The 72,089-nt window shown below is 38.0% G+C and overlaps 5 protein-coding genes across 14 annotated transcripts in view; 4 read left to right on the top strand and 1 right to left on the bottom strand.

Annotated features, from left to right (window-relative positions):
• LOC127417955 (BTB/POZ domain-containing protein KCTD12-like) overlaps positions 1-2,537 on the bottom strand; it is a 17,223-nt gene extending 14,686 nt beyond the window's left edge. For 2 of the 5 annotated variants that reach the window (XM_051658247.1, XM_051658248.1), the window contains exons 1-2: positions 2,157-2,537; positions 1,100-1,983 (exon numbers count right to left, since the gene is read on the bottom strand). In XM_051658247.1, coding sequence (XP_051514207.1) covers positions 1,100-1,943 — 844 coding nt within the window. In that variant the 5' untranslated portion in view covers positions 1,944-1,983; positions 2,157-2,537. Of the gene's footprint in view, positions 1,984-2,156 lie in introns of all 5 variants that reach the window. The other 3 variants (XR_007893346.1, XR_007893345.1, XM_051658249.1) reach the window with 3 other exon arrangements.
• Positions 2,538-5,057: 2,520 nt separating this feature from the next.
• On the top strand, positions 5,058-16,372 carry LOC127417958 (ribose-phosphate pyrophosphokinase 1-like). 2 transcript variants are annotated; one of them, XM_051658252.1, is made up of 7 exons: positions 5,058-5,116; positions 7,921-8,104; positions 8,596-8,694; positions 11,022-11,146; positions 11,235-11,408; positions 13,290-13,449; positions 15,115-16,372. In XM_051658252.1, exons 2-7 carry the CDS (start codon positions 8,000-8,002, stop codon positions 15,205-15,207), a joined length of 756 nt encoding a protein of 251 aa, XP_051514212.1. In that variant the 5' UTR covers positions 5,058-5,116; positions 7,921-7,999; the 3' UTR covers positions 15,208-16,372. The 2 variants fall into 2 exon arrangements, with proteins under 2 accessions (XP_051514212.1, XP_051514211.1); XM_051658251.1 differs by having other exon boundaries at positions 5,058-5,386.
• Positions 16,373-20,443: 4,071 nt separating this feature from the next.
• Positions 20,444-23,929, top strand: LOC127417960 (solute carrier family 25 member 53-like). The gene is made up of 2 exons (XM_051658256.1): positions 20,444-20,964; positions 22,777-23,929. The coding sequence occupies exon 2, from the start codon at positions 22,788-22,790 to the stop codon at positions 23,670-23,672; it is 885 nt and encodes a 294-aa protein (XP_051514216.1). The 5' UTR covers positions 20,444-20,964; positions 22,777-22,787; the 3' UTR covers positions 23,673-23,929.
• An 11,616-nt stretch (positions 23,930-35,545) lies between these two features.
• Positions 35,546-43,341, top strand: tmsb1 (thymosin beta 1). Its single transcript, XM_051658261.1, has 3 exons — positions 35,546-35,642; positions 37,218-37,327; positions 42,940-43,341. The coding sequence occupies exons 2-3, from the start codon at positions 37,228-37,230 to the stop codon at positions 42,978-42,980; spliced, it is 141 nt and encodes a 46-aa protein (XP_051514221.1). The 5' UTR covers positions 35,546-35,642; positions 37,218-37,227; the 3' UTR covers positions 42,981-43,341.
• A 4,475-nt stretch (positions 43,342-47,816) lies between these two features.
• On the top strand, positions 47,817-71,572 carry zgc:66447 (SLAIN motif-containing protein-like). 5 transcript variants are annotated; one of them, XM_051658243.1, is made up of 10 exons: positions 47,823-47,964; positions 49,430-49,468; positions 50,267-50,841; positions 56,540-56,679; positions 57,415-57,537; positions 60,425-60,562; positions 65,111-65,407; positions 67,894-68,034; positions 69,507-69,801; positions 70,748-71,572. In XM_051658243.1, the coding sequence occupies exons 2-10, from the start codon at positions 49,463-49,465 to the stop codon at positions 70,815-70,817; spliced, it is 1,785 nt and encodes a 594-aa protein (XP_051514203.1). In that variant the 5' UTR covers positions 47,823-47,964; positions 49,430-49,462; the 3' UTR covers positions 70,818-71,572. The 5 variants fall into 5 exon arrangements, with proteins under 5 accessions (XP_051514201.1, XP_051514203.1, XP_051514199.1 ...); XM_051658239.1 differs by lacking the exon at positions 70,748-71,572 and adding an exon at positions 70,551-70,741; XM_051658241.1 differs by lacking the exons at positions 49,430-49,468; positions 70,748-71,572 and adding an exon at positions 70,551-70,741 and having other exon boundaries at positions 47,817-47,964.
• The last annotated feature ends 517 nt before the right edge of the window (positions 71,573-72,089 follow it).

The following is a 72,089-nucleotide window of genomic DNA, read 5'->3' as shown; positions in this document are numbered from 1 at the left end:
CGTTAAAAGGATTTAAGTGTTATAAAATCGCTCACTAACTTATCTGGGTATATTACAAATTCATTGTCATGACAACGAAACCCTGTAATCCCAGTACTAGATATATAGTATTAGTATTAGAATGAACTGATCACACTAAAATCATGGTAAGACGTATAATGTTTAAATCTTGTAGCTATAAATTTGAAACAATGTGTATTTGAAATGTTGAGGACTGGCCCCATTCACTTTCATTTTAAGCACCTTACCGCTTAAAAAACTGCTTTTTTTAATAAACGATGCACAAGTGAAATTATTTTTGTGGTAATAACTTTATGCCACAAATGTTGTTGATTGAACTTAAATTGTGTTGAACTAAGAACATTATTTTAATAGATTGTTCCAATTCAAAAACCCTGCAATCCCGTGTACACCATTGGCTAAAGACGTATGATGCTAATAATTGAAACTGTTTGATATACTCAATGCAAAACAACTTTTCTAACTTTTTTTAGTCCCATGGTATTGCTGGATATCCACAAGCCCAGTGGCACTCCTAATTCACTATCTGTTTTTAAAGATGAATCGTTTTATAGCCATTAAAATGTAATAGTTTCCTGCTTCTTTGACCCCAAGATAATAATGACCCAAAATTCGAATCTATTACATATGTATTGTTGGCAAGGATGGCCAACTGTTTAAAAACTTTAAAATCGATTTGAGAGGTTGACAGAGGAGAATTGTGAAGTTATAAAGTCTAACCTTCCAAAGCCCTTTCAAATGGCTCATTTGCCAGTTCGACCAGTCAGTGTCCAACTTTTAGCTGGACAACATACTTTATATCAAGCTCAACAGTACAACGTTGTGCTTCACAAAAGCTGAAAAAGCAATAAGAATGCATGTAGAAAGGGGCAGGCGGTCTTTTGATGAGGGGATGATTTCAATGGGGATTTCATCGAAGGGATGAAAGGTTACTTAGGTAGGAGGCATGAAGGATTTTGTTGCGGAAAGGTCTAGATGGAGGTGTTGGGTATTGATCTAGAAGCTTCTACATCTACTGCAGGTGATCTCGGGTTGAGACAGGGAGGAGACACTGGAACACAGGTTGGAAGTCACTCACGGTAGAATACATATTCGGTGTAGCTGGTCCAGATTTTGTCGTCAGTCTGTTCGTGGGCGAAGGCGCAAGTCCCTGTCGAGTTGCAAGCCACCATGTGGAAGCCGGCATCAGCTAACCGGTCAAAAGCCTGCTCCAAGAAGGTAAACTTGAGGTAATAGCGGGACGTGTAGCGCTCCGGTGGGCGATCAGGGTCACGACTGTCGTTCAACGTTTCCCCGAATACCTCCTTGGCAAGAGAGGTCTTCCCGCACACCATAATCCGAGCCACTCGCCGGAACTTGGCGTCTGTTTGACTGTCACGGCCTAGAGTGTAGGAGCCCCGATAGCCAATCGTGATGAATCCAGAACGTTTGCCGTCACCTCCACCCAACGCCAGACTGGAACAGGCGGCCGCCCCCAGGGAAGCCAGATTGCGGGTGATGTCAGTGCTAGGCGACGACTCTTCAGGGTCGCTTTGACAGCCCTCGTCGCCCAGAGAGTTCTGCTTACTGATCTTCGGTGCCAACAGTTTGACAAGTTCAGGGAGATTGAAAAATTCTGCTTCTCGCTGCAAGCGTCCTCGCTCTGGGAAATGGTCAGGAAGAACGAGTCGCTGGTCTCGCATGTAGTCTAGAATGTAACGGAAAAGGAAGCCATCTCTGTCGACGAAAAAACGACCCTTGGTGTCGCGAGCCAAGCCCTTGGTGGTCTTCTGACTGAACATCTCCCACAACATGGAGTCTGGCACACTTGTTAAAGTTGAGTAGCGGGTAATATAAACCTGGCCCCCAACATTTAGCTCGATAATCTCTGGAAAAGGCAGTTCTCCAACAGGAACGCCACTGCCGTTGTCAGGTAAAGCCATTTCTGAGACGGCCAATTAATCTTTATGAGTCTATGTCCACCTGGAACAGATATGCACACTGTTTGGATCAATATATTCTATGTAGAGTTAATATATCAATATTGTACTGTCCAAAATATCCCATTGAATGTACATTGCATCTTCAGTTCACAATGACAGTCTCAGAACACTATTAAAGGTGTTTAAAATGAAATTTTATGTAAATTAACATACGTGATTAGGAAAAGGGTCTTGCTCATGCAATTGAGAAACAAAATGCATCCTGTATAGACTTTTCAGATGGTCACTTTCAGCTGTCGGTGTCCATACTCGATCTTCCCGAACAAATAAACGTCCAATTCTCCGACACCCACCATCAGTGTAAATACAGTTATTGAAACAGCACTCTTAAAAAAGATCATATGAACAGCTTGATAGTGCGTGAATGTAAAGTATCATCATGAAAATGTGTCTAGGAGTGCCATGTGAATGAATAACTTCGATAAAAAATTTAAAAAAAATCCCACGGGGTCCATAGAAACCAGAAGTCGAATCTGACGTTCCTCTCGCTGTGCGCGCAACAACCGGACTGTTTTATAATATTCCTGAACGCTAACCCCGCCCCACACACGTGACGTCATTAGCACTGCATAGTTAATCGTTCAACCCCACCAGAGACATCTATAGCAGAGATGGGTCACTTCTATTCAAATGAATGGGAGAAATTAGAACGCCCAACTGCAGCCAACGAATGTAGAAAGGAAGCCCCGCCTTACAGGTAAAAGAGCCAATCACCTTTTAGATACAGACAACGCTTGTCAATCAACCTGAGAACGCGCATGCGCATTAGCTATACAGCCCGGGAAAATTGCGTTTTCTAGCGAAAGTGTTCCAAACATAGCTGACGGTGGACTGACTTGTTAGAACGACTTTGACCCCACTGTATAATATTTAGGAAATATATATATATATATCCCCAAAAGCCATGGTCAGCATGAAAAAAGTTATTTGATTTGGTTGTAAAATACAATTTGCAATAGAAGTAAGCCTGTTGGAAATTAACCATTTACTTACACTTACACTTTATTATAATATTACTTGTTTATAGCTATTTTGTTTTATTATTCTATTAAACTTTGTTGTTGCATTGAGTATTGTACTATGCATGACATTTTGGATGTAAGATTTTGTATTGCAAGTGATTTTAAATTAAGAAAACAATCAGTTAGCGTCATTAAAAGTGTAATGGTCTGTATATTTTTTGAATGCAGGTTTCAAGCATACATAAAATAAATGTTGGTAATTTGCTTTATTATGTTTAAAAATTGGATAGATTAGGTTTGAAACATACAAACATAGAGCAATGAAAATGGATTGTTTATTGCTTATGGAGAGGTTTTTCTCTCTCTCCCCCTCTCTTTCTCTCTCTCTCTCTCTCTCTCTCTCTCTCTCTCTCTCTCTCTCTCTCTCTCTCTCTCTCTCTCTCTCTCTCTCTCTCTCTCTCTCCCTCTCTCTCTCTCTCTCTCTCTCTCTCTTTCTCTCTCTCTTCAGCAATAAAAAAATAGACTTCTAGTGAAACACAGACATCTAGTGGATTACAGGCTATTGCAAGCAGTTGCGATTCATTTTAAGGTTTGAGCCCCAGTGTAAGCCCATTCAATCTTTAATTCACACAGTATTTCAATGATAGTGTTACGTCATGAAATATGGGAACTCTTCTGACGTCTAGAATAAATGCAGACTGCAAAGGGGCACAAATGTAGTCTGAACTTTGTCTTGCCTATTTTGTATTTCAGTTTTTGTATTAAGCAGATAAGATTGTTCTTACTTAGCACATATAAGTTTGCAAAATATCTTATCAAAATGAATTTCATTGGCAGAGGATAATGAAGTTTCACCTTGCACACATGCATAAGTAGGGCCATGTCAATTTATTCTGATTAAAATGAAAATAAAAGACAAATGTCCTTGCAACTTGCTGTCATTCATGGAACAAAAAAGTCCTTTCAAGGTTTGTTTCAGACTTCAATTGCTTTCACCAAGAATCTTTTGCAGTATGGAGATTGCAAAAATGCTGACACTTAATGCAGAGTGTAATGGTTTAAAGGGATAGTTCAACCAAAAATGAAAATTCTCTCATCATTTACACACCCTCATGCCATCTCAGATATGTATGACTTTCTTTCTTCTGCAGAACACAAATGAAGATTTTTAAAAGAATATTTCAGCTCTGTAGGTTCATACAATGCAAGTGAATGGGGACCAGAACTTTAAAGTTAAAAAAACATATAAAGGCAGCATAAAAGTAATCCATACGAATCCAGTGGTTTAATCCATGTCTTTAGAAGCGATATGAAGTCATTTTTTCACTTTAAATCTCGACTTTCACATTTTTCTTCTTTTGTTTTTGACAATTCACGTTCTTCATGCATACCACCACCTACTGGGCAGGGAGGAGAATTTACAAAGAAAAAAAGGACTTAAATATAGTTCTGTTTCTCACTTACACCTATCATACTTCAATTAAAGAACAGTTTCATGTTTATCCTTGTATATATTTCATCTGGTTGAGGATGATAAGGGTTTTTAGAAAGTAATAAGTAATGCAATTACTTTCTTTTCAGACAGAGTAATTAGTACAGTAATGTAATTACACTGTAGAGGATGTAATTAGTAGTTAGTAATTGATTACTTCTTGTAGCAATTCTAGCAAAGTGGATTTGATCAACTATAAAATGTTTATGTCTTTTTGAAGATTATAGGTCTGGAAATTAGGATAGGCTATGTTATTGAGTGTAGTAGACCGTGTGTGACTTGCCTGGTTTAATATCACACACAAGAAGTTACACATTACTTGGTTATTCATTAATATATCTGTTTGTGATGTTTTAGAGGTGGATGACTGTATTATTAAAAATAAGAAAACATGGTGCAAAAGAGGACAAATGGATCAACCACGATCTTGACTGTTTCATTTGACTTCTTATGTGGGTTTCAATGCAAACCACTTGCAGGTTTTTTTTAATGTAAGTCATTTTATCGTATTTAAACACAAATAAGTAAAACAGCGATCTTGAACGAACAGCACGCTCTATGACGTCAGCACGCACAGGCGGATGTGTGAGGTCACGCGCGCGAAACGCACACACAAGCTCAACTATGGCGGAAAGGTAGTGGCGACCCACACTCTCTAGGTAATATCGACATCAGATGACAAATATCTGACCGAGACAGGAATCCTAAGTTTAATTTATAATATAGTTTGCGAGCAAACGTCCTGTTTTCTCGTGTACAGTCGCTGTTGCGTTCACACGCTTGGAAGCATCTTGAAGTGATAAAAACATGCCTAATATCAAGATTTTCAGCGGCAGCTCCCACCAGGATCTGTCTCAAAAGATAGCAGACCGTCTCGGATTGGAACTAGGCAAAGTGGTGACCAAAAAGTTTAGTAACCAAGAGACATGGTGAGTAGTTCTTGCAAATTATTTGGAAATTTTACGTTAGCATGCCGAAGTGCTGTGTAAATTGTGCCGCTGGGAGTTGTAGTTCAAGTGGTGGTTGTTAGAGGTACAAATGAGTAAGTTAAGACTACAACTCCCATAAGCCTCCGCGCCTTAACAGTACTCGACACAACTAGAACGGATCCGTTATGAGAGCGTGACTTTAATTTGACGCGTGACTCTCGTCGCTCGCTTGTAATGGGGATCATGGGTTCCCACATTCTTGGAACACCAGTGAAATATTGGGGAATTTAAATTTTTCCCAAGTGATTTACAGGCTTGGAAAAGTCATGAACATTTCTTTAACAAATGTAAAAAAATAAATAAAATAATAATAATCTTCTCGTTATCCACAGTTTTAAAATATTAAATAGAAGTTGCTCTTCGTGAGAGTAATCTCTGTAAAATTATTTGTAAAAATCCAAATGAAGTAATCGCAACTGAATGGAAATGTCATGAAAATACGTTGGTCAACAGGTGTGGGACGCTGCCACTGAATATTTTGTATTTGCCTGTTTTGAATATTTTTGTTTCACACACCATGGTTTTATGCTGTAATCTTGATCTTAAAGGGGTATTTCAGGTTCAATACAAGTTAAGCTCAATCAACAGTATTTTTTGCATAAGTTTGATTACACAAAAATGTATTTTGACTTGGTCCTCCTTTAAAAAAAAAAAAAAAAATCAAGGTTACAGTGAGGCACTTACAATGGAAGTCAATGGGGCCAATCCATAAATGTTAAAATACTCACTGTTTCAAAAGTATAGCCACAAGATGTAAACAAAATGTGTGTTATCATGATTATAGTGTGATAAAATCGCTTAATATTTGTTTTGTGTATTTGTATTCAGTTTACAATCTCGTTGCTATGACGACATAACACAGTAAACCCTGTAATCCCTCAAAAACTTTTTTTTTCTTTTTTTTTTCTTTCTTTTTTTTTACTTAATCCAATTGGAATAAAATTCCTTGAGTATTCACATATAGTGACTGAAAACACAACAGAATTGGACCATTTTATTTACATTTTAATGGATTTATTTCACTTTGTTCCACTTGTTGTATTCCCGGTCAAAAATGACCGGCCATTGGAAATGAATGGATTAGACTACAAAATATACTGTACTAATATCAAGTGTTCAGGAGCATCCCAGTCCTTTAGATGAGCACAAGTGTGTTTGCACACATGAAATCATTGGACATGTGCGCGCACACACACATCATGTGTTGAGCACCCTCTTGTGCATCGTCTTTCCATGTACACTCTGAGGAATATTTCAAGAACTACTCATAATGTAGCGATAGGTCTCGTTTGCATCAGGATATTCTGCTGTAAGTTGTGATATGTTATTGTCTATGTAATAAGTATGTTTTGGGAAGTAATAAGGAAAAACATAATAAAAGACACTTCTGTTTATTATATTTATGTGTGTCAGTGGGAATTTCCTACCCTAATATTCACTGCAATTTGGCTACTGAGTAAAACGAATTGCATTCTTCTAATTGAGGCCTTTCCAACGATATATAATGCATGGCTATCTCATCTTTTTATGGTTTTACCGACTCTGAATATAATTATTGTGATCACAAATTTGCAAATGATGAGAACGAAACTGTTCTAATTTGTCTGCAAATTAAAAAGCATTATTTAAGAATTGGTAGCACATTGTAAAGTCCAGATTCTAAGCTTTAAAATGAAACCTATTTTGTTCAGATCAAGCAAGTGGTTATTAATTTATGTAATTGTTTTATTTTTCACAGGGTGTGCCCCCATACTGGCCCAGTACAAGTTCAGATAAATGAATAATTCTATCAATAATATATATATATATATGTGTGTGTGTGTGTGTGTTCAAAAAAGTAGTACAAAACCATGATTACTAAAAAAGTTGTTAAAAATATTTAATGCAATATCTTGTGATAATATATGAAATATGACAAATTTATTAACAATATTACTGGGTCGGTCATTTTTGGCCGGGAGCACAAAACGTTATCCCAAAACAAACACAACACAAGGGTTCAAGTTTCTGCCTTTGAACCCTCCAAAAATTGCCCCCATCCACTTCTTTTGTAAGTGCCTCAATGCAACCTAGATTTTTTTTCTTTTTTGAAGAAAAGGAGGGATGAGTCGAAAGTAATTTTTGTGGTGATTGACATTATGTCCCAAATGCTGTCAATTAAGCTTAACTTGTACTAAACCCAGGATATTCCTGTGGTTTTCCTTTCGAATTACTGTGATGGTCATCATTGTTCAAATTAGTGATGTTATCAGATGGGAATACCATGATACTTTGATATACAATGGTACATTATCATATACAAGTACCCTGATATTTACTGGTTTTATAGCTTAGATATAACGTAGTTGTGGTAACATTTGTAAGAGATGTAGTTTTATTTGTTTAATCTTTCTCGGCAATAATCAACCCCCAAAGTTTGCATTCTGAAACAAAGGTGCATTCTGAAAAATGTCCTGTTTTAATGTCTTTTCCAGTGTGGAGATTGGGGAGAGTGTGCGTGGGGAGGATGTGTACATAGTCCAGAGCGGCTGTGGTGAAATAAACGATAATCTTATGGAACTCCTGATTATGATAAATGCCTGCAAGATCGCATCTGCCTGCCGGGTCACAGCCGTCATCCCCTGCTTCCCTTACGCCCGACAAGATAAGAAGGATAAGGTGGGGTGAAGCTTATATAGTCTGCATAAGTTTACTTAGTATTGATAAATAGTCAGATCATCCAGTGTGGGTGTTTGCAGTGGCAGATGGGTGGACGATATAATGGCAATATACTTAAAACAATGTAATGATGGCATAGCAAATGGTGCACAAAAATTGTTGAAATTAGCACTTGTTTAAAAAATTCACTAAAAACAGAAAATATTTAATAACCATTAACTTCTATTGGTAGGTTTTGGAAATAACACAAGAAGAACTGTTATTTGGCCAAGTGTGCATAGTTATTGGCTAATGCCAATAACCTTGAAAATGAAATGCAATAAAATTGGCAGATGGTCAGATCAGTCACTAGATGCCAATTTGACATGTTAAATATGCTCGTTGAAAGCAGGTTGCATATACTACTTCAATGGGCAAATACTCCTGTAAATGAGCAGTAAAGCTGTTTTCATATTAAATCATGTTTTTGATGTTCCTGTTGTCTTCTGCAGAGTCGAGCACCCATTTCTGCCAAGCTGGTGGCGAATATGCTGTCCGTCTCTGGTGCTGACCACATCATAACCATGGATCTACATGCATCCCAGATACAGGTGGGTTTTATAGCACTGGATAGACCAGAGGTAGTCAACTGGCGGCCCGTGGGCCAAATCCGGACCACCAATTATCTTTATCTGGCCCTCTGACTGATTTTTGAAATACCAGAATGCTCTCTGCACACAACTCTGCATTCAATGGCGTGAGCCACAGCAATCAACGGTGAGTTTAACAACGCTCATTGGCATGTGCAACAGCATTCAGCCGTCATCAGTTGTCCAGACCGGAGTGCGTGTTTAAGCTTTTCTGGTGATAGTTTAGTCACACTGCTTTGCAAAACAGCGTCTTTTTCAATCGAATGTATTTATATAAATTGCTTGGTTGTGTGAAGTGCTGTCAGATCTACAGGTGTAAAAAACAACTGCAGTTGTTACAGAAATGTTGTCAGCACACATGCACATCTTAAGCAACAAAAGAGAAATCAATGATGAAAATTGAACGTTTAACGAAAATGTGCTGAAAAGTTTGCTTTTATTTACTATTTTTGAAGTGTCAAACAGGCGTGTATCATCAGTTCAGGGTTGGTAGTGCTCGTAAAAGCAGTGATAATGTGAAACTGAACCTGCAAATATCCTAATAATATTTGGTTGTCTATACAGCTTTGAGTCAGCCATCTCAATCACGAACAGAATCGACACAGTTTGTTCATTCATACCAATGATTATCTACACAAAAATCTGGCTCCTGCACTGGCTATTGTGTGCAAATTCTTAATATCTGAAGGACTAATGTTTCCCTCACTGAGTAGGTTGATAATTTATAGAGAAAATGGAAGAATAGGAATTTTATCTCTTTTTTTTTTTTCTCTTCAAAAAAGTAAACATGACATTTTTATATAACCATTGTTTAAATATGTGGGTTGGTATTGTAATAGGGCTTTAGCAGATCTAAATGTTCCTCATCAGTTTTCATAATTTGTAAACAACAGCCCTAAAATGTTAAAATTGGTTTTTAGTTTTTTTCTTCCAAGTGAAGTCGCTCAACTTATTTGTTAGTTAAGAGTATAAGTTATGTTTGTTCTTCAGCCAGATCTTAAAGAATTTATGGCCAGACCTTAAAAAAATGATCATTCAATAAACAGTATAGTCTGTGACTATTTTAATATAAATAAACACAGTAATAAGGGTGTTTTTTCACGTTACTTGCGATGAAAGTGCTAGCTAAGATGAATACAGAAAAATGTTGGCCCCCGCCAAGTTTTCATATGGATAATCTGGCCCCATTTTATCGACGTTTTGTCTGCGTAACGATCCAAAAACACTTTAAACTGCAATACAGTTCATTGAAGAGACTGGGTGGTGGTGGTGGTGTAGTGGACTAAAGCACTGAACTGGTAAGCGGTTGGCTGTTGGTTCAATCCCCACAGCCAACTCCAGGTTGCTCCAGGGGGATTGTCCCTGTAATCAGGGCACTGTAAGTCACTTTGGATAAAAGCATCTGCCAAATGCATAAATGTAAATGTAAATGTAAATGTTGGGGCCTGGGTAGCTCAGCGAGTATTGACATTGACTACCAACCCTAGAGTCGCAAGTTCGAATCCAGGGCGTGCTGAGTGACACCAGCCAGGTCTCCTATGCAACCAAATTAGCCCAGTTGCTAGGGAGGGTAGAGTCACATGGGGTAACCTCCTCATGGTCGCTATAATGTGGTTCTCGCTCTCGGTGGGGCATGTGGTGAGTTGTCCATTGATGCCGCGGAGAATAGTGTGAAGCCTCCACATGCGCTAGGTCTCTGCGGTAACGCGCTCAACAAGCCACGTGATAAGATGCACGGATTGATGGTCTCAGACGCAGAGGCAACTGAGATTCATCCTCCACCACCCGTATTGAAGCGAGTCACTACGCCACCACGAGGACTTGGAACGCATTGGGAATTGGAGAAAAGAAAAAAAATCGAGGTTACAGTGAGGCACCTACAATTGAAGTTAATTGGGGCCAATCTATAAGTGTTCAAATAAGTTTCAAAAGTATAGCAACAAGACATAAACAAAATGTGTGTTAACATGATTTAAGTGTGATAAAATTGCCTAAAACTTCTCTGTGTAAAGTTATAGCCAAACCACTATGAAAGCATTGATTTAAACACGTTTCTACCTTTAAACCCTCCAAAATTTGGTCCCATTCACTTCCATTGTAAGTGCCTCACTGTAACTTCCATTATTGCATTTTTAAAGAAAAAGAGGGACGAGTCAAAATTAATGTTTGTGTTAATCAACATTATGCCACAAATGCTGTTGATTGAGCTTAACTTGTATTGAACCTGGAATATTCCTTTAATAATTTGCTCCCCCTTTGAAACAACTTTCCTATTCGTCTCCCTTTAGGGGTTTTTTGACATTCCTGTGGACAATCTATATGCAGAGCCTGCTGTGTTGCAGTGGATAAAGGAGAATATTCCGGAATGGAAGAACTGCACTATAGTCTCACCTGATGCTGGAGGAGCCAAAAGGTTTGAGAGTTTAATTTGCAACCTGCTTTATGCTCCAGATAACTACTCTGACGTGACTCACTGCTAAGGTTTGTTTTTCCATTACCAGGGTAACCTCCATTGCAGACAGGTTAAATGTTGACTTTGCCCTTATTCACAAAGAGAGGAAGAAAGCTAATGAGGTGGACCGCATGGTTCTGGTTGGAGATGTGAAAGACAGGGTGGCCATATTGGTCGATGACATGGCAGACACCTGCGGCACCGTCTGCCATGCAGTTGATAAGTAAGAAACATTTTCCTAATTTTGTTACAGTGTAAAATGTCAGTGAGATTCATAACATGCGTACTCATGCATAAGTTTGTTTTAAGTTTTAATTGTGATGAATCCGGAATAATTAAAATGAGGGAGCGTAATACCTACAGTCGTTAATTTGCATTAAAATACAGCCAAAAATGTATCCATATAAGGTCTTTTCGCACAACGTTTGTATAGCCATTCATCACTCTCTGCAAATGTGTTTACTTACGCTGTTAGTCGATTCAAATATTTAATAGCGATTAATCGCATAAGTTAATTGTGATTAATTGCCGATTTGAAAGTGATTTTCCTGTTGAACTGCATTTAGTTCCTTCTAAGAAAAGAAAACAATATGTAGCAATAATGTTTTATTAACATTTTCAAAACAGATTATTCTGCAATTTAAAGACAGAAATGCACCTAAAATAGCACCAATTCAAACAATATTAAACATTTTCCAAAGTCAAAGCCGGAGGTTGACTAATTAAATGAACTAGTCCCCATAGAGTACTCTTTGCAATGGGCATTAAATCTCTTAAACTCTCACCTGCACAATATTAATCATGGCTATCCATTTTGCTAAAGCAATAGTGAAACCGCATTCACACGATCTGTGCCGTTTTGAACGCCACATGAAAAGTGCTTGCAGAGAACCTCTTGTTTTGCTTTTGAGCGCCGGCACTGCGCACATAAATGATCCTTTTTCCAAACTGTCTGGTGAGACGGAAGCTCAACAGGGCGCTGGGGAGACACCGATGCTTCACTCCAGCGAGTCATGTGAATGCAGCTTTGCACAGGTCCCATCTGGGTTTGTTTTGTACAAACAAAATGCAGTTAAGAGGTCCTTTCTTCATTCAATCATTGACACGGAATCACTGTTGTGTGTGTTTGTGGTGTAATGACCCCAGGCTTCATTGATTCAGCTATAACACAACTTATATATATATATATACAACAATTAGCCACAGCATTAAAACCACCTGCCTAATATCGTGTAGGTCCCCCTCGTGCCATCAAAACAGCTCTGACCCGTCGAGGAATGGACTTCACATGACCTCTGAAGGTGTCCTGTGGTATCTGGCACCAAGACGTTAGCAGCAGATCCTTTAAGTCCTGTAAGTTGCGAGGTGGGGCCTCCATGGATCGGACTTGTTGTTCAGCATATCCCATAGATGCTCAATCAGATTGAGATCTGGGGAATTGGAGGGGGGGGGGGATCTAAAAGACAGCAGCGATCACCAGATTTTTAGTCCACAAGAGGGCGCAACGAATTAATACAACCTGAACAGGACCGAGTTATATTTTTTTATTGCAGAGAAAATACCAAAAGAATTAGCCAGTTCAGTTTCTTTCCGGTATTATTTCTGTTGCGAGACGCTGATAAGAGAGCAAGACACGATGGCCTAAAATTTTAAGACGCAGATTATGCATTCGAATGTGCATTTGTATCTTGAATTCGACAAATATTTGTATTTCTCATTTTAATTTGACAGCCTTAGAAGGCTGTTATTGTATCATTTCATTCAAGTTGTCCATGTCATTTTATGTCAGTCTATTAGGGTTATGATACTGATTATTTTTGTGTAAGTGTCCAATAACTGATATGCACATCCGATTTTTAATTCTTGTTTTATTTCTGCTTTTAGGCACATTAATTTGATTAGTTTTAGTTGCAATATACACATGTTCAAAGCCACTCACTTAATATTTAATATGTCAAGTCTTTGTGTCCAACTTGATCGGTAAACCCGATATTACAGATTAAGTGGAAGAGTGTAAATTATCGGTTTAAAATATCGGTTAAACCGATTAGCGGTCGATCTCTAGTTTTTTTTTCTCTAAAGTACTCTTTCTTTCTGTATTTAGGTTAATATCAGCTGGTGCAACTAAAGTTTATGCCATCCTCACGCATGGCATCTTCTCTGGACCTGCCATTTCACGCATCAATAACGCTTGTTTTGAGGCTGTAGTCGTGACCAATACCATTCCTCAGGAGGAGAAGATGAAACACTGTCCAAAAATACAGGTATGTCATGTCAACTTTTTATATTATTATTATACTATCACTCTGTGAGCCTAGTGAGCTACCTATGTATATAGCATTATAAGGCATCATCATTCAAAAAGGCAGATATATTATGCTGCCTTCTAAGATACAGTGCTGTGACAAAAGTATTTACCTCCATCCTGATTTCTTCTGTTTTTGTGTGTGTGTATCATACTAAATTGTTTCAAACGAAATCTAACATAACACAAAGGCAATCCGAGTAAACACAAAATACAGGTTTTAAATTATAATGTTATTTATTGAAGCAAAAAAGTTATCCAATAACAACTGGGCATGTGTGAAAAAGTATTTGCCCCTTAGTTACTAAATCCCCAAATCTATGAAACTGAATTCATAATGGGGTTCAGCTGGACTAGACACACCCAGACCTGATTACTGCCAGCCCTGTTCAATCAAATCAACACCTAAATAGAACTTTTTCAGCAGCATGAAGTTGGCTAAAAGGTCTCACCCTGTAGCACACTATGCCAAGGTCGGAAAAAAAAATTCCAGAGATAATGAGGAAAAAGGTGATTGAAATACATCAGTCTGGGAAGGGTTATAAAACTATTTCAAAGGACCACAGTGAGAACCATTATCTCCAAATGGAGAAAACTTTGCACAGTAGTTAACCTTCCCAGAAGTGGCCGACCTTCCAAAATTCCTCCAAGAGCACAGCGACGACTCATCCAGGAAGTCACAAAAAAGCCAAGGACAACATCCAAGGAACTGCAGGCCTCTCTCACATCAAAGTTCACTGTTTATGACTCAGTCCGTGAGTTGAAGCTCAAGCACAACTGGATTATGCAGGAAGACAATGATCCAAAGCATAGGAGTAAGTCCACCTCTGAATGGCTCAAAAGAAGCTAAATTAAAGTTTTGGAGTGGCCTAGTCAAAGTCCTGACTTGAACCTGATTGAGATGCTGTGGCAGGACCGTAAACGGGCAGTTCAAGCTCGAAAACCCTCCAATGCGTCTGAACTAAAGCAGTTCTGCAAAGAAGAATGGGCCAAAATTCCACCACAGCGTTGTGAAAGACTGATCTCCAGTTATCAGAAGCATTTGGTTGCAGTTGTTGCTGCTAAAGGTGGCACAATCAGCTATCAAGTTTAAGGGGGCAGTTAGTTTTTCACATGGGTGATATAGGTGTTTGATAACTTTTTTTGCTTCAATAAATATATATATATATATATATATATATATATATAGATAGATAGATAGATAGATAGATAGATATAAAACTGTATTTTGTGTTTACTCAGGTTGCCTTTGTTTTATGTTATATCTTGTTGGAAGATCTAAAACAATTTAGTATAAAAAATACACAAAAATAGAAGAAATCAGGAAGAGGGCAAATACGTTTTCACAGCACTGTACCTTCTTTTAGCCATATATACAGGCAAAATTGCATATGTCCTTTGTGGAAGAGGCAATTCCAACCACAGGTCTGTTCCTAAATCTAGTAAGCTACCTTCCTGGACAGTGGATGAGGCATTCCTTTGTGCATTTAAGATGCTGTGTTGAGTTAAAAGGAGTTTGCCAAATACATTCGAAACTTGGCAAACTTTAATTTTTTTGTTTAGCGTGCTTCCAGGTCGCCTATAACTAGATACATACTAAGTTTGTTGTTCATGTTTCCTACAGGTTATTGACATTTCAATGATTCTCGCTGAGGCCATACGGAGGACCCACAATGGCGAGTCCGTGTCTTATCTCTTCAGTCATGTTCCTTTGTAATGTCTTCAGCGACTGACCTTTCACTGCGACCAAATGTGGGAGCCCATCCTCACCTGAGTTCACCTGACCCGAAGAGACATGAGCTGACAGCAGCCCTGACGGAATGTATTTCTATAGTTGGGGATTTTAGCAAGTCTTTTCAAATTGTTGTTGCAATCTGTGACTGACAGAGTTAGAGGTTAAAGGGATAGTTCACCCAAAAATGAAAATTCTTTCATTTACTCACCCTCATGCCATCCCAGATGTGTATGAATTTCTTTCTTCTGCAGAACACAAATGAAGATTTTTAGAAGAATATTTCAGCTCTGTTGGTCCATTCAATGCAAGTGAATGTTGGCCAGAACTTTGAAGCTCCAAAAAGCACATAAATGCAGCATAAAAGTAATCCATACGAATCCAGTGGTTAAATCCATATCTTCGGAAGCGTCATGATAGGTGTGGGTGAAAAAGAGATTAGTATTGAAGTTATTTTTTTTATTATAAATATCCACTTTCAATCAATCCTCCTAAGCGCTCTTCACTCCTAAGAGTTCTTCTACTTTTGTTTTTTGGCAATTTGCATTCTTTGTGCATTTTGCTGTTTGGAAAGGAGGAAAATTTATAGTAAAAAGGACAAATATTGATCTGTTTCTCGCCCACACCTATCACATCCCTTCAGAAGACATGGGTTAAACCACTGGAGTTTTATAGATTACTATTATGCTGCCTGTATGTGCTTTTTGGAGCTTCAAAGTTCTGGCCACCATTCACTTGCATTGTATGGACCTACAAAGCTGAAATATTCTTCTAAAATTGTATTCAGCAGAAGAAAGAAAGTCATACACATCTGGGATGGCACGAGGGTGAGTAAATGATGAGAATTTTCATTTTGGGGTGAAATATTCCTTTAAATTAGCCAGGCCAAGGACATGTCACAACCTAATTTATTTTTTTTGCCTTCATTCTTAAATAAGTGGTCTATAGATGACATAAACCGATGAATGTGCAAATTAGTGGACAAGATTTATTCTTAACGTTTTGTTGGCTAGATACAAAGCCTGGGGTGTCTGAAGACTGAATTTCTCAATTTTCTCATTTTTATTTTTAAGGGTGTTTTTAAGAACTCTTTCAGTTAAAATTTCTATAAATAAAAAGTAACTTTTGTGGTTACATTGTTACATCCTGATAGTGTGTACACTGATTTCTCTTTTATTTGTGTTGATTCCTTGGAAATATTTTAAGAATGCTAAAATTGTTCTTGAATTGTGTCAAAGAGGCATCGATTTATTTCAGTTGACTTATTTTGAAAGCATATTCCTATTTAAAAAAAAAAAAGTCCTCATCAGCCTAAAAGCCACAAGAACCTACTGAATCAAGATGTTAAGTTTGACTTAAGCTTGCTTAAAACAATTGCATGATGGTGTGTGTGTGTGTATATATATATATATATATATATATATATATATATATATATATATATACACACAGTATATACAACTCTGAAAAAAAAAATAAGAGATCACTGCAAAATTATCAGTTTCTCTGGATTTACTATTTATAGGTATGTGTTTTCAATGGGGTTCAGGTCTGGAGATTGGGCTGGCCATGACAGGGTCTAGATCCGGTGGTCCTCCATCCACACCTTGATTGACCTGGCTGTGTGGCATGGAGCATTGTCCTGCTGGAAAAAACAATCCTCAGAGTTGGGGAACATTGTCAGAGCAGAAGGAAGCAAGTTTTCTTCCAGGATAATCTTGTACGTGGCTTGATTAATGCAGCCTTCACAAAGACGAATCTGCCCAATTCCAGCCTTGCTGAAGCACCTCCAGATCATCACCGATCCTCCATCAAATTTCACAGTGGGTGTGAGACACTGTGGCTTGAAGGCCTCTCCAGGTCTCCGTCTAACCATTAGACAACCAGGTGGTGGATCTGTGATGATCTGGGGGTGTTTCAGCCCAATCTCCAGACCTGAACCCCATTGAAAACCTCTTGAATGTGATCAAGAAGATGGATGGCCACAAGCCATCAAACAAAGCCGAGCTGCTTCAATTTTTGTGTCAAGAGTGGCATAAAGTCACCCAACAGCAATGTGAAATACTGGTAGAGAGCATGCTAAGACGCATTAACAGCTGTGATTGAAAATCAAGGTTACTCCACCAAATATTAATTTCTGAACTCTTAGTTAAACATTAGTATAGTGATGTTTAAAAATGAATATGAACTTATTTTCTTTGCATTATTCGAGGTCTGAAAATACTGCATCTTTTTGTTTATTTTGAGCAGTTGTCATTTTCTGCAAATAAATGCTCTAAATGACAATATTTTTATTTGGAATTTGGGAGAAATGTTGTCAGTACTTTATAGAATAAAACAAAATTGTTCATTTTACTCAAACACATACCTATAAATAGTAAATCCAGAGAAACTGATAATTTTGCAGTGGTCTCTTAATTTTTTTCAGAGCTATATATTTACACTGATCAACCGCAACATTAAAACCACCTGCCTAATATTGTGTAGGTCCCCATCGTGCCACCAAAACAGCGCCAACCCGCATCTCAGAATAGCATTCAGAGATGATATTCTTCTCACCACAATTGTACAGAGTGGTTATCTGAGTTACCATAGACTTTGTCAGTTCAAACCAGTCTGGTCATTTTCTGTTGACCTCTGAAGGCGTTTCTGTCCACAGAACTGCCACTCACTGGATGTTTTTGGCTTCATTCGGAGTAAATTCTACAGACTGTTGTGTGTGAAAAAACCAGGAGATCAGCAGTTACAGAAATACTCAAACCAGCCCGTCTGGCACCAACAATCATCCATGCTATTATCTAATCAGCCAATCGTGTGGCAGCAGTGCAGTGCATAAAATCATGCAGATACGGGTCAGGAGCTTCAGTTAATGTTCACATCAACCATCAGAATGGGGAAAAAATGTGATCTCAATGATTCGGACCGTGGCATGATTGTTGGTGCCAGATGGGCTGGTGTGAGTATTTCTGTAACTGATGATCTCCTGGGATTTTCACACACAACAGTCTCTAGAATTTACTCAAATTCTAACTTAAAACATCCAGTGAGTGGCAGTTCTGTGGACGGAAACGCCTTGAGAGGTCAACAGAGAATGGCCAGACTGGTTCGAACTGACAAAGTCTACGGTAACTCAGATAACCCCTCTGTACAATTGTGGTGAGAAGAATATAATCTCAGAATCTTCTGAGATGTGGGTTGGTGCTGTTTTGGCGGCACGAGGGGGCGCTGCACATTATTAGGTGGTTTTAATGTTGTGGCTGATCGGTGTATATATAAAGATTTAATTTGCAGGCCTAAACAAGTCATGAAAATGAATAAAATCTTAAAGCCATGGCCATTTCTATAATACGTATATTTTTTTCTATATACTAAGCAATATTTTATAAGCTAGAAAGTGCTATTTAAAAAAATTAAACTTAAAAAAAAACTTGGAAAAATCATGGATATCCACTGGTCAAAATGTGTGTGAGCCCTGATTATAAATAATATATAAATACAGATTTTAAGAATATCACCGCTGTTATTAACTATGTTTTAAAACAAATATTCTATCAATTCCAAAATTAGATAATGGCAAACGACCCATGTACCCTTCTTATGTATTTCGTAGTTTTTATTTTATTTGTGTTAGCTCCTTTTAATTGATTTTCTAAGTCTGTTGCATCCAACAAATAACACTGTGTAACAATTATTATTATTATTATTATTTATTTTTTTGGTTCCTGGGTAGTAAGTTTTATTTCCTAATTGCTTATGCCTCAAAAGTATAGAAAATGGCCACACATTTATTGTTATTCCCCACAAGCTTTGCTTTTGTGACCAGGACAGTGATATTTTGAAATGTACCTGTTTTCCAGAACATTCCAGATAAGATTCAGTGCTGAGTAAACTTGGAGTAACTTCTAGAACTTTCTAGAACCTTCCAGTAATATAAATAGTAGTATAAATACAGGGGCCTTAATCCCACCAGTTCAGTTTAGTTCCAGCTGCCTAAGTGGATACATATCTGCATTTTTCTGAGATGGCATCAAGAGGCTGCAAGCAACCGGCAGACGCATTTTGCTATGTCTGCGGCCAATTTATCAAGACGAGTGAAAAAGTACTCCTTGGAAGCATCTGCTAAGATGTGTGAGGCCTACAAGGCATATTTCGGCATGCCTGTCGGGGATCAAGACAAACCCTGGGCACCTCATTTCACCTGCGAGCACTGCAAAAAACTCTGGAAGGTAAGATGGACAATTGTTGCTCGGAAAATTTGTTAATTTTTAAAATTGTAAAAGTTTTTAATTTTAAAATGTTTATTTGGGACAGCAGGGACACCAAGGCGCACTACCACAGGCGGGACTGGCCACAGCGGTCCGAGTTCTCTGTGGGGAGGAACAACGTCAAGTGGGAGCCACTGATGGACCCCCGGAAGGTGCTGATGCCACCACCGCCCATCAAATTGGGCCTTATGAAACAATTTGTCAGAGCTCTAGATAAGGAGTCGGCAGCCTTCAAGTACCTTCAAGACTTCTTCCCTAAGCTGTCTGAGGCAAAGGTCAAAGCCGGTGTCTTCGTCGGACCACAGATGAAGAAGATCCTGGAGTGCAATGAATTCCCCAAGAAGCTCACTAGTAAGGAGAAAGCGGCTTGGAACAGCTTTGCCGCAGTGGTTCGGGGCTTCCTGGACAATCACAAAGACGAAAACTATGTGGAGCTTGTTGAGACTCTGGTGAAGAACTACAGCACAATGGGCTGTAGGATGTCCCTCAGAGTCCATATCCTTGATGCTCATCTTGATAAATTCAAGGAGAACATGGGAGCGTACTCGGAGCAAGGCAAGCGCTTCCATCAGGATATACTCGACTTTGAACGCCTCTACCAAGGACAGTATAACGTGAACACGATAGGAGAATACATTTGGGGGCTGATTCGTGAAAGTGATTTAGAGTATAGTTGTAAATCTTGAAAAAATTACTCACTTCTAAATCTTTTGTAGTCATTTTTGTATTACTTTAGTATAAATACATGTTAAGTTGGATTCATATGTTGTTGTTTTCTGACTTTATGTGAATGAAAAGACACAAATGCACCTGTTTTCTCATTGTAAATGGGTACATTTCAAAATATCACTGTCCTGGTCACAAAAGCAAAGTTTGTGGGGAATAATACCCATTTTCTATACTTTTGAGGCATAAGCAATTAGGAAATAACACTTACTACCCAGGAACAAAAAATGTGTTACCTAGTGGAATCACAGGAAGGATGACGTCACGGACACGTCAGAAGCGGCTGGGGATTCAGCAGGGGCGTCAAGTGTGCTGAGAGCAAATAAAGGACCCCCCCACCCCGCCTTTATAACACAGTTATTGCGGTTAAATAATTTCACACTGTGTATTTGATTTGGGCTCTCTTTTTTAATGACGTGTTTTCTCAATGAAACATCGCCCATGCATTTGCTCTAAATCGCTGTAACCCCTGACAGACACCGATGATGACACATTGTTTTTCTTCCTTGCAATGGAGTGATTTTTGCGTTTCATTTTCATTTCAGGTTAGACATCTTTGCAGCGCGTGCATATTAAAATACACTATTTCTTAAGGTGTGTTTGATTTTTGCAGAGACACAACCCTTGATTTCTTTGAATTATATATATATATATATATATATATATAAAAGCTATTTTGCATTTCAACCGTTATTCCACTAAAAGAAGGGAAAAGTAACAGCTCATTGAACACACATTGACTTATAGCTGGGTAAGTTGCCTGCTTTTATTGACACTGCTTTTGAGAAAATATACCTTTGTTTGTAATATCCCTTACAAAAATTAACCATGGTTTAGTAACATTGTAGTAACCATGGTTAATTTTATGGTTACTATGGTCAGTATTGGGTGTAATGCATTACTAATTAATTAATTACTATAATTAAATTACTTTTTCATTGAAAAAAGTAAGGGATTACTCTTAATTTGTCAGTAATTTAATTACAGGTACTTCTAATGTAATTGTGTTAAATACTGTACAGTGCATCCGGAAAGTATTCACAGCGCTTCACTTTTTCCACATTTTGTTACGTTACAGCCTTATTCCAAAATGGATTAAATTCATTATTTTCCTAAATAAAAAACGAAAAAAAAAAAAAAAATCACATGTAATATAATGTTAAAATATATGTTTTCTAATTTAACGCTGCCCCCTTAAATTCTTTGGCAAGTTCATGAATAATTTATTTGATTTTATATGATTAATTTGAAATAATTTTAAAGAACAGTTTGATGTCTGTCCTTGTATTTTTCATCTGGTTGAGGTTGAAAAGGGTTTTAGAAAGTAATTAATAATAAGTAGTGCAATTACTTTTCAGACAGAGTAATTAGTACAATAATGTAATGAATTAATTAGTAGTTAGTAATTAATTACTTTTTTTAGAGTAACTTACCCAACACTGACTATGGTCTTATTACAACTACCATGGTTAAATTAAGTTTAATGTAGTAAAATCATGGTAAATTTATGCAAGGGAGGAAATGCTATCTAAAGTAAAATAAAAAATAAAAATCATTAACATATCTGTACATATGTTACGGTTTCAGCATTTCAATTTCATAAGTGAATAGAGTAAAATTTAATAATAATAAAAAAAACTAATAAAATCTGATGGAATTTTGTTATTGAATTGAAATGCATAAATCTTGAAAATAGGCTTAAATATTTTTTGGGTGTATTTAAAATGTATTATCGGCTATTTAATGATGTTTCAGCTCAATTTGAATAGTAAAACCGTGATTATGAATAATGAAACTAATACATGGTAAAAATTGAAATGGTTATTAGTCTATTTGTATAAAACTAAGATTTATATACATATTAAGCGAATGTGACAACCTGCCCCAACCTAAAATTTATGAAAAACCACTGTAATTGTGTTCACTTTATTTATTTATAAATTTGCACACAAAAGTTAAATGAAAGCAGATTTAAACTTAATATTAGTGCAGTGAAAGTAAAAAAGCCCATTAGTGCTTAAAGTACTCTCCCACAAATCAAGCTTTGAATAAAATAATTACATTCTTATTTTATAAAGAAATTAAGAAACAATAAAAGACAATAAAAGGGAATCATTAAAAAAATAAAAATAAATAAATAAAAAAAAAGAAATCACAAAGAAGTCATACCACACAAACAAAGAAACTAGTTTTGGTGACGACTGTGCTTTTTTCATTTTTTTTTCAAGAGGCAAACAGTGCCAAAGAGACGGTTCCCTTGTTTACCCAACATCTTTTACAAAAAATTGATTAGGCTTTCTTGTCATTTAAGTTTAGAGAATTGAATTCACCAATAATATTCTTATTTAAATGAGACCGTTTTGAATGAGGTGTTTGATACCAACATAGATGACCACTGCTGGAGAAAACAAGCATTAATGCAATAGGACTTTTGACTTAAAATCTTATAGTTACTGAGTTATAGCCCTAGAGATAACTACTCAGTCTTCCCTGAGGGTTTGTTAGTTTTCTTTAGAGTATAATGGATATAAATCAACTTTCTTTATCATATTTGCTACCCCAGCAGCACCAAAGATGACAAGTGATTCTGAACCCAACCAAGAGTCTGATCTCAAATCGTCGGATTCTGCGGTGTGGTTCCACAGCTACTTGCATGGAGGAACCTCCAGCCTATTCTCCACCATGACCACCATCGTCACATTCCCATTTTACAAGACTGTATTCCGGCAACAGCTGCACAGCACCTTAGTACGGCAAGCAGTGGCCCAGTTACTCAAAGAAGGGCCACTGAAACTGTACCGTGGTGTGGCTCCACCACTGCTGATGAGGACCCTTAATGGAACTGTGTTGTTCGGCCTTCAGGATACCTTCTTACAAAAGCTCTCCCTCTGTCTCGTACACCCTCTTCCCGGGAGTGTCCTCCCAGCTTTGGCCGGTTTAGGTGCAGGTGTGGTGGAAGCTTTGTTTTTCACCCCTTTCGAACGTGTGCAAAATGTGCTGCAAAACAGCAAGAATGACAGCAGCCTTCCTACTTTAAAAAGTATTTTACTCAAACTAAGTTCGAGACCTTTAGCATCAGGGTACTACAATGCATTGCTGCCCATACTCGTCCGGAATGCCTTAGGAAACAGCCTCTATTTTGGCCTAAAAGACCCCATGTCTAATACTCTTGGGGCTTGTGGCTTTCCCCCCGTTGCGTCCTCCTTTATGTCAGGTGTTATAAACTCAATGGTCATTAGTCTACCTCTCTACCCTCTCTCTGTACTGGTGGCCAACATGCAGGCACAAATAGATGGTGAAGGCAGGGGAGTAAAAAGCAGTTGGCAGCAGCTCTGGGTGGCCCGTCAGCGCAGCCTGGTTCTTCTATACCGTGGAGGTTTCTTGGTGATCTTCCGCTCTTGCATCACCTGGGGCATCACCACTGCCGTATACGACCAGCTGGAGAGACACTCGAGATGATAGTCAGTGCCAGATACCTCATTTTTTCATCTTCTCAGGTTAATAGTCGATCAATATTAGAAGTATTCCTTGTTTTACACAATCAGCTTCTCAGGTCAATACTCTTTTGCACCAAACTGTATTTGATAGCTGAAGATTTTCATTTTGCAATGATGTCAAATATCACAGTATGCTTGAAGTATTAATCGATGTGATGCACATAATGAGGCACGAATTAATAAGTACTGTATGTACTGTATAAGCGATGTTAAGGAATGAAAGAGTTGTAACAAGAATGTGTATCATTGTTCTGCTGTATTTAAATGTGAAATAAACATGTTAATAGTCAAGAAAGCTTTATTGGCATAATTATCTATCTGTCTGTCTGTGTGTCTATCTGTCTATTTATCTTATTTGTCTCTGTCTGTCTCAGATCCTTTGATAAAAATCAAATCCTTTGATTGGCCATGTCCTATCAGGCTACCAGTCTGTTGTTTGAAGTCAGTAAAGCTTGATTTATTGCTCTCATTCTACTTTAATTGACTGCCACTTTATTAACCAAATTATTCTTCATTTATTTCAATATGCCTCTGTGGCCACTTCAAACACTTTTTGTCCAACTGGTGTCTCCAACAAGTGCCTATTTTGTGCTCATCGTTTTGAATAAAAATGAGTTAAATGGTTTTGAACCGATTTTATAATGATTATGAGTGTGTTATTTACTTTTCTAAATTTAGATCAAAATTAAGTTCTCACCCCATGTCAAAGAATCCTAAAGAAATATTAATCATAACTGAACTAATTCAAGGATCATCTAAAAGTCAAAAAGAAGATCCTCTTTGATAAACCAAAAGTTCTGTTTTATTTTATGTGTAACCGGTCCTACTCGATCCAGTCCAAGTGAGATTTGAACCGGTGTCTTCGGAATAGGAGGTGGAAACCGTCAGTTGCTAGTGTGCCTTGAGGCCAGGGGAGTGAGGTTTACACATACAGAACAGCTATTACATACCAGCTGGCTCCTGTTACATATTAGATTCAACTTTATTGTCATTGTGCAGAGTACAGTACAGAGCCATTTATATACAGAAGCATCTAACAGCTGTTAGATGGGGAAGTTGTGGCTCAGGTGGTAGAGTGGGTTGGCCACTAATCACAGGGTTGGCAGTTCGAGCCCATCCTACATGTCTCCACATGCTGAAGTGTCCTTGGGCAAGACACTGAACCCCAAGTTGCTCTCAGTGGCAGGCTAGTGCCTTGCATGGCTGCCATCATTGGTGTGTGTGAGTGAATGGGTGAATGAGTCACAGTGTAAAGCACTTTGAAAACAGCTAACTGCTATATAAGTGCAGATTTACCATCTAACCAGAAGTGCAAATAGCTATAAATGTATAAACAAATATATATATACTGTATATGAATGTATTATAAACTTTGTTAAAGTGCTAAATGTTTAAGATTCAGATGGTAGACCAGTCAGGGCTAATAAGAAATAGTATATGTACAGAAGCTTTGGTACTGAATGAGGTCGAAATGGCAAATGACTGTTACAATGAAAGATAATATACAATGCAAATAGCATGTTAAAGTGACAGTGCATTGAGTCAAGTATAACAGAGGTACAGTATGGAGTAAACAGTTTAAAGTAAAGTGCAACTGGTATGGTACAGTTTGTTTTTTAAAGGGTTACATATTGATTTTGAGTTCTGTGTTCAGCAGGCTGACAGCTGAAGAAAAAAAGCTGTTTCTGAATCTGCTGGTTTGACAGCGGAGACTCCTGTAGTGTTTTCCTGATACTTCTCACCCTTTGTAACCAGCGTTTATGATGAATGTCCCTGTTGGAGGGAAGTTGGGCTCCTGTGATGTGTTGGGCCATTTTCACCACTCGCTGGAGCAGTGCAGTTACCATTCCACACTGTGATGCAGTTTGTTAGGATGCTTTCAATGGTGCAGCGGTGAAATTTTACCAGGATCTGAGCAGACAGGTGCACTTTCCTTAGTCTCCTAAGTGTGTAAAGGTGCTGATGTACTTTCTTGTTGCGAGTGGATGTGTTGAAGGCCCAGGAAAGATCTTCAGAGATGTGAACACCCAGAGATCTGCTCTACTTTGGCCCCGTTGATGTAGATGGGAGTGTGTGTGCAGCCTCTCCTTGTCCTTCGGTGGTCCGCTATGAGCTCCTTGGTCTTTCAAGTGTTGAGAGTCAAGTTGTTGTCAGCACACCACTCTGCCAGGTGTTGAACCTCTTCCCTGTAGGCTGTTTCGTCATCACCACTGATCGGGCGTACCACCGTGGTGTCATCTGTAAACTTTATTATGGAGGTAGACCCATTCACTGGTTTGCAGTCATAGGTGGAGATGGAGTAGAGAAGAGGGCTCAGCACACAGCCCTGTGGTACGCCAGTGTTCAGTGTGAGGATAGAGGTGGTGTGGTTATGGAGCCTAACAGACTGTGGTCTGTTAGTTAGAAAGTCCAATTGCATAGTGAGGCACTGATGCCAAGATGAGTGAGTTTGGAAATCAGCTTGGATGGGATGACAGTGTTGAAGGCAGAACTGAAATCAATAAATTGCATCCTAACATAGGAGTTGCTATTGTCCAGGTGGGTCAGGGCAGAGTGGAGAGGTGTGGTGATGGCATCCTCTGCTGACCTGTTGTGACAGTAGGCAAACTGATGTGGGTCCAGAGTTGGGGGCAGGCAGGATATCAGATGGGAGTGGACCAGCTTCTCAAAACACTTAGTAATTATGGGAGCAAGAGCGACTGGCGGAAGTCATTGAGGGTCACTGCAGATGAAATTTTCTGCACTGGTACAGTGGTGGCTGTTTTGAATCGAGTGGGGACAACTTCTTGGGCCAGGGACAGGTTAAAAATGTATGCAGTATGTATCCAGTAGGATTTTCAATGTATTTATTTATTTTGAGTCTCAGAGGATATTACTTTCTTTCCATTTGGATTTGATCCAAAAAATTAATAGAAATTCCAGAAATTCTGTTAGCATTCCTTTAAGATTTTTGCAGCAGTACCTGCAGGTGTGGTTAATCGCCAAAAGGTGGTACTGCTGCCACATTCGTAACCGATCTTGCCTCTCTACATTAAGATTCGGAACCTCTTCCCAATCCTGTAAAATTAGCCAAGGTATACCCAAAGTAAATTTAAAGCTGTTCTTGAACACTTTGGAGTACATGCATGGTTTTGGACTCTTTTGAAAGGTGACACTCTGAAGTTTTTTCCCCAGCAGTCAGAATCACTGTAAGTGCTACTGATATTGAGTAATAAGACGTTTGAACACACTGAAATAGGTTTTTTTCCACCTGAATTTTTTTTTTTGCATAAAGATGCCTGCAGATGACTATAACTGGGGGCTATTAGCTGGAAATAGATATTTTACATGTTTTTCTAAGGGTATGTCCAGGCATTTTCCTTTTGGATACTCCAAAGGACCCTTGGTAACCATGGCCACATACCTAGGATAAAAAGGCTACTACTTTTGAACGCTTTAATGTACAGTCATAATTTTGGGCTCTAAAGAAAGGTGACACTTAGAGCTATCATATACTATAGATCCACTATTAGTATTGCTGACACAGAGTAACTGAAGCATAAACACATTAGAGTGCTTTTTTCCCTTCTTGAAACTAAACTTTGTGCATATAAAAAAGTGCTATGGTGGAAAAGCAGTTTATATAAAAAAATAAACACCAAACTATTTACATACTTTTTTACACAACATATTTACATACAAGTATACCTTTTACAGGTTTTTGGCAACATGCCAGTCATTGTAGCAGTCACGTTTGGGGACAAAGCACAAAAGCGCATCACAGGAGGAGCACTTCACTGGTGTCTTTGCATGGCACTGCCTGCACTTCAGCCGACCATCGGTGCTGAGCCCACTGATATGCACTGGCCGGTGATGTGCTCTGCGTGGAGCAGGAGGTATGGGTATGGCTGTGGAGTGAGACCCCAACTCTGCCAGCTCCTCAGCAAGGGTTTCTCTGAATGCCTTCTGGTGCATAGGTACCTCTCCTTTACGTTTTGCAATGTCTTTGTGGAGGAGACCACAAAGTCCATGAAATGATAAAAGAAAAGTCTTGCACCACATCTGGGTCTTGTGGATGACTTTATAGTGCCATATCAGGGTGTCAGAAAGGTCCACACCACCCATGCATCTGGATGGACAGAAAAATATACCAAAACATAAATATATCAACCACACATTCTATTACATTTCAAAGAGCATAAAACATAGTTGAATGTATAGTACGCACTGGTTGTACTCCTGTACCGCTGATGGAAATGGGATGTCCTTCAATGTCCAGTGCTGTTCTGCATCTTTGACCCTCCTTTGCACTGTGTCCTCCGCACGTGCCATGTGGAGTGTTGAATACAGCAAGGCGTCCCTTGTGTCTCGCCACCGGACAAAGAGGAGGGAGTCATTCCTGATCTAGCGTATGTTGCTGCGGGGAGATTTTTAGTCCAGATTGTTGACATTCGTTTTCAGGAATCCAATTATGTGTGTGCGGATGGTTCCGCATGCCCAGATCCTCTTCTGAAAGAGGTTGCGGAAAAGGGTGGGACTTGTGTAAAAATTGTCAACAAAGAGCTTGTATCCGGTGCCCAGCAACCGTGTGTCAATTAGCTCCATCACTGACTCATAACCCTTGCCTCTGTTTCTCTGGAGCTTTCCCTTGTAGACAAAAAAGTCCCATGTGTAACCGTTCTTGGAGTCCGCCAGAATTAAGAATTTATATCCCCAGCGAACAGGCTTAATTTTCATATACTGTTTGAGCCCAATGCCGTCTTTGGAGGCAACCATTCGCTCATCAATGGCAATTTCCTAGCCAGGGTGATAGTTCCTTTTGCAGGCGTCTCTAATCTCCCTGTAGAGTGGCTTTATTTTGCAAAGACAATCGAAGGCTGCTGTGCCTCTCCTTTGCTCGTTAGCAGCATCCTCCACCAAGCTACTGAGGTGAAGGGATCGGCAGATTGTGAGGAACTTCTTACCGGTCATTACCTGTTTTGGGAACGGCAAGCTGTACAGTTTACTCCCTCGCCAGTAATCAGTAAATGCAGAGCATTTTACTACACTCATGTAGATGACCATGGACATGAATGAAAACATGTCCTGCAATGTCAGATCAATCCACGGGTTGCTGGGTGTTGAGTGGCCAGTTGAGCCAAAGTCATTGGTGTTTTGAATTATTCTCTGTAAAACAGAGTTAGTAAAACAAATTTGGAAAAGCTGCAGGGTTGTGTACGTAGTTGTTTGTACGAGCTGTGGTCCTGGTAAATTGGTGGGTCTGAAGGTGGGTTGTGGTGGTGTTATGTCTGGAACGTCAACATCATTCCATCTCTCTCCAGATGTGCTCGTTGACATCCCAGCTTGACTGCTGCTGCTGCCTTTCCCTTTCCCCCATCCTCTGCTTCTTGGTCTTCTCCTGCTGGCAGAACCTTTCTGGGTTGTGGAGGATGGGGCTCCTCTCTTGATGAGGTGCTGTCCTGCGGCTCCACTCTATGTGGCCGCTTGCTGAGTTGGGTATAAGTATCCGGCTCCCAATCAATATCTGATTCTACATCAGATAATTGCCTATAATGATAAAAATAAAGAATTAACAGTCATTTACAAAGCTAGAAAAAACTTTTCCATCTTTTCTGTATTCTACCTTTTTACAGCTCGCTGCCTCACATCTCAGCAGTTTACACAATGAAAAAGACAGACGCACACACCTCCCCCAGAGGTCAGCAGTATCACCTCAAGACACACACAAACACAACATATATTCTTATATATAGTTTTTCTTTTCGTGTGTGTGAATATGTATGCATCTATGTATATTTACTGTAAATACTGTGTGCTTTGGCAATGTAAAAATCCTTATACCATGCCAGTAGGTCTATATGAATCTGAAACAGTGAAACAAAGGGGTAATAAAACGTCACACATTCACAAACAAATACAAACACCTCCCGCAAACAGTTCAGCAGACTCACTAGGGAAACACACGACAAATTTAATTAATTTATTTATATTTTTGATGCCATATCCGCAGCAATGGCTATATTCATGGCAAAGATGACAGTGTTCAAATTAAACAATGTTTACAATAGTTTGACAGATACAAAAATCCACATATATAACAATAATAACAGTAGTAGTAATAACAATTATATAGAGTTTTTCAGTTTAGTATGCGATAGGAATTCTAAACATTTTCCCAGAGAGACCTTTTTGAAAATGTCCATCAATATATTTTCTGAATAAAAGCGTTGTCTAATATTATTTAGATATGGACATTCTATCAAAATATGTTTTACACAAGAAATTCTTACATAGATCACAAACCGGTTTCTCTTCCCCTTTCAATAAGTATGAATGAGTGAGTCTTGAGTGACCAATTCGACATCTCGTATATACAACCTGGTCATATCTATTTTCAAAGAGGAAATAATAAATTCCTTGATTTAGTACTGGGTTCACTTCATGTAGTTTGCTATATATGCATTCATTCCATTCCATTTGCCATTTGTTGTGAATGTACAGATTCAGTATGGTTTTGACATCAGATGCTGGTATATTACATTCTGTCATGTCCAACTGAAATGCTTCCTTAGCCACTTTATCTGTCTGTTCATTGCCAGCCAATCCCATATGGCCTGGTATCCAACAAAAGACAATATTGAAATCTTGTTTCACTTTTGTAGTCCACTTTTCCTATTATGCTAATAATTGTAGGGTGTTCTGTTTTCAGAGTTTCGAGTGCTTGCAGGCAGGATTTAGAATCTGTACAAATTAGAAAGTGACGTTGTTGTTCCTTTTCTATTTGTTCTAAAGCTAGTAATAATGCACAAGCTTCTGCTGTGAAAATTGAACTTTGTCCAGGAATACACTTTTGGGCCAATCACTACTGCTGCAGATCTGTGTACACTGCTACATGAGATGGTAAGCTACATCTTATGTCCAGGAATTTCTCCTGGTAGATGTGTGGATGATTTATCTTTTTAGTATACTGAGCCAGGTTCATCATGATAGTTGTTTTTTTTAATTTTCCAGGGTGGTATAGGGCACAGATGTGTCGATGTTAGGATATCCAGGTTAATGTCCATGTTCTCCAAGTGTGGTTTTGTGCGAATTCCAAAAGGACTGATGTACCTGGGTCTGGCTTCATATAGGTGTGAATGTTGAGGATGAAAGACTGAAGGATATGCTGGGTTACTTTCATTAGCTTTTAGTGAAAAGCTGCATAGTTAAGGGCCAATTTCAGCCTTCTGTTATGTAGTTATGGTTCTTTTGCTTCTGTATACAAGCTTTGGATTGGAGAGGCCCTAAATGCTCCTAGTGCAAGTCTCAATCCTGTATGATGTACTGTATCCAACATTTTAATATATGACTTCCTGGCAGATCCATAAACTGCGCACCCATAGTCCATTTTTGATTGAACAAGTGTCTTATAGAGTCTCAAGAGTACTTCACAATCTGCACCCCATTTGATCCTTGCTAGCACTTTTATAATATCCATTTTATAATATCCACGGACGCGGCATATCATTGTTTTCATTGGCTATATGATGTGCCAGTCATCCACACAATCGGCTGCAATTGGCTCGATTTTTACACTAAGGAAAAGGGGCAGGCACTTCCTTTCGACGCGGACTCTCATTGGCTATTGAAAGCTATGGATAGGACATGGAAGCTCCTATTGGGTCAAATGAGGTGTCAATCGAAAGGTCAGAGTGCAGCCGCCATCTTGATCTTAAGATTTTTTTTTTTTTTTTAATGCTTTATTATCAACAAATAGCATGTATAGCAAGTAGCAAATATAATTATCTTGATATTAAGATATCAGAAATGTTTACATGTGAACTGAATTAATATATATATATATATATATATATATATATATATATATATATATTTATTTATTCTTGTATGAACATCAACAGAAAGGCAGTCATAACTGAAAGATTTACAAACAAAGACTGAGATTATAGTTCAATTTACACATCACATTCTCCACAACATACCAAACAATACATTACAGAAAATAAGTAAACTAAACAAAAATAAAAAATAAAAGTATGGGAGCAGGAGAATTTTTACATTACAAAACCAAAATCCTTCAACAAAGAATACTAATATTTTGCTTTGGGACTTTTCATCCCACTCAATGTCTCTAAATACATTGAAAATTCCTCTTTAAAAACTGTACATTTAATGTACATTTGTGTATGCAGAATTTCAACAAAAGCAATACATTATTAATAACATAAGATACATTTTTATCCTTAATTAATAAACCAAATTTAACAATTTCCCACTAAAGTATCAGTCTCACAGGTATCTTTTGTTGCATCCAGCTAAATGCATCCTTCCAGAATGAAAACACCAAATTACATTGAAAAAACAAGTGTTCAGCTGTTTCTATCTCTGACTTGCATATTTGACACAGATTTAAATCCCCAACATTAAATCTTATTCATAAAAAAATCTTTAGCTGGATAAATATGATGCATAATTTTAAAGTGCACCTCTTTACATTTAGGAGCAACGAGAAATGAAAAGAAATTGGTTCTAATTTCACTCACTTCTTTCTTCTCCAAATGACGAAAAATGTAAGATCTCCTTACAGGACCTGGAAAACTTTGTTGTAGTAAACAATCTCTCACAAATCTGTTACAGCATTTTTTTATCTGCAAAGTTTACATTTTCTATCATGAGATCATGCAATTTAGGTATATTTTAATTGTTCCTTAACTAATTTAATCATCGGCAATGGGATACTTTTAATAATTTTCTCATGCAATTTAGGGGAGCAAATTATATTGTATTTAACACAAAAATGATTGAGACTCATTTCCAGAGTTATCCATAACATGTGTCACTGACCGTATGCCTTTCTGCCACCACTCGTCAATAAAGATTTTCTGCTCACTGTTATACATCTATTATTCCAGATTGACATGTTATGTGGGCTAAAATTAAGTTTGAAAATCAATTTCCAATATAATATAATTGTTGGTGAAAAGCAGAAAGTTTTACAGGGAGTTTAGAAATGTCAAAGTCACACTGTAACAGAAAACTTATGCCACCACATTTTATAAATACATCTGTATCTCAAACCAGAATGAGGATTCATTATTAAAAAACGATTAACCATTTAAGTTTGATAACCCCATTCATAATGTCAATCATCTTAAGACCTCCATCTTCATAATCTTTAATCATATCACTTTTACGTATATAATGACTTTTCATTTTCCATATAAAATCAAAATTCAACATTTTTAGCAGAAACTGCTTGTGAGAAGCACGGATAAATGAATCTATAAAGACTCTCTTGTTTCGTCAGTAGAATTCTTCCGTCTCTCTGCAGCCAAGTAATCATAATTAATTTACATTTTTTCAAAATTACATTTTTCTAAATTATCCACCGTGTAAACATACAAAAACGATGACGTCATGCGCACGTGTTATATAAAGAATGATGGATTGATAGACATCAGTTTGAGATATATGAATACTGGTGTCTGTGCAAATAACAATAATCAACCATTTATTCATTTGGAGTGTTTTGTATGGAGTGTGAACATTGTACATTAGGCAGAACCTGCAATTTGAAAATCTTGAAATTAATTCAGATTCAGATGGTATTTTAAATGTTATTTATTTACTTAATTTTATTTGATTTACATATACCCTGCAATAAATTCACCCACCGCTTATGTATATAGCCTACAGACAGAGATGTGTTGCCATGTACAGTATTCAATGATATGCTTAGAATATAAAAACATGAGGCAGTGTACACAAGACCTCTCTCTCCATATATCAGAGTTCTGTCTGATATCCAAAACCAGTCAACATCAACAGCTTGTTATGTTAACTTACTCTCCTACCAGCCCAAGAGTCAGCAGGGGGAATACAGAAGAAAGCAGGAGAATAATCTTGAGAGTTCAGTCTATAGGGCAGTGGTGGCTCAGCGGTTAAGGCTCTGGGTTACTGATCAGAAGGTCAGGGGTTCCAGCCCCAGTACTGCCAAGATGCCACTGTTGGGCCCTTGAGCAAGGCCCTTGACCCAATCTGTTCCAGGGGCAGACCCTGCACTCTGACCCCAGCTTAACTGGGATATGTGAAAAAAAGAATTTCACTGTATATGTGCAAATGTATAATGTGTGATAAATAAATACAATTAAAAAATTAAATATAGGCATGTGCATGAGTACTTCAAAACAATGTGTGAGACATTCAAAACTACAATGGTGGACTACAGGACTGTGTTTGTGCTGCTCAAGATTTTGAGTTGATTGACGCTTCTCCAGCAAAGTGTAGATTTACTGTATCACTACTACGACCAGCGATCGCCATCTTCATTGTTAATTTTCACCACTCTGTGGAAGAATGCTTATGTGCGCAGGCGTGTAGTGTGTCTTTACAAGATGACATCGCCAACTACTGGCCTGGCATGCATAATACAGCGTTTTTAGTCGTTTTCGCGGATCCGCGTGAACGGGGATCGTTTTGACAACGTTGTCGTCTGTACGCAAAACTTTTCAAAAATGCAAAGGAAATTCTTTTTCGTTTTTAGTACATCGTTGTTGTGTAAATGTACCCAACGTTGATTGTACCTGCTCTTGTGATTGTATCTTTTACATCAATAGACACAAGAATCTTAGCTTTCTAAAGATATGTGGCATGAGTACCTGCGTACACACAGCAGTTGTGTACATAGCATAGTTTTGTACTTAACAATGCGAAGGCCCGCCCTATTTCAGCCTCAGTTCCTATAATACATATATAATACACTGTGTACACAAAATAGTTACACTCAGGACCTAAAGGACAAAAATGTCCCCATTGAAACCCATTAAACTGCAATATTTGATCCCAGTGCCATTAAAGCATAAAATCATGGATTCTATGATATGCTTTCATTCTGGAGCCCTGGCTTCAAAATTGTAATGTTTAATATTCTCCACCAGATGGCGCCATTTTCCTCATGTTTAGCCTATGGAGCAAATACATGCTTTTTTCCTATTTTCTGTTTGCTGTATTATAGTAGCACTGCAGGCCAGTTGAATAAATGATGCAGCCAAAATTGTTTGGGTGTGTTGGTATGGATATCAGAGTGTGTTTTGTATGTGTGCATTGAGAAATGTGTGTGTGTGTGTGTGTAAAAAACAACAGTGGCATTATGTAAACAAACTGGAATTTAAAGGGTTAAAATCCTGAAAATGGATGAATATTTGGTAGTTATGATCAGGACTGATGTTGGTTAAAAAAAAAAGTCAGTGAAAGTGGAAAATAATATTCATATATAATATTTTTATGGCAGTTTTTTGACGTGGACATTTTTGTCCTCTAAGGTACTGAGTGTGAGTTTTTATTTATTTATTTTTATCTGACTGCACTAAAAATAATAATGCATCAAAATCAATGTTGGTGCTAATCATTGACATATCCCAGACTGTGATAACCCCCCCCCATAATTCCTTTTTTGTGGGTTCCCCCCAAATTGTGGCATTATGTAAACAAACTGCCATTTAAAGGGTTAAAATCCTGAAAATAAATGAATATTTGGTAGTTATGATCAGGACTGATGTTGGTTAATAATATGAAGGTGGAAAATAATATTAATATATAATATTATTATGGCAGTTTTTTTTACCCTGACATTTTTGTCCTCTAAGGACCTCCGGGAACTTTTTTAAATTGACGCACAAGGGTAAAGATGTCTCTGTCGGCTTCTCGTAACGCGCTCAATGTTTTCACGTAATTCGTGTCAGAGCAGAACAGTATTCGAACACTTAATGCTCGGCAGGTTTATCCAATCAGAATGCAGAAGCGAGAGACTCGGCCAATCAGAGCGAGAGGATTATCTCCGCGCTGTTGTGAAGCGGGGCGTGATTGGTATTTAAACCGTGTGCCCACCTTGAGCTCTGCACATAGATTTGCTCACGACCTGTTTAACGTACTACACTTTAGAGGACAGCGCAAGGTAGGAGTCTTATCTAGACCGAACAACCAATTTCTTGTAATTTCTTCACTGTTCCAGATATTATCATGCCGTGACATGTCTCTTTAAAAGTGTGCAGGTAGATTACACCGTTGTAAACATGTTGTATTAGAAGTCAATATGATATACATTTGAGTTTCTTATACATTTAATATGAAGAGATTTTGCGCTGTTCACCATATGCTTAGTGCGCACTACCTGTCTACTGTCTACTAGTGTGTCGCCACTATGTCTTATGAAGTATGCCACAGTTACACAGTTATGCAGCAGCATTCCTACAAACGAACGTTCCAATTATTCAAATGTATCAGTTATTTGACACAATGTTGCCAAACGCCTGAGATTTTGCGCCAAGTCAGATTGGGTGGGGTTAACATGAGGATTTTAACATGTCCATATTGGAACATAGGCTAATGCAATGCCTACACTTTCCTAAGTGTGGTCGCTTCTTGTTTATTTACCATATTTCTGAGGATGTCTGCTGATAGATTGATCTGATTCAAAAGTGTATAACTAACACTGGTGCCCATTTTACGCCCAGCTGTTGTGCAAAGACATCTGCAGATTAGAATGATAAGAACTCATAATAAATGAGTAATACTGAAAATTAGCACTTGACTCAGAACTGTTTTTGGAGAGATCTGATATTACATTATAACAGTAAAAGTGAGTATGTGCAGTTGTTATCTACTGCAGTAAGCTATTTCTACAGCACAAGCCATATCTTAGCTTTAAAATAACTTTTGTTGGTGGAACCTAGTCAAGTTCATTCATATTAGCTGAGTAATATTTTCCACTTGTTTAAAACCAGTTAACTTAACTTTTACTGCATTAAGTATGTATTTGTAGGTTACCGGACAAAACACTGGCAAAAGTGTGTTAATATAACACCATGGACACAGGATGGCAATCCAAAAAAGGTTTACTTTAATGTCAAAACATCTAGTTTACTCGCTGACTGTTGCTCAGAGCGATTTTGAAACATAACTTCATCATGTTGTGCAGACTTCTCTCTCAAATTCTGGCTGCATGCTGTCTTATTTAGCATTAGATGCCATAGCACTTACAGTGTTGTTTATTTCTGCAGTTTCCCAAATGCAAAAAATGCACACCTTTCAGTAATGTGTCATTTTAGGTCAGTGATGTTAAATGTTGGGTGTGCTGATAAGGGGTTATGTAAGCTGGTTTTATTGCACACCTGAGGTGTGGGTGGGGCTCGTCTGCGTGTCCATACAAAGTCACGGAAACTTAGTACACTTATACCTTTGAGGAAATGGCTCTCGGGTATCTGAAAATGCACTTCTGTTTTTTAAAATAGTGGTTAGACTGTGATGTGGTCGACGCTGTAGTATGTCTTTTCAGATGTGTTTAACAAGGATTTGGGCAACAAAATAGTCATATTTTTGGTTTGACAAAATAATTAGAAGTTGATAGATCATTCATGAACAGCCGGTTTTAAAGGACTGATTCGAAAGAGACTAAACGCATTGCAAACAAACCAAAATGTAATCTGTGATTGTCATTAACATAATCATGCAGTCACTTTGATTCACACAGATTCTTCAAAATGAGTGACAACCCCGTCAAAGAGGAGGTGCAGAACTTTGACAAGAGATGTCTAAAAAAGACAAACACGGCGGAGAAGAACACTCTCCCCACAAAAGAGGGTATGGCAGCTTCACCCTGATGTTTTATTGTTCCAGAACATGTAGGCAATTAGTCAAATTTTTTAAGTTAAAAGAACTGTAGATTTTTATATTTGTACACATGCATGTTATTTGCTTTTAACTTGAAATACTGACTACGCTAATGAATAGATTTAGATGGCACTTTACCTTCTTAATTTAAATGTAACACTTTGGCTGAACATAAAATTGCCATGTAATCTCAATGTACATACTTAGAGGCAAACCCAACTCAATTAGACATATTAACTTAATCTCCTTTTGCCATAAACTAGCCAAGACAGTGAATGCTAGCATGCTGAATGTATGCTAATTGGAAAAACTATGCTATGATTAGCAAAACAATTGCTCTTTATTTTTTTTTTTTTTTTAAGCAAACTGAAGCTTTTAGGGGAAATTTGTTGTTTCAACTACTCCGTTCAGAAGAGCTGCATGACAAAAATGCCCAGTAGTCTCTGGATCTACGCTCCCATTGCAACACTGCAGCGTAGATTGAGAGGCTACTGACCATCTTTAAGTTCAATTGGAAAATTTGAGTTACTGTAAATTTAAAGAGACAAGGTCATTCAAGTTAAAACAATAAAACAATTTGTTATTTTAAAGGTGTGAGTTTTGTGAACAAAAGAAGAAGTACTAATTTGTATGATTTAATTTTTCCCTTCTCGATACTATTTATTACTTTGAGCATACGTGTTTACAGTGCAGTCTTGTGCAGATTTGATGCTGCAAAGCCAACGTTACAGGAATACACACACTGCAGAATTCTCTAGATACTCCAGATAACCCTGGGGGGAAAAGGACAGCCTGCCTTTGTTTTACCTGTGGTTTTAAAAAAAACGTTAAACATACAGTACAAAGGAGTGGCTCCTGAGAGATTCAGTCTAGTCCTACTCCATGTTCTTGGCCAGTGCAAGTCATTCAGTATGCAGTAAATAATTTACATGTCAATTTGCATTTACAGTTTCCTTAAAATATAGGAAAATGCCCCTCAGGACTGAATGCACTGGCATTGCATTGATGATAATATGTGTGTTGTAAATGGGTATTTGATGTGTAATACTATGAGACGTCTTGCGGTGTGACATACTCCTCTATCTTAAACTATTTTAAACAGCAAGTTGCTGATTCTTTTATGATTTTATTATGCATGCAGCTTTTGTGGCCTTGTATTTAGTGGTCAACCGAAATGGGGTTTTTAATGGCTGATGCCGATAGTGATATCTAGCGAGCAGGATGGCTGATATAAATGCAGATAAACATAATACAATTTAACAGCAGCAAATCAGATGTACACAACATTTCTTAAATGAAACAAACACTTACATTTACTCATTTGCATAAACTGGAAAATAGTAAATCTTGAAAACAGAAAGCATTTACTATCCATTGCCAAATCTATTGGTAGATTGTGGAACTAACACAAGGGAAAGTTAACACTTCTGTTAATTGGCCAGGTGAACACAGTTGTCGGCCATTGCCGATAATCACAGAATGGCCAAATACCAGCCCGATTAATCTGCCTGGCTGATATATCGATCTATCACTAAACGTATTGAGAGGCATGTGATATTTGTACTTTTAAAATTCATTTGACACACTAAAAAGTGATTAAAAATGGTGAGAAACTTAATAGAAATGGTGAGCAGTCTAAAAATATACACTTTCCCTTCTACATTCATGTACAACCCTAATTCCAAAAAAGTTGGGACAGTATGAAAAATGCTAATAAAAACAAAAATTAGTGATTTGTAAATTATATTCACCCTTTGCTATTTTGAAAGCACTACAACTACACATTATATGATGTTAAACAGTAATGTATGTACAGTAATTTCAAATCAGATGATTGCAACACGTTCCAATAAATTTGGGACAGTCGAGTGTATTCCACTGTGAAACATCAACATTTCTTCTAATAACACTTATTAAGCATTTGTGCACTGAAGACACAAGTTTGTTAAGTTTAGAAAGTGGAATTTTCCCCCATTCATCCATTATGTAGGTCTACAGCTACACAATTGTACAGGGTCAAACCAGTATATGGTTTGAAGTTGTCCTGCTGGAAAATGCAGGGATGTCCCTGGAAAAGACGGTGCTGGATGGCTATATATGTTGCGCCAAAATTTGTACATATCTGTCTGCATTCATGGTGTTCTCACAGATTTGTGAGTTACCCATGCTATGGGCACTGACACACCCCTGGCCCATACAGACACTGACTTTTGGACCTGACGCTGATAACAGTTTGGATGGTCCTTTTCCTTTTTGGCCCGGAGAACACAACAGCTTTGTTTTTCAGAAACGTTTTGAAATGTGGACTATTCAGACCAAAAAACACATTTCCACTGTTCTACTTTCCATCTAAGATGAGACCGAGACCAGAGAAGTCTGCGGCGCTTCTGGACAGTGTTGATGTATGGCTTCTGCTTTGCATAGTAAAGTCTTAACTTGCATCTGTGGATGCAGCAGCATGTGGTGTTGACTAACAAAGGTTACTAAAATTACCCCAAGCCCATGTTCATGATATCCATTTCAGATGAATGCCGTTTTTTAAGACAGTGACGTCTGAGGGATCAGAGATAACACGCATTCAGAAGTTGTTTTCGTCTTGCCCTTTACACACCGAGATTTGACCAGATTCCTTGAATCTTTTAACTATATTGTGCACTGTAGAGGGTGAAATGCCCAAAATCCTTCCAATTTGTCTTTGGGGAACATTGTTCTCAAAGTGCTGGATTATTTGCTGAAGCATCTGTTGGCAAATTGAAAAGTCTTGAATGAGCCTTGCTCTTGAAGGACTAGGCTGTTTTTGGAGGCTCCTTATATACTATGACACGATTGCCTCACCTGTTTTTTTTATTTATTTTTATCCCCTTTTCTCCCAATTTGGAATGGCCAATTCCCACTACATAGTAGATCCTCGTGGTGGTGCGGCTATTCACCTCAATTCAGGTGGCGGAGGACAAGTCTCAGTTGCCTCCAATTCTGAGACAGTCAATCCGCACATCTTATCACGTGGCTCGCTGGGCATGACACCACAGTCGACACTCGCAGCATGTGGAGGCTCATGCTACTCTCCGTGATCCACGCACAACTTACCACACGCCCCATTGAGAGTGAGAACCCCTAATCGTGACCACGAGTAAGTTACCCCATGTGACTCTACCCTCCCTAGCAACCGGGCCAATTTGGGTGCTTAGGAGACCTTGTTGGAGTCATTAAGCACACCCTGGATTCGAACTCGCAATAACAAAGGGTGAATATAATTTACAAATCATTCCTTTTTGTTTTTTTTGTCATTTTGCATACTGTCCCAACTTTTTTGGAATTGGGGTTGTAAATGTTATTCTTAAAATTTTCCAACCTGCCAACATAAACCTAAAGTTCGACGACATGGTATGCGTCAGCTATCGAAATATAAATATACACACAGTAAATAAAACTGTGTCTCTGTTGTATTTTGTCTCTTAGGCTTTTCACACTATTCATAAACCGTGGTTAACACCTACTGTATTTTTAAACCAACACAGTCTGAAGAGAATTCGCAAGAATAATGCAAGATGACAAATTCGTAAGAAATCATACCACTTTATTCGTACGAAAAAAGTACGACTTGTACACCAACCGATCACATTGTCCTTGTCTCCTTGAAAACCCTCATTTTCCCTTTCTTCCATTGTGCACAAAGCATATTTATCAATTACAATCATGGTCACAGGGTCAAATTTATGGTTAGGTTTAGGTATGGGGTTTGGGTTAGGGGTTAAAGTGACGAAATAGCCTATATCATGAATGCACGTTCTGAACCTGGAAGTTTCGCTTTCTTCCGTCATACACAACAGGGCTTTTTACATTACTATCATCATTATGTTTTGGGTCTGGGTGAGGTGTTACACTTTATGGTTAGGTTTAGGTATGGGGTTTGGTCTGGGGTTAAAATTAGGAAAAGTATCACGAGCGCACGTTCGAAACACGGAAATTATGCTTTTTTTCTGTCCAACACAACAGAGCTTTTTTGATTATTATAATGGTTAGGTTTAGGGTCTTGATAAGGTATTACACTTCATTTTACGTTTATTTTTGCCTCGACACACATTTAGTTTAACACTGAAGAAATGAAACCTCAGGGTCTACAAGGACACGAAGGAAGCGTATGTGATTGGTTGGTGTATAAGTAGTACTTTCTCATACGAATGAAGTTGTACGATTTCTTACAAACTCGCAAACTTGTACTATTCTTACGAATTCTCATGAGATTGGTTGTTTTAAATCCTGGGTTAAGAAAATGTTTGCACTTGTAAGTATGACAGCTTTTAACCCTGGGTTATGAAGACCTGCTATTAAGCAAGATTAGCAACACTTTTTTGAATTGTGGTCCCAAAGGTATACACTGAATTACTAACCCAATACTGAAACATGAAAAAGATAACCCAGGGATTGCGTTAATTTTCAACCTGGGTTAACAATTTTAAAGGGATAGTTCACTCAAAAATGAAAATTCTCTCATCATTTACTCACCCTCATGCCATCCCAGGTGTGAATGACTTTTTGAATTTCTTAGCTCAGTAGGTCCTTAAAATGCAAGTGGATGGTGATCAGACTTTTGAAGCTCCAAAATCACAGACAGTCAGCATAAACGTCATTGATACAACTCCAGTGGTTAAATTAATGTCTTCTAAAGCGACACGATCACTTTTGGTGCCAAAAAGGTTAATATTTAAGTATCACTTCCGGTCAGCAGCCGTATGCGTGTGTGACATAATCGCATTGGCATGTTCATGCCAGAACTGAGGCTCGTGCGACACAGCCGGAAGAGCAGCGCTGTTTGCAACTGAAGAGGAGGAACAATGTACAGAAGCTTTGTTGGTTTTGGATTAGATCTGTATTTGTAGCTGTTTGTTTACTCACAGTGGTGCATTTGTGTGATTATTCTAGATGTCTCAACTGAGAGAAGAACGTGAGATTATGTCCTGCGTGAGACTGCGTGAACTCAGCCCTCTTGTGAATGTGTATACTGCTGCTGCTGCTGACAAAATTGATCGTATCGCTTTAGAAGACATTAATGTAACCGCCAGTGTCTTATTGATTACATTTATTCTGACTGTTTTGGAGCTTCAAAAGTTGGACCACCATCCACTTGCATTTTAAGGACCTACTGAGCTGAGATATTTTTCTTCAAATGTGTTCTGGTGAAGAAAGAAAGTCATACACACCTGGGATATCATGAGGGTGAGTAAATACTGAGAGAGTTCACCCAAAAATAAAAATGATCCCTTTAAGTAAGAAAAGTTTCTCATGATCTTACAAACATTATGATGTAAAGGTTTGTGCTTAAATGCTTCAAATTAGTTTTGCAGACAAATTAAAATTGTGACTGCGTATGAATTACTTTACTAAAAGTTTCATCTAGAACATGATTTTGAAATGTATTAGTTTGAGCAGATAGTGAATGAAAAGCTGTCAACAGATGTCCAGCATACACTTTAACTCCTTTAATACTGTAAACCTATGACTGATAGTGTATGTGGAATATTCTCTCAGCACTAACATTGTTGCAGTACTGTAATTTCTACTTGCATTTTCCTTTTTTACAGATATTGAGCAAGAAAAAAAGGCAGTAGAGGGAGGGAAATGAACCCAACCTGTCACACCTCCTCTGGCATCCTCACACTTCCTGTTACACCCACTCAGACATCACCTCTGCTTCTGCATATCACGTTATGTTCAAATCAATGGCATTCTGTACAATACTGATTGGGAGCTGTCGAGTTATGTATTAATTGCAGCTGTGGATATTTGTAATCCTTTTGACATGTTGTTAAGAGATAAGATGGATGATGTAAGCACATATCGCCTATGTATGTGTCTGTACCAGCTCATGACTGTCAATGCTTCCCACGTCGTTCTCTGAATCTGGTGCCATTCTGGACTGATTAATCTTTAAATAACGTGATGATATTTTTGTTTAATAAACGATAATAACAAATGTTTTAAAATGTTTTTGATGATTTGTCCAACCTTGGCTTTATGAAAAGTATCATCTGTATACTGTCTTCTGAGAAATTTGCATTTGTTTTTGCATGACGTGTAAAGCAAATATTTGTATATGCATAGAGGAGTTGATATATACACAATTCACCCTTTTTTTAGACTTTGGAGTAAATCATTGGTTTCACCCTATCAACTATCAAGGGATAGTTCACCCAAACATAAAAGTTCTGCCATCATTTATTCACCTTCATGTTGTTCCAAACCCATATAACTTTTTGGAACGGGAGATGTTAGGCAGAATGTTAAGGACGGACAGCCTCAGTCACCCTTAACTTGAATTGCATCTTTTTCCATACAATGATAGTGAATGTGACTAAGGCTATCATTCTGCCTCTTGTGTTCCACAGAAGAAAGTCATACGGGTTTGGAACAACATGAGGGTGAGTAAATGATGGCAGAATTTTTTATACTGTATGCTAAATATGATCTTGGTACATAGTAAATAGCTTTATATGCAGAGGTGATGAAACTGCTACTTGACACACACGCACACATACATGTACCTGTATGACATTAATGCTGACAGAATATGTCAAACAAATGTTTACCTGCCAGGAATCACAAATCTATGAAAAGTGACTGAAGTTGCAGCAAGAACATACATGTATGGAATGATATGATTCACCGTGCATGCTTCATGTTTTTGTTATAGGTCACTTGTAACGCATATTATATAACAGGACCTGTATCTCTGTTTGAAGTTAGATAGAGTCTGTACCACACCTCTCTCTCCTGAATGTTTTAGATTTATCCTCAAATGCAGTTGCATAAAAAGCTATTTGTGCCAAAGGGTGCGTGGAATAACAGCACATGATCACTGTGCTATTTTAAATCACTTTGATTAGAGTGTCCAGATTGTTTAAATTGGACACTTATTTAAATGTTGCCTCGAGCATATGGCAGAACCCAAGATTGTGTATTGGCAAGTCTCCTTTCTGGTGGCAGGAGTGGATTGTGAGGGGGGTTGCTACACTCGGTGACCTATATGAAAGTGGTGTGTTGAGATCGTTTGAAAACTTGGTCCAACATTTTGGGATCCCCAGACCTCAGTTTTATAGGTATTTACAACTGCGCCACCCGCTCCGTTTTGTTTTTTGGAGTAGCACACACCCCCCCTAAGGAGGCAGATGCTTTGGGAGAGGTGATTGCGGCTTTTGGAAAAGGTCATGAGGCATCAGTGTATTACTCCCTGTTAATTCAGAGTCTGGGGGACGGAGCTTTAACTTCTCTCAAAAGAGTATGGGAGAAAGATTTCAACTTGGCATTGGAGGAAGGAGTGTGGGCTAAGATTCTTAAAAACGTTAAGTCTGCATCTAGAGATGCAAGGGTGCGTCTTATACAATTCAAAATTTTGCATAGATGTTATTAGACCCCCTCTAGACTGTATAGGCTTGGTCTTAAAGACACACCCACCTGCTGGAGATGCCAATCGGAGGATGGAGACATGGCCTATGTTTTTTGGTGGTGTGTCGAGATCCAGAAATTCTGGTCAAAGGTTCAGAATTTTGTGTGCGACGTGGTGGGCACTCAGGTTTCATTTTGCCCCAGACATTGTGTTCTGGGCGATGGGGGCGGTCATCGATGTGGGGGATGGCTATATAGGGAACTGGGTTCTGACATGTGTGATGATCGCCAGGCAGGTTATTTTGAGGGGTTGGAGGTCAGCTGGTGCGCCCCCATATCCTGAGTGGTGCACGAAGATGGGGAGGGTGGCAGCTTGTGAGGAGGTGTCATCTGGAAGACGGGGTGGCTTGGATAAGTTTGTTCGGAAATGGGGCAGGTATTTGGAGTTTTTTGGAGGGCTCTCGGGTGGGGTGTGGAGAGAGTAGTGTATTATAGTTTGTATGATTATTATGTGTGTGTATATATATATAATATATGTATATGCATTTATGTTTGTATATGTATGTATATTGACTACAGGGTTGTTTTTTTGGGGGGGGGGGTGATGTCGGGGAGGGGGGTTGTGGGGTTTAAATGTTGATTTTATATATATATATATATATATATTACATTTCATTGTAAAAATTTTTTAATAATAATAATAAAAGAATCACTTTGATTAGTAGAACATTAATTTTATAGTGAGTACTTGTATTTTGCAAATCTACAAAGAAGGACATAAAATGCATGGGACTGTACCAGTGTTATTAAATGAAAATGTTTTGTTAACTGAAACTGAAAGCTCAAATTAATTTATGTTTTATAAACACAGTATATTATAAAATGGGAAACCTTTATAATCCACCCTTCAATAAACATGAAAATGCCACTAGATAGCAGTAACACAAGACGGCCTTATGAAATGTAAAACTTTTTAACATTAATTAATATTTAATTTAGAAGCCCCAAAATACTAAACAGAAATAAAAACTAAATATCAAAAAACTGAACTAAAACTAAAACAGTCTTAGAGCGACGAATAACAAAACAAAACTAAATTGCAATAAAAACATAATAAAAAATTCAAGACCATAATAAGCTTGAACGGCACCAAAAAACAGAATACTAGTCGTGCCTCAGTTTTTTGGTACAGATAACTACACGTTTCAGCATGCAAAGGAAAAATACCAGATCACACATCACTGTAATGCACATCCATTCCACGGTCTGTTTCAGAGCATCATATTCACTTTACATAAGTTTATTAAACCATCTTCTTTGTGCATTTTTTTTGAAGGGGAACTCTCAAAAAGAATGCAATGTGGGCATGTGAAAAAATTATTAAATATACAACTTTAATAAATTAGTGAAGATGCTTTGCTTGCACCAAACAAGAATGTGTTTCACAGCACTTTGTCATGTACAGTCATGTTTGAAAGGTGCATGTTTGTGCAGTGGGGCAGAATGATCATACTGTATAGAGTTTTCAGAGATTAAGAGGAAAGAAAAGTTGTGAAACGGGTGTGTGTGTGTGTGTGTGTGTGTTACGGGTGTAATGTTCTGCTGTATGCAGATGATGTGCATATATGCTGTATATGACAAACATATGTGAAATAATATTCTGTGTCATTGATTAACCTGTATTCCATTCCATAAAGTGACTTTAACATTTAAACTATGTCAAAAACAGAAATGGAAGACTACAAATAGTTACAGACCAGATTTTCTCAACTTTTCTTAGGTGTTCTGAATTGTTTTTAGTGCATTGCTCTGCAGTTGCTAGGATGTTCTGAGTGGTTGCTAGGCATTGCTATTGCTATGCTGTTGCTTAGGTGTTCTAAATGGGTTTTAGTGCATTGCTGTACAATCGCTTGGTGTTTTCTGGGTGGTTGTTAACGTGTTGCTTTTTTGTTTCTAGGATGTTCTGGTTACTAGGGCACTGCTAGATGTTTAATACTTGGGGTTAGGGGTTTGTTCAATTATGAGCAATATGGCAAGTGTGATGCTTTACTTGGAAAAGACCACTAATTACGTGCAACACTTATATGTGAAATATGAATCCAGTTTGGGAAATGGTTGCAAGTTCAACTTTAAGAGCTCTTTTTATTTTACAGCCTTTCATCTGAGACACAAATGAGATTTTAGTTTTTACACTATAAAGGTTTCAAAAGGTTTTAAAGCCACCCATTTTTAACAGACACAAAGGTAATTTTTATGGGCTGTCTATGATGTTTCACATACACACGCCTCTAATAAACCCACATTGTGTGTTCAGAGCACAATCTGTGTGTGATGGCCAATAAAGGGTGCAAATATATATATATATATCTCTATCTCTCAATAGGATTCTAATTAGCATTTGATTTAACTTCATTTTTACCTCCAATCTCTTCAGAACTACATGAACAAGAACAACATGCTTGCTGCTGAACAAATGACTTTTCACTGTTTCATTGCCTGGTTTACTACTTCATTCAGGATCAGTGATTTTCTATTAACTCTTTAGGTCTATGATTAAACTACAGAATAATGTGTGCATTTCAATTCATAATGTAACCTGCAGCAAAGTAGATGAGAGAAAATGTCACAACAACAACAGTTACATTGACCCGTGAAAGTATCTGTTTGAAAATGAAGGTTCACTCAAAATGTAAAAAAATAAAATAAATTAATAAAAATAAAAATAATGTTATTGTTTACTCACCCTCATGTTGTGCCAAACCTGTATGACTTTCTTCTGTGGAACACAAAAGGAGATGTAAGGCAGCCTCAGCCACCATTTACTTTCATTGTATGGAGAAAAAAAAAAAAAAAAGATTAAATTAAAGTGCATTACAGTACTTACAGTACAGTATTTTTGTGAGGAAATGTACTCGCTGCTCTCTGCTGGACAGATCATGTTACTACAGTCAGTGCTCATGTACCTCAAGCGTCCAGCAGGCGGAGCTACACTTCCAAATATGGTCAGTGGCTTACTGCAGTGGGCGGGACTTCTCTTCTTATTGGTTCAACTGGTGCCAATCACCTCGCAGATCGATAGCAAACAAGCTAACTAGCTCAACAGCAAATGTGAAGTGGCTGGAGTACAGCAGCGAGCTGCCGGCGTTTTACTTATTTAAACTTCTTTATTTTTCTACTATTTGAATATTAAATCGGTTAATTGAGAATCGGGGGCGAAAGGAGAGGTATGTTGATTAATTCATTACAATAATGAGCTCATTAAAAGCAGTAGCTCAGGTTTACATGCTACTACATGGAAACAAATGAGCTTAATGTTGATGCAAATAACTACAATAACATGTTCAGCCATATTCAACACGATCTGGCCACATTTATGTACATTATTTAATAAATATAGAGAAATGAAGCTGTATGGAATGTTTATTTCTCTAAACACATCATTGCTTGTGTAGATTAAGCTTATGTTTTGTTTGGCTGTTTATTTGTTTTGCTGTGGTTATTATGGACATTTTGGCAGAACATATAACATGGATTTTGATTGTAATATATACATTTTTTCAGACTTTTTTGAAAGACTGCAAAAACACACTGAACCAGCAAGCTTGTAACATTTAAAAGCTGTAAGCTTTACTTTCTTGAACATCACTGTAATGACATGTATAGCTGAGTTAATAAGCTAGAAATATTAAATATTTATATTTGCTTTGTAACGTATGCATTTTAAATAGCCATTAAAATGTCTGTTATCATTAAGTTATTAAATACTAATTTATTAACTTACACATATATAGATCTCGATACATTCCTGATAAATATAGAATATTGATCAAATATAAATTTTTACATAAATATTTATATATTGATGGATATTATAAACTACCTTTATAATACCTTATAATAATACTTGTTAAATACTATTTTATGAACTAACCAGTAATAATTAGCTTTACAACAAATGATTATAATGGATATACTGTGCTGTGAAAAAGTATTTGCCCCCCTTTATAGTTTTAAATCTTCAAATGAGATGATGACCGGACGTTCTCCTTTAGGATTTTGTGGTAGAAAGCTGAATTTTTGTCCAGTGTCTTTCTGATAGTTGAGTCATTGATGCGAGAGAGGCCTGCAGTTCCTTGGATGTTGTCCTTGGCTTTTTTGTGACTTCCTGGATGAGTCGCTGTGCTCTTGGAGGAATTTTGGAAGGTTGGCCACTTCTGGGAAGGTTCACTACTGTGCCAAGTGTTCTCCATTTGGAGATAATGGCTCTCACTGTGGTTCTTTGAAATAGCTTTATAACCCTTCCCAGACTGATGTATTTCAATCACCTTTTTCCTCATCATTTCTGGAATTTCTTTCAACCTTGGCATAGTGTGCTACTGGTTGAGACCTTTTAGCCAACTTCATGCTGCTGGAAAAGTTCAGTTTAGGTGTTGATTTGATTGAACAGGGCTGGCAGTAATCAGGCCTGGGTGTGTCTAGTCCAGCTGAACCCCATTATGAATGCAGTTTCATAGATTTGGGGATTTAGTAACTAAGGGGGAATAATACTTTTTCAGTGGCCCAGTTGGTATTGGATAACATTTTTTTTGCTTCAATAAATAACATTATCATTTAAAAACTGTATTTTGTGTTTACTCAGATTGCCTTTGATTTATGTTAGATTTGGTTTGAATTTTTGAAACAATTTAGTATGAGATATATACGGAAACAGAAGAAATCAGGATGGAGGTAAATACTTTTTCACAGCACTGTATATTGATACATTACTGATAACTATAGAATATTTATTTATACACTGATAAATAGATATTATAAATGACCATTATAATATCTAACAATATAATAATTATTATTGATAAGGATAATTAAATAATTCATTTATAAATTATCCAGTAATAATTAACTTTATAATAAATAATTGTAACTGATATATATTGATACATTACTGATAAATATAGAATATTTAGAAAATATATAAATATTTTATAAATATTTATACACTGATAAATAGATATATTACCATTGTAATATATATAAATATTATAATAATTATTAATAATGATAATGTATAATTAAATTAATTTATTAACTATCCAGTAATAATGACCTTTATAATAAATAATTGTAACTGATATATATTGATACATTACTGATAAATATAGATTATTTATCAAATATAAATATTTATATACCGAGAAATAGACTATATAAATTATCCGTATAATATCTAGCTATATACTTTAATAATAATTATTATTATTTATAATAATAATAATATACTACTAATAATAAAAGTAATCATAATAATTTATTATTAAATAATTAGTGAATAAACCATGCTGAAAAATGACTGATAAATAATTCATGTTTATTCTTGGTCATAAAGACCAAGTACATACCAACTACAAAGAGAAGATAATTTAAATGGATTGAGGAAAGCCCTAGTAAACAAGTGTGCTTTGAGAAATGCTGTTGTTTTGTTCTGCTTTTATAATAATCGTGTCTAGCTGCGTCTGTCCTCTGCAGTGTTGGAGAATGGTTGTTCCTGATGGTGGAAGTGTGCTACAACCAGCAGTTAATGGTCCTACAGACGAGGTGATGTCCAGTTCAGAGCCGGGATTCGATCAGAACCTGACCGGGGTGGAGCTGGGAGAGGTGCGTAAGCTGCAGGAGCTGGTGCGACGTCTGGAGGTCCAGAATCAAGCACTGCGCAACAGGGGCAACAAACACATGCTGGGGGGCAACAGCAACCTCACGACGGGAAGTAACATTAACAACCTCACAGACTCTTCTCCCAGAGCTGAGGATGCCAGGAGCATGGAGCTGTCACCTCCTCCGGGGAGCAGCAGCAGTGAGGAGATGTCTCCACTGCCTGACGCCTCCAGACCGGACGATGAGGAGGAGCAGGCCGGGTTCTTGAGTCTGCCCTGTGCTTCTGGCTCCAATCAAACACGGGGACAGTTTGAGACGAGTTTGTCTCCTGATAGCTGTGATTCAGAGACACTTGGAGCAAGTGATGTGGGTATAGACCACTCCGCTCTGGATGAGGTGGATGTGCTGGATTTGGAGACATGCACCGAGGCAGAAGATGAAGACAGCTGGTAGGCTTAATTACATTTATGTTGTAGTCAAATAGAGCCACTTGTGAAAATGCTTCTGTTTTGTATTTTTCTCATTTAATTCAGTTTTTCTTTCGTTACAAGTTAATAATGGAAGCATAACAATTTGAGTGAAAAGTTGAACTGATAAATGTGCATGAATTTCTTAGTATTTGGTAGCTTAAAAGGAATAGTTCACCCAAAAATGAAAATTCGCTCATCGTTTACTCACCCTCATGCCATCCCAGATGTGTATGCCTTTCTTTCTTCTGCTGAACACAAATACATATTTAGAAAAATATTTGAGCTCTGCAGGTCCATAAAATGCCATTGAATGGTGTCCAGAACTTTGAAGCTCTAAAAAGCACATAAAGGCAGCATAAAAGTAATCCATGTGGCTCCAGTGGATTAATTAATGTCTTCTGAAGTGAAACGCTATGTGCGTGTAAGAAATAGATCAGCATTTAACTTTTTACTAAAATGTTCACTTCCAGCCAGCTCAATTCTCTCTTGAAAACTTTGAGTCGTTTATTTAAAAAAACAAAAAACAAAACAAAAAAACATTTGCAGTGGAAGTGAATGGGGCCAGTGCATAAACATTATAGTAGACACTGTTTCAAAAGTATAGCCACAAGATTATATTTGCTAATGTGATTTTAGTGTGGCAAAATGACTTCAGAACCTTTGCTGTGTAAAGTTATATCCAATATTACAACTTCGTTGTCATGATGACCTATCGCCGGTAAACCCTGTAATCTGGTAAATGTCATAACACCGGTAAACATTACTTTTTGGCTTTTTCGTATGTTTACATCATGTGGCTATACTTTTGAAACTATGTATTGTAATGTTTATGGACTGGCCCCATTGACTTCCATTGTAAGGGTGTTTTCACACCTTTAAGGGGTTTGAGGATGTTTTCACACTTGGTTCATTTCAGGAGTCTAAGCGTGGTTCGCTGGATTTTTGGCCCATGTCTGAACACACCAAACAATCTCAGACCCCTTTAAATCGAGCGAGACCATCTCGGGAGGTGGTCTGAGGTATGGTTCGCTTGCAGCCTTTGGTTCGGTTTGCTAATAATGTGCATTGTGAACAAAAAGCACTTCAGGCTCACTTGATTTTCCAATTCATGTAATGCCAAACACGTTTGGCCCTGACATGTTTCCTTCGCAGGAAATGACAATGCAAGCACGGGAGAGACGCTACGAACTGCTTGCTCTGTTTCTATGGAGATGACAACGTGAGAAGCATATTAAGCTATTGTAAACTGCTCACAAAATGAACTCAAAGGTCTTTTTAGTGTTCTGTGCAAATGAAGATTTGAGGGTTGAAAAGGATGCCTTGAAAGCCGCATGAAAGTTAAGAAATTACAACAGGAATATATATTGTATTCTATGAATGGAAATAACCCGAGGCTGTCAGTAGATTAAACATTAAGTGTGATTAATCTTATTGATTGTCGTTAATAAGAATGCACAATGCATTCAGTTCTGTTGCATTACTTTTCTCTTTTAATGTATAAAACAATATGTAATAATACAGAATTACATAATATTGATGCCAAAGATCAATAAGAACTGAGACCCCATAACTGGTAAAGTGGACCAAAAAGAGATCTAAGCCAACTTACAAGGTCTCCAACAGTGTGAACGCAAAGAGAACTGGGTTCCTTTTCACTCTGTCCACTTTTTGGTCCACTTAGGGTGTGTTCACACTTGTAGTTCGGTTCTCTTGGTCTGGACCAAAAAAGAAAATGATACATTTAGTACTGGTTCGCTTAGCGTTCACACTGGCATTTTTAACACCGAACCTAAAGATACAAAACAAAAGGCATAATGACAAGGTCACAACCTGATTGGACAGCTTTTATGACGTATATTTTCGATGGAACTTGCCGAACATCCAAAACAATGCTGGCTGCTGGGCTAAATGTGCTCATTGGACCCACTTTACCTTAACCTATCACTGAGCATTTTTGTGCGTTTTTTCCAGTATACTAGAAATAATAAGAAACTGTACCTCCTCTTTGCTCCATGTTTGCCCTCTGCTCATTTTGTTTGCCCTCTACTCATGTTATCAAATCACGTGATTTTTAGGGTCGCATCTTGTGACATCACATCCTGTTATTGGTTCGTTTAGATGTCTTTGATCCATGCTGCATTCATATATCAGTCGAACCGCACCAGAGTTCGTTTGGAAGCGGACCGAGACCCGCTATCCAGGGGGTCTCGGTCCGCTTGTTTGGTGTGCACCAAGGTTCGGATGGCAGCGTTCACACTTGTTCATATGAACCGCACTAACAGAGCAATTGCACCAGAGTTCGTTTTAATCGAGCCAAACCTGCCAAGTTGAACACGCCCTTAAAGGTGTCAGAGTTTGGTTCTTTTAAAGAGGACTCAAGTGGGAAAACACCCTGAGATCGTCTGGAATGTTCACATATGGGCCCCTGAAAGGACCAAGTGTGAAAACACCCTTAAGTGCCTCAATGCAACCATGATTTTGGTGAAAAGAAAAAAACGTGACGAGTTAATTACTTTTGTGGTAATCAACATTATGTCACAAATCTTAACTTGTACTGAACCCAGAACATTCCTTTAACAGAGTAAAACAAATCTGATGTAGGTTACCAAGAAATTGTATAGAATCTTATATACATCATAAAGTTTCTTTGATTCAAATTGTCCAAACATTTCTAGGTTTAAATTAGATTCTAAAGCCCAGATTTTCAAAATAGAATCAAACCTTTGAACTCCACTGTATATGTTGATGCATTATATGATGCAATCACTGATATATCAATGGATGCAATGTAAAAAGAGAATGTATTTAATTTTATCACTGCCAACTTTTTTTAGACAAACGTTGTAATATAATATTACTTGCATATCCTGACAAATCTGCAAAGCACAGTGTCAAAGGCATCCAAAGCCTTTGACACTGTGCTTTGCAGATTTGTCAGGTTAACAGATTCATACAGTTCATAATATCTCAGACACTGATGTATAAACTCTAGTGTGTCCATTCTGGTTATTCGTGATTGTGCTGACGCTCTGTATGTGTAACAGTGCTTTACTGCATGCATCAGTGGCTTTGATTAAAAGAGACTTAGACACTAGTGTCTACTCTGTTTAGACACAGTATACAACAAATGAGTTGCTTTCTCAAGGCTACGTTGATCTGTAACTCCCTAGTGTATTAGGCTTCCCATGTGGTCTGGAACCGACGGCTTTTGGGATGCAACTAAGGCTTTTCTGGCAAAGGCAGGAAGTGTTGGGCCGATTTATTAAATTTTTTTAATATCTTCTAGAAAAAAAAAAAAACAACTACCAACATCACCATTGATATGGATTGTTCTTAAAATAATTGTTGAAACTTTGTTATTTAGGTTATTCTGTCAACTGAATTTAATTTTATTTCTGATTAATTTAATCAATACCGTGCATGATTTTTGAAATTGAGAAACAGTAATAATCAGCTGATCTCTCTGATGCAGCTTTGATTTGTTTTCAGTTAAATAAGCCATCTTCCCCCAGTGGATTGAGTTTTTTTTTTGTGTGTAATCTGGTGGATTTTAGCCTCGTCCATATTGCATGTTGCAGCCTTGCTCGCCAATTAGCAGCTTAACTCCGGCTGAACCAACAAAGTAATGATGGACCGTTATTATCCTGTTCATATGCCCATATGTGTTTCATGAGGTTAATAGAGCCATATTTGGTTGCTAGCAGCATTGGGTCGCTTTACTGTTTTGCAGTAAGCTGCTTTGAGTGGATTGATGTTTCATGTGATTCAGCTCATTCAAGTTCATACGATGAAAAGAGAGTTTTGTTGTTATCTGGATGGTGACCAGAAAAGGTTTTAGGTTTTAATAGGAATCCATTCTGTAAATTGGTGTTTCAATTTTAAGGCACTTTTAGCACTGTGGACTTCTAGAAAGAAAAATCTATTTTTTTCACACTCTCACTAATACTAACAATGTCCATTTTGTTCTGAAAATTCCCACAACAGTGTCATTTCCAGCACATTTTAAACTCTGTATTGTTTTAAATAGTAGGGATGGGACAATAAATCGAATTTCGATATATTTTATGAATACTGACAATAGGGACTGGTGACAGCTACCATTTTCAAAATTGGATCAGCAATCTTATTGCAACACTCAAGGAAATGAATGTTTGTGTCTGTCTAAAGAGAAGGTGAGTGTATCGGCACAGATGATTGTGTAGTGTTTTAATGAACTCATCCATAATGGATGCAAACTAGCATCTGTGCCAGTAAATGCTGCCCATTAATGGCCATTATTTTGAAATTATACATCCAACACCACACTCATATGTGCTTGTTGAACACTTAGTGTATATAAACAGAGACCACATTTACATGCACTTAAGAAAATTGTTTATTCCAGGTTTTTTTTCAGAAAGCAGTGTTCTGAAACCTCATGTAAACAAGAACGCCGATTTCCTTACGCCATTAAAGGGATTAATAGAAAGTGGGTTAACACACCTGGCTTTCTCCTGGAGAACTTGTTTTATGTGGCCATGTAAACACGTAAGCGACGTTCTTATGGGTTTTTGAGGAGTATGCATGTGCGTGAATAGACTGGATAACAAATGTCATAGGATGAAACCCAACAACAAGTCAACATAGTGGAAAGATTTCAACATATCTAGGTGTACACTGTGAAAATCACATACACTATAAACTATAACCATTCATACACACCAGTGTAAAATATCTACTGTCCCTCACGTTTACGAGTAAGAGCTCGAGTACATTGGGGGAATCCCGAAGTTTGATGTAAGAGGGAAACCCCACTATTGCAGCGCAATTTTGCTGCAGGTCACGATGGAATTCGAACGTTAAGCAAACAAACACAGGAACAACTCTGGAATATCTGGAAATAAAGTGAAGCAATGGAGAAATAAGTAGCGAAGTCTTTGGATGCCATGGTTTTTTTTTATTTACACAAGCATCGTGGGGAAATAACGTTGCTGTGGAGAAAGCTGCTTACTGTAAAGAGTACGCCACTTATACAGTGCATGTAAACGAGAATGCCACTTCTGTGCAACAAGCTGCATTCTCGCAATTAGCCGCTTTCTGGTGTCCATGTTAACGTAGTCAGTTTAAAACAAAGCCACCCCAGGCTTCATATCCCTGCTGTGAAGTATTTTGTCATATAGACCTATGACGTAGAAATAGGAATGAGTAGAGATGCTGCCCTTCACGTTCACGTATAAGAGCTCAAGTACACTGGGGGAATCCCTGAGTTTAATGTAAGAGGGAAACCCCACGTTTACACTGCTAAATGTTCCAGTTTATTGACAACATTTTGACCCAAAATGGGTCTTCGTCAGGTCAAAACACAATAGTCTTCTTGACTATTGTGGACAATATCACTATTGTGTTTTCACCTGAAGAAGACCCATTTTGGGTCGAAACGTTTTTATTAAACTGGAACGTTTAGCAGTATGCCAGCGTTACTACTCATTCCTATAAACTTTAACTTGTAGCTGTGCACCCTCATTCTTTTTACATGTTCGTATACTACCTCTAGATTTATGTCATATGTCTACTCATATAGGCACATTTTTCCTTCAAATCTAATTTTTCTCAGTGAAACGGTAATATTACATGATTGACATTTGCAGACATATGTGTGGTGCTTTGTGGTGATAAACATCTCTTGTCTCTCCTTTAGGTTGTATGTGTCGCCAAAGAAGCAGATGGTGGCAGAACAGGGGCCAGAGTCTCCATTGAAATGGTGCAGGAAGGTTCTGGATCACCCCAGTCCAGAGACTGAAGTTGCTTGTCGGACTCTCATCAACCGACTAGACCAGAGTATGAAAGCATTTCAGCTGTGGATCACCTCATGTTTAGATTAAATATTGTTGAAATGGCAGATTAAATGTCAACATGAACTACCATACAAAGCAAAGTGTTAGCTGTATGTTCATATACAGAGGCCCTGTTTACACCTGGTTTAAAGGTGTAAAATCCATAGGTGATGTGATCACAAGCGGACAGCCGAGAGAGACAGATTGCTGTTCACTCCTAGTAATAACATGTCAAATGCGTATCCTTTGGCCACTTTTGACCAGATTTCAAAGGGAAGGGTCTCTGATTTCATGACTACATACGTTACATGTTTATCATTGTGCACACGGGTGATTTCTGTATTTTCCGCTCTATTTAGACCTCTCCTACAGCATCTGTCAAGCCATGAAACTGCCCCTGAGCCTACAATATTAGTCATTTCAGTGACACAATATGTAATCACATTACTATTAGAAATAATTACAGCTACTGGCTTTATTCACTGTCTAAAAATGTTATTGTTTGAAGTTATTGGCATTTATTTCTGTGCATATCAGATGTAAATAACTTTGGGCGAGATGCAATAAAAATAGCTTTTTTTTTAAGGTTAGTAATCAGTTCACTGTTTGCATTTCTCCTAACTAGAAATTTTACCAAATGCTTTGGATCCTCTTGAAATTACCATTCTTCCAAAGACTATTTCTATATTACCAGATTTTTATGGCAGTGCTTTTTTCGTTTTTTTTTTTCCCACTGTAGCCTCGCGGTGGAAGAACATGTACAGCAGCTCGTCTCAGGCGGCTGAGGCTGGCATCTCCACGTCTTCCTCTGCTGGGTACCACAAATCAACTAACAAAACACTACTAACCTCTGGCAGCTCAGGTATGGCATTAACCCAACACACTGCACATGATATGCCTTAAAACCTCTTAATGCAACACATACACACATACTTAGGCCTGTTTCACACTTACTGCGTCTGCGGAGCGTGATCGGCGCAGGTGCGCGTACAGCTTTCATACTAGTAGCTTTTAATTTTTATAACAGAGCTGCGGCTCTATACAGAAAATTAAGTGATTTCTGAGTTACCGCACACCAGGATTTCCTGTGATAATAGGCGTACATTATTAAATGTCACAAACTTGATCCTCGTGAAATTTAACTTGCGTGGAATGGAACTCAAATCTCAAATTGCACAATATAAACTGCCTAAAGGAATGGTTCTGGTTCAATAGAAGTTAAGCTCAATCAACAACTTTTGTGGCATAATGTTGATTACCACAGAAAAAGAAAACTATTTTGATACATCCCTCTTCAATAAAATAAAAAAGCAAATATCTTGGTGACAGTGAGGCACTTACAATGAAAGTCAATGGAGCTAATCCGTAAACATTTAAATACACATTGTTACAAAAGTATAGCCACAAGATGTAAACATTACACAAGTTAGCATTATTTTAGTGTGATAAACTCAAGGATTTACTGGCGTTACAGTGTTTGCCAGTTTACAGGGTTTACCACTGTTATGTCATCCTGACAACAAAGTTATAACATTGATTGTAACTATTAACAGATAAGGTTAATGAGCGATTTTATCCCACTAAAATCATGTTTCACCTCGTATCATATAATGCTTACGTTTTGTGGCTATACTTTTTAAACAGTGTGTATTTTAAGCCCCAATCACCTCCATTGTAAGTGCCTTAGAACTTGAGGGTTAAACAAAAACAAAAATCGCAGTTCTGTTCGGTCATTTTTGACCGATTTAAATTTCTATTTTTCTATAAAAATCCTTTCGTTCATCTGAGATGTATAAAACTTTGTGACTTTTCCTCTTTTTTACCATCTACCATCTTAAAATACACAATTTATAATGTTTAAATAAAATCCAAATGCATAACTTGAGAAAATATCTTTATATTAAGTTACAGAGACCAAGCAACAAAAAGGGGAACACTGAGGCAACCTATAGGCTATACTTGTCATTGCTAAGAAATTGTCATGTTTTGTCATGTTTGTTTTTTTTTTGTTTTTTTTTAAACAGATAGCAGCAAATTACCCTAATGCATGACACACAGTAGCCTTTTCATAAGTATTCAAGTTTGTAGGTGAAGTGAAGGTAACAAAAAAGTGCTTATTTTATATTAAAATTGAATGGTGTTATTTGAGCTGATTGGCGTCTAAATCCATAAAGTCCACCAAAATGCACAAAAATTGTGATAATAATTATGCAAGAAGTTAGTTAAAAGGTATGACACAAAATGTGTCAAAATATGTTATTATACAGTATGTTCTGGGAAAAAAGGAGATACACAAAAACTGTTCCGGTCAATTTTGACCACAAATAGTACAAGTGTTAGCCCAGAATGAACAGAACTTGAGGGTTAAATACACGAGGGACAAGTTGAAATATTTTTTGATGGAAATCAATTTTATGCCACAAATGCTGTCGATTGAGTGTACTGTAACTTGTATTCAATCTGGAACACTCCATTAATAGTCAGTTTATGAATTTAAATGTTTTTGTTTTTTTTCTACAAACTGTTGAACCACACGCATAGCATTGTGGAATATCATTGGCAGGAAAGGACTCATTTTTACTGCCTTCAAAACACTGACCAATGCATCTTAGTAAAGGGGATGTTACGTTGGATTTAGACATATTTTGATTCCTTCCTGTCTTCGTTTACTGCCTGTAAACAGCAGAAAGCCATTAGATGGCCTTTTCTGACGTTTCGAACACAGCCTTACTCAAACATGCTCAGGTGTGGTCACAGCTGCTGTATGATGTGTATTTAACAAAATAGGCGAGTGAGATCAGGTGTCATGCATGAGGTGTCTAGCAAACATTTGTGGTTGGCAAATTCTTTTAACTCAGTCTTCAGTGTTTCAGCTGTGTGTGTTTTATGTGTTTAAAAACCAGTTGGTTCTGCAGTGTGAGCTAATGTCATGAATAACTGCTTTTGTATTTATTGGTTTCTGCTGTTTAATGAACCTCCTTCGGTACTTAAAGCAACCTTTTCTGCAACTTACAGTACGTGTCATTTAATCTCATTATCTTGCGCTTTTATGACATCATGCTAGCGATGTATGACAATTTTTAACTTTGTAAAGAGGGCAGGATTCATCCACAAAGTGACTACCAGTGCTGACTTGTCATGCACTTCTTTCAGCTTTGTCATGGCAATACCAAATATATATATATATATATGTGTACAATCATCCATGCGATTATCTAATTAGCCAATCATGTGGCAGCAGTGCAGTGCATAAAATCATGCAGATACGGGTCAGGAGCTTCAGTTAATGTTCACATCAACCATCAGAATGGGGAAAAAATTTGATCTCAGTGATTTGGACTGTGGAATGATTGTTGGTGCCAGACGGGCTGGTTTGAGTATTTCTGTAACTGCTGATCTCCTGGGATTTTCACACACAACAGTCTCTAGAATTTACTCAGAATGGTGCCAAAAACAAAAAACATCAAGTCAGCGGCAGTTCTGTGGATGGAAATGCCTTGTTGATGAGAGAGGTCAACAGAGAATGGCCAGAATGGTTTGAACTGACAAAGTCTACGGTAACTCAGATAACCACACTGTACAATTGTGGTGAGAAGAATATCATCTTTCAGTGCTTTTCTGGGATGCGGGACCTACACAATATTAGGCAGGTGGTTTTAATGTTGTGGCTGATCGGTGTGTGTGTGTGTGTGTGTGTGATATATATACACTGTAAATAAGTATTTTTGCTGTTGCTCTCTTTTTCACAGGTTACATGGGCCATTCCACTCTCAGCTCACAGTCATCTGTAGATAGTGAATTAAGCACCTCAGACGACTCGATCTCAATGGGTTATAAACTTCAGGATCTGACAGATGTTCAAATAATGGCTCGTTTGCAGGAAGAGAGTGAGCATCTTTCTCCACATACACATTCAGATCATGGAATGTTTTTATTAGGGATGCACCCATGTATCGGCTGCCGATATTTATCGGTCAGTTATTGACCAAATTAAAATTGGTCAATAGCATGAAAACACTGATATGAAAAACCAATGGTTTATTTATAATGAATTACAGGTGCATCTCAATAAATTAGAATGTCGTGGAAAAGTTCATTTATTTCAGAAATTCAACTCAAATTGTGAAACTCGTGTATTAAATAAATTCAATGCACACAGACTGAAGTAGTTTAAGTCTTTGGTTCTTTTAATTGTGATGATTTTGGCTCACATTTAACAAAAACCCACCAATTCACTATCTCAAAAAATTAGAATATGGTGACATGCCAATCAGCTAATCAACTCAAAACACCTGCAAAGGTTTCCTGAGCCTTCAAAATGGTCTCTCAGTTTGGTTCACTAGGCTACACAATCATGGGGAAGACTGCTGATCTGACAGTTGTCCAGAAGACAATCATTGCACCCTTCACAAGGAGGGTAAGCCACAAACATTCATTGCCAAAGAAGCTGGCTGTTCACAGAGTGCTGTATCCAAGCATGTTAACAGAAAGTTAAGTGGAAGGAAAAAGTGTGGAAGAAAAAGATGCACAACCAACCGAGAGAACCGCAGCCTTATGAGGATTGTCAAGCAAAATCGATTCAAGAATTTGGGTGAACTTCACAAGGAATGGACTGAGGCTGGGGTCAAGGCATTAAGAGCCACCACACACAGACATGTCAAGGAATTTGGCTACAGTTGTCGTATTCCTCTTGTTAAGCCACTCCTGAACCACAGACAATGTCAGAGGTGTCTTACCTGGGCTAAGGAGAAGAAGAACTGGACTGTTGCCCAGTGGTCCAAAGTCCTCTTTTCAGATGAGAGCAAGTTTTGTATTTCATTTGGAAACCAAGGTCCTAGAGTCTGGAGGAAGGGTGGAGAAGCTCATAGCCCAAGTTGCTTGAAGTCCAGTGTTAAGTTTCCACAGTCTGTGATGATTTGGGGTGCAATGTCATCTGCTGGTGTTGGTCCATTGTGTTTTTTGAAAACCAAAGTCACTGCACCTGTTTACCAAGAAATGTTGGAGCACTTCATGCTTCCTTCTGCTGACCAGCTTTTTAAAGATGCTGATTTCATTTTCCAGCAGGATTTGGCACCTGCCCACACTGCCAAAAGCACCAAAAGTTGGTTAAATGACCATGGTGTTGGTGTGCTTGACTGGCCAGCAAACTCACCAGACCTGAACCCCATAGAGAATCTATGGGGTATTGTCAAGAGGAAAATGAGAAACAAGAGACCAAAAAATGCAGATGAGCTGAAGGCCACTGTCAAAGAAACCTGGGCTTCCATACCACCTCAGCAGTGCCACAAACTGATCACCTCCATGCCACGCCAAATTGAGGCAGTAATTAAAGCAAAATGAGCCCCTACCAAGTATTGAGTACATACAGGTGCATCTCAATAAATTAGAATGTCATGGAAAAGTTCATTTATTTCAGTAATTCAACTCAAATTGTGAAACTCGTGTATTAAATAAATTCAATGCACACAGACTGAAGTAGTTTAAGTCTTTGGTTCTTTTAATTGTGATGATTTTGGCTCACATTTAACAAAAACCCACCAATTCACTATCTCAACAAATTAGAATACATCATAAGACCAATAAAAAAAAAAAACATTTTTAGTGAATTGTTGGCCTTCTGGAAAGTATGTTCATTTACTGTATATGTACTCAATACTTAGTAGGGGCTCCTTTTCCCTTTGGCACTGCTGAGGTGGTATGGAAGCCCAGGTTTCTTTGACAGTGGCCTTCAGCTCATCTGCATTTTTTGGTCTCTTGTTTCTCATTTTCCTCTTAACAATACCCCATAGATTCTCTATGGGGTTCAGGTCTGGTGAGTTTGCTGGCCAGTCAAGCACACCAACACCATGGTCATTTAACCAACTTTTGGTGCTTTTGGCAGTGTGGGCAGGTGCCAAATCCTGCTGGAAAATGAAATCAGCATCTTTAAAAAGCTGGTCAGCAGAAGGAAGCATGAAGTGCTCCAACATTTCTTGGTAAACGGGTGCAGTGACTTTGGTTTTCAAAAAACACAATGGACCAACACCAGCAGATGACATTGCACCCCAAATCATCACAGACTGTGGAAACTTAACACTGGACTTCAAGCAACTTGGGCTATGAGCTTCTTCACCCTTCCTCCAGACTCTAGGACCTTGGTTTCCAAATGAAATACAAAACTTGCTCTCATCTGAAAAGAGGACTTTGGACCACTGGGCAACAGTCCAGTTCTTCTCCTTAGCCCAGGTAAGACACCTCTGATGTTGTCTGTGGTTCAGGAGTGGCTTAACAAGAGGAATACAACAACTGTAGCCAAATTCCTTGACACGTCTGTGTGTGGTGGCTCTTGATGCCTTGACCCCAGCCTCAGTCCATTCCTTGTGAAGTTCGCCCAAATTCTTGAATTGATTTTGCTTGACAATCATAAGGCTGCGGTTCTCTCGGTTGGTTGTGCATCTTTTTCTTCCACACTTTTTCCTTCCACTCAACTTTCTGTTAACATGCTTGGATACAGCACTCTGTGAACAGCCAGCTTCTTTGGCAATGAATGTTTGTGGCTTACCCTCCTTGTGAAGGGTGTCAATGATTGTCTTCTGGACAACTGTCAGATCAGCAGTCTTCCCCATGATTGTGTAGCCTAGTGAACCAAACTGAGAGACCATTTTGAAGGCTCAGGAAACCGTTGCAGGTGTTTTGAGTTGATTAGCTGATTGGCATATTACCATATTCTAATTTTTTGAGATAGTGAATTGGTGGGTTTTTGTTAAATGTGAGCCAAAATCATCACAATTAAAAGAACCAAAGTCTTAAACTACTTCAGTCTGTGTGCACTGAATTTATTTAATACACGAGTTTCACAATTTGAGTTGAATTACTGAAATAAATTAACTTTTCCACGACATTCTAATTTATTGAGATGCACCTGTATGTAAATTTATTGCATTGTAAAATGTTTATAATAGTGGCAAGAAAAAGTATGTGAACTCTTTGGAATTAGCTGGTTTTCATCTCATCTTCATCAAAGTCACTAGTATAGACAAACACAATGTGCTTAATGTGCCTAACAATTTGTCCAACTATGGACAGATGAATATCTGAGCTCTTCCAGATAACTTTGTAACCCTTTCCAGCTTTATGCAAAGCAAAAATTCTTGATCGTTGATCTACAAAGATCTCTTTTGCGAGGCATGGTCCATGTCAGCAGAGGCTTCTTGTGAATAGCAAACTCAAAATTGTTGAGTGCTTTTTATAAGTCAAAGTATCTCTAACCCACACCTCCGATCTCTTTTCATTCATTGGATGCCAGGTTTGCCAGCTCCTGACTCTAAGTAGCTTTTGTTGACGTCATTAGACTAGGGGTTCACATACTTTTTTCCAACCTACACTTTGAATGTTTGAATGATGTATTCAATATGTAGAACAATACAATCATTTGTGTTATTAGTTAAAACAGATTGTGTTTGTTCATTGTTGTAACTTAGATGAAGATCAAACCAGATTTGAAGACAAATTTATACATAAATGCAGGTAATTCCAAAGGGTTCACATACTTTTTCTTGCCACTGTATATCATATGTCATCATGATTTTATCATATTTTATTTATAGATTTTTAAAATCTTCATCTTGTGTTCAACAGATCCAATTCATGTCAACTACAGTTTTTTATTGCCAAATGCAAATCAGTACTGTGGGTGTGAAAATGCTTTCTGTTCCGTCATTTCGTTTGTTTGAAAACTCCTGTGCAACAGCAAGATTCAGTTCCATCAAACTGGACTGTAAATCATTGTCATTTGTGTTTATAATCCTCCTCAGTTTTGGTATCTAACATATTGACAATACATACTTTTGCAGATTAATTTATGATGCTTATTATGAAACCATTTCTTAGCAATCGGCACAACGATTTTGTTTCTTGACCTGACATACGACAAGGGTTTGGTGTCTGTTGACACATAATTGGCAAAGTGTTGGTTAATTTAAAGGTACAAATGAAATAAAAATGGACAAAATTGTTGTTCTAAACCTGTATGAGTAATGGAGAAATTATAATGAATCTCATTGTCCATCTTGTCAATGCAAAGGCAGTTGAAAGTGACTCACTTTAATCCTTAAAAAGAGCACAGATGGTTAAGAATGGTAGTTCAAGCTTGTTTCACAGAGAAAAAAAATACTGTATCTCTTCAGAAGACTTGGAACATGATGCATGAGTAGTGTGGTCTACTACAATGGTCTTGCTTTACAGTAAGCCACTATCAACTGGCACTGTATCGACAAGACTGGGATATTATAATTCTCTTTTTGTGTTCCGCTTAAGAAAAAAAGTCATATGGGTTTGGAACAACATGAGGGCAAGTAAATGATTACAATTAAAAACATTTTAGGTGATCTATACATATATTTATGCTTCATCAGTGTACTAATAAGACTCGAGTGACGTGTTCGTGTGTCTTTAAGGTCTCCGTCAGGACTACGCCTCTACCTCTACCTCTGCCTCACGCCGCAGCTCATCGGCCTCCCTGCAGTCTCTGCGGCGAGGCACCTACAGTGATCAGGAGTTTGACTCGTACAGTCTGGAGGATGAGGAGGACGAATGCTGCTCTCTCCCGCAGCGGCTCCAGCGCTACTCTCCCTCTCCCCGCAGCTCTCCCCGCTGCCTCTCTCCCAGCACACTGGCGGCGTACAGCCGCCTTGCCGCCCCTCGTCCACGCATGTCACGACGCTCCCTACAGAGCCCAGGAGCCAAGAGTGAGGGTAGGGCATGCTGGCACATTCACTTAGTATCCATCAGATATTAAAGCAGTGTTTTGTGGTTTAATGATCCCGGTGGGAAGCCTGTGTTAGGGCAAAAATCAGTGAAGTACATGCACAACAGAATTATTATTTTTTTGGCTGAATAATTAACCAAATATCAGTTGCGCTGGCTCATAGAGATTGAGGATAAGCCAACAACAATGATGCTGTGTTTTAGATTGAACATAGCTGTCATTTCATGTCATTGGAAGTCACATTTTCACTTGGATCATTTGAGATGAGTTCAATGCACAAACATAAAAATGAGCATACTGTAACTTTCAGAACTGAAAACGTGCTAAAATGTCTCGTTTCAGAAACATTACAAATTAAATGAATATTCCTGGTTCAATACAAGTTAAGCTTAATCAGCATTTGTGGCATAATGTTGATTACAACAGAAAATAATTTCGACTCGTCAAAAAATATTGAGGTGACAGTAAGGCACTTACAATGGATGTGAAAGGGGCCAGTACATAAAAGCTAAAATACACACCGTTTTAAAAGTATAGCCACAAGTCATAAACATTATATTTGTTGATGTAATTTTAGTGTGAAAAAATGACTTGAGAACCTTAAAGTTCTAGCCAATATTACAACTTTGTTGTCATGAGAACGTTTCGCCGGTAAACCCTGTAATCTTGTAAATGCCGTAACCCTGGTAAATCTTTGAATTTTTCACACTAAAATCAAGTTAACATGTTAAATGTTTACGTTTTGTGGCTGTACTTTTGAAACTGTGAGTGTTTTAGCGTTTATGGACTGGCCCCTTTCACTTCTATTGTAAGTGCCACACTGTAGCCACAATTTTTACTTCTTTTCTTTATGAACAAGGGACGAGTCAAAATTAGTTTTTGTGGTCGGCAACATTGTCATAATTGCTGTTGATTGAGCTTAACTTGATTTGAACCTGGAATATATCTTTAATATATCAGTCAGTCATGGTGAGGTTGAAAGAATGAAGTAGGATAGATACTTTTTTTTTCTATTACTATAAGAAGAACTAGCGATAAAGGTCCCTGCACACTTCCTACGAAATAGAAGAGCGAACTGGTGTGATGTCATTTAAAACAAAATTTGGCCAAAAAGAAGGTGTTTTTGAGTTCGATTCGGTGGTTTGTAACCGCTCGCCAGGGCGAACTTATAGGAAAACTTCTTACTGGCTGCTAAACACATTCTTACTGCCATTGGTCAATGCTATCAGTGGGTGTGACCTGGAGATCAGGCAACATGAACATACCGGCGTGCAGAGTTATTAGCGGGCTGGTGCAAATTTACCTACATCTGTAGGTCTGTTCACATAGAGAATTTTTAAAAAGAACATGTCGTGTTTTTTTTTAAATTAGTCTACAAAAGTAATCAAATCTACTCGAATACTCTTAAGTGCCTATTCACTCTGTTGTTTGATATGCTGCTTCACTCGTGCCGTCTGCAGCGAAAGCCATTCACAAATCTGCTCAAAGCAACATATGCCTATCATCATTCTTTTGTCTGTATTCTGCCCATTTTATACACCCAACTTTGCAGTAGTATCAGTGTCATAATAAATTACAATAACCGAGTGTAATCGGTGCATATTATGGCCGCGTATAGCGCCATGAATGCAAAAGGTAAACATTACAAATTACACATTATCTACAGTATATATTATTTTAAATCATCATCGAGTCGTTAAAACAGATTTTTTACTGATCTTGTATAAATTCTACTCGTAGAGTGAGCTAAATAGTCATTGATAACACATTTTAATGTCATATTAGTTGATGTTTTACATGTAGTCTTGAGTGTCCTCATAATTAAATGTACCTCTAAATGCCTCCCCCAGTGGTGTGGCCGATGTCTGAATGTTCGCATACAGTATGTCTTTGCTCGGCTGTTTCGAACTTCATTTTGGCTCTGAGCGAAGAACAAAGAAGCACTTCGCCGGGAGTGTGCCGGGGCCTTAAGAGTGAAATGTGCGAAAGTTCATCAGACTTTATGCTATTCCTGGTTGTATAGAAACAAGTTTATATTCCCGATCATTTCAGTCTGATTTTAACATTTGTGAGGCACATTTCATTTGTGAATCTATCACAATGCAATGCAGAATTTGCACAGAGGCTATTTATTGTAGGATAGAGCAGGTGCAAACTATTGGACCCGACAGCAAACCCGCAGCCTGTGTGCGTGCAGCACAGCACACCATCTCATTTTAAATGCAGATAGGGCGTTTATGTAGAAGTCTTTCAGGCACAGCAGTAAAGTGACCATTGAAAATGGTCGTGAAAAACTAATCACCTTGATTAACCTTTTAATTAAATAAAATTATAAAAATGGGTGATATAACCCCTTTAAAGTTGTTGGCTTGCTAATCGGCATTTCACTCTGCATGCATTTCTTCTCCATTTAATACAGAATAGAATGTTGTCAGTGGACAGGTTTAAACAGGCCATGTGTGTGGTTTTCAGAGGAACTAAGGCACAGCATGCCTAACCTGACCCCGCGCACCAGCCTGCGCTCTCTGGAGGCAGTCAGAAACAGCCGCAGCATGGAGGCTAACTTACAGAGCTCAGGCAACCGCACGTCCCGCCTACCCCACTCCCCCACAGGTTGGTACCCCACCCCACCCCTCTGCCTCACCTTCACCCTGCACCCTAGTCCTTTATAAGTCTGAATCCATATGTTGTCTTTGTGAAAGGAACAGACCCAAATTAAGGTCATTTTTCTCTGAATAATGACCTAAAACAACTAGGAAATCCCCAACATTTTACAAATGAATGTACAGTTAACTGCAACCATCGTTCATGTGTGTCTGGTACATAACTTTCTCCTCTGTTTGACCATTCCCTCACCCTACACCATTGATGTACTGACAATGCACTCTCGGCCCAGTTCCTCGCTCCCTTTGATCCATTATGTCACAGTCTGTCTGTTCTTAGAAACAACCAGTTGTACCAGTAATGGCAGCTTGAGCCACTGTAACACACCCTTTAAAACAGTTCTGGCACTACCTAGTGAGGTGCAATTTGATGCCATCATCCAATTTCAAACAGTAATGTGACGTGATTGTGAGTTTGTTTAGGCCTTCAGCCAATTTAGTTCATTTTAGAGTTTTAAATACAGTAGGGATTGTTGCTAGATCATGAGTGTTGTGGCATTGCTCCATCATTACTGTTTATTTCAGGAGTGTTCAAACTTTTTGATGCCAAGGAGCCCCAAATATGATGATTTCCTTGCAAGAGACCACATTCATAAAATGTGAAGGCAGTTATGTATTTTCATGTATAAATACCCATTTGTACCATGTGAGAGAAATTTATTGCAATGAGTTATCAATAGCTCTTAACCAGCAGTTCAGCTTGTTTTTTAAATTAAGAGGTTATATTAAACATGTGCTTACTAACAATACAAAAGCAAAGATGAAAGCATCTTTGTGTGTAAGTTTTTAGGTGTTTCAATTAATTTCTTATCCCAGCTTAATATGCAGAGACAACTATAAGTAAGACATTTGTTGGTTAATTTTCAAAAACTGTAAACACTGTGTCTCTGTGGTGCTATAAAGATTCCTGTTTGTTTTGAGCGACCCATCCAACCCAACACCACAACACTGACTCAACCAATGGCATGAGTTTGAGGCAGGACTATCTGTTTGTTAGATCTGTGTGGAAACAGTGTTTTTGCAATTCCGTTTGGTGGCGCAAAAATTACAGCTTTAAAAACACCCTCGTGCCATCCCAGATGTGTATGACTTTCTTTCTTCTGCAGAACACAAACAAAGATTTGTAGTAGAATATCTCAGCTCTGTATGTCCATACAATGCAAGTGAATAGTGACCAAAATTATGAAGCTCCAAAATCCACATAAAAGCAGCATAAAAGTAATCCATACGACTCCAGTGGTTTAATCAGTGTTTTCAGAAGTGATAAGTAGACACATGTTTTTACATCCGACTCATCAACTTGTACTGTCTTTTCACAATAACCAGTAACGTACTCTATACATTTTACATCCTTTTTTGACCAGGTTTCTTAAGCCATGTAACCTCTCCATTTAAGCTGTTTGTGATTGGGTGCTGCTGTAGGTGTGTCCTCCACACGGTTGAGAGGTGATGGCCAGTCTCCTCTCTCCCTCCGGGCTCCCTTGAAAGCTCTCAGTCCTGTAGGCTCTATGGCTGCAGCGCGGCAGCACATCAGAGGGCCATCAGGTGACCAGGCAGCTCCCTCAGTGGGCATGAGAAGAGTACAGTCCCCGGGACCTTCTAACGGTGCAACATACTCAGGCTGCAGGAGTGCTGCTGCGGCCAGACAAACGGCAGGAAGAGGCGTGGCACCAGCATCTCCTTCCTCCAGAGGTAGAATTCCACAGACACCAAGAAGGTAACTCAAAAATGTCTTCCATTCATTTATTGGTCAAAAAGCAAGACTGATTGTATTTTCCAGAAATAAAGTCACACCTGGGGGAAAAAAAAGTGTTGTTGAGAGAAAATAAACATAATTTGTACCTGTGTATAAGTCACACTGATAGTCTGACAGAGGTTGCATCAGCAGGCATCAGGACCCGAGTCGCCGAATTTTCAAGAATCATCTTCTCTCCGTGAAGATTACCTCAAGATTTTCGCATCGTATCACATTGTATTTGGGTTCGTTTTAATTGGGAGCATCTGCTTAAAGTAATCATTTTTCATATTTTGTTTCATTTAAGTCTCCACATGTGTTTATAACATGTAACTCTGTGCTTGCACATACAAATAAACATTTTAGTTTGTGAGTGAAACAATATACCTGTTGTATTTATTCGTTAAGTTAACGATCGAGGATATTTCTGAACTTTGCAACCCTATTTGCTAAGCACTAATTGTCCGGAGTGAATTTTTGTGTACTGCAAACACAAAACAGCTGTTAGAGGTGATTTTCCACAGGTGTCAATCCTTACTGTTCTGTCTCTCTCCCGGCCTCCCTCTCTGCAAATGTCGCTCGGCCACGCCCCCATCACCACAAATATGTATTGATTATTTCACAGCCAGAAAACAAGGCAGAATATACAGTTCTGCTCATGAATATCTAGTTTACTTGCTACAAAGTGCCTCAAACAAATCTCTTTCTTTATAAAACTCTGTCTTTTAAAGATTTGATACCACAAGCCTAGCCAACATTGGCAGATCCTATGATTCATTGTGGAGCAGTTGGGCAATAAGATTGGAGCTTATGATTTCTGGCAAGTGCCAGTTTTGTCTGAACTTGCATATATTAGCAAAACAATTATATTGAAGAGGTCAAGTGTGAAGAATTGAGAGATGAGGTTATTTTGCTTGTTTTCCCACAGCAGATCACTAGGAATAACCAAACCGTGTGCTCCCATCCCTGATGAATCCTGGAAAGATGGTTGTTACTGAAAGCCCCCCCGTCCACACATTGAAATCCAGTGTGACTGCACTGCCTCAAAAAAAACATGGTGGGGAACGTCAACACAGAGGCCCTAAAATACGAGTTGTTAGGAACAATGGAGGAAGGGATCTGGCAACACGGTTTACTTCCAGAGACTGCAACATGAACTGTAACGTTTTGCTCGTTTGTAAAACATCAATCCACTTTATTTTCATGAAAACTGGGGAAGCTGCTTGAATAATAAGTGAAATGTTTGATGTCCTGTAATACATGTTATTTGTGTGAAACAATGTGTGGAATTTAATTCCTAGATTCTTTGGAATAATCTGACATTGATTTTGCATGTTTACCTATTTTTAGAAATGAAGGATATTCTATGTAAAATTTTAAATCTCTGACAATTTTTAATTTGATAAGAGTAGTTGTTTTCTGACAAAAAATACATTTTTTTTGTATGTTCAAGACAGAGCAATACCTAAGAGTAGTTTTCTCAAAGAAGAGAGAAAAGAATAATTTTTAAGTGATTGAGGTTACATCAATGTGCCAAGGTGCATTACTACTGCAACATTGTTTCTCATTTCAAAGTGCAAAGTTCGTACACTACATCTGGACGTTTGGATATGGATGCCTGTATAATCCAGGAATAATTGTATGCACTAAGCCAGTTAAACCAGAAATATCTGAGTATGCAATGATAAATGGAGTGCCTCAGAAAATCACAAACTGTAATAAATTAATTTTAGCTATAAATCTGAAATGCCTGTTTTGTTCATTTAAGGGGGTCCTTCTTTGCTGGGCAGCAAAAAAGGAATGCCATGTTTCAAGGTATTATCAAAGCCTAAAAATGCACAAGTAATTATCCAACACAGGGACCCCCTAATAGAAAAAATGCTTGGTAACTATATTATTTTATTTTAATAATTAACAAACAGTACAACTAGGGTTGACCTAGTTTTGTAATTAACTAGCATAACCTTTACTTCCTTGTCATTGAGGTGTTTTGGCCAACAGAGAGATTTTTATTCATTGAATAATGGATTTAGGCAAAGTTCTTAAAGGAATATTTCACCCAGAAATGAATTTCTCTCATCATTTACTGACTTTCTTCTGCAGAATACAAATAACGATTTTTAGTAGAATATCTCAGCTCTGTAGGTCCATACAATGCAAGTGAATGGTGATCAAAACTTTGAAGCTCCATAAAGCACATAAAGGCAGCATAAAAGTAACCCATACGACTCAAGTGGTTTAATCCATGTCTTCTGAAGCGATCCAATCAG

Source organism: Myxocyprinus asiaticus, chromosome 27, assembly GCF_019703515.2.
Source record: "Myxocyprinus asiaticus isolate MX2 ecotype Aquarium Trade chromosome 27, UBuf_Myxa_2, whole genome shotgun sequence".
In the NCBI taxonomy this organism is placed as follows: Eukaryota; Metazoa; Chordata; class Actinopteri; order Cypriniformes; family Catostomidae; genus Myxocyprinus; species Myxocyprinus asiaticus.
The sequence above is the reverse complement of the archived record's forward strand: the minus strand, read 5'-3'. Positions and strand labels throughout refer to the sequence as shown.

Excerpts from the sequence above, each read along its gene's own strand:
- LOC127417958 (XM_051658251.1), top strand. The coding sequence starts at position 5,265 with ATGCCTAATATCAAGATTTTCAGCGGCAGCTCCCACCAGGATCTGTCT. Across the intron at positions 5,387-7,920 it reads TTTAGTAACCAAGAGACATG|TGTGGAGATTGGGGAGAGTG; the intron begins GTGAGTAGTTCT and ends TGTCTTTTCCAG. Across the intron at positions 8,695-11,021 it reads TACATGCATCCCAGATACAG|GGGTTTTTTGACATTCCTGT; the intron begins GTGGGTTTTATA and ends GTCTCCCTTTAG.
- LOC127417960 (XM_051658256.1), top strand. The coding sequence starts at position 22,788 with ATGACAAGTGATTCTGAACCCAACCAAGAGTCTGATCTCAAATCGTCG.
- tmsb1 (XM_051658261.1), top strand. The coding sequence starts at position 37,228 with ATGAGTGACAACCCCGTCAAAGAGGAGGTGCAGAACTTTGACAAGAGA. Across the intron at positions 37,328-42,939 it reads CACTCTCCCCACAAAAGAGG|ATATTGAGCAAGAAAAAAAG; the intron begins GTATGGCAGCTT and ends CCTTTTTTACAG.
- zgc:66447 (XM_051658239.1), top strand. Across the intron at positions 56,680-57,414 it reads CATCAACCGACTAGACCAGA|CCTCGCGGTGGAAGAACATG; the intron begins GTATGAAAGCAT and ends TTCCCACTGTAG. Across the intron at positions 68,035-69,506 it reads CCTACCCCACTCCCCCACAG|GTGTGTCCTCCACACGGTTG; the intron begins GTTGGTACCCCA and ends GTGCTGCTGTAG.